Source organism: Malaclemys terrapin, chromosome 21, assembly GCF_027887155.1.
Source record: "Malaclemys terrapin pileata isolate rMalTer1 chromosome 21, rMalTer1.hap1, whole genome shotgun sequence".
Taxonomy (NCBI): Eukaryota; Metazoa; Chordata; order Testudines; family Emydidae; genus Malaclemys; species Malaclemys terrapin.
The window spans coordinates 9,937,369-10,007,592 of record NC_071525.1 but is presented as its reverse complement, the minus strand read 5'-3'; the positions used below and the strand labels follow the sequence as shown (position 1 = coordinate 10,007,592).

At 56.4% G+C, this 70,224-nt stretch overlaps 2 protein-coding genes across 2 annotated transcripts in view; both read right to left on the bottom strand.

The window, feature by feature from the left end:
- PEA15 (proliferation and apoptosis adaptor protein 15) overlaps nucleotides 1-25,197 on the bottom strand; it is a 41,054-nt gene extending 15,857 nt beyond the window's left edge. The window contains exon 1 of the mRNA XM_054010544.1: nucleotides 24,952-25,197. Coding sequence (XP_053866519.1) covers nucleotides 24,952-25,177 — 226 coding nt within the window. The 5' untranslated portion in view covers nucleotides 25,178-25,197. The remainder of the gene's footprint in view (nucleotides 1-24,951) is intronic.
- Nucleotides 25,198-34,392: 9,195 nt separating this feature from the next.
- On the bottom strand, nucleotides 34,393-69,891 carry CASQ1 (calsequestrin 1). The gene is made up of 11 exons (XM_054011094.1): nucleotides 69,260-69,891; nucleotides 57,886-57,970; nucleotides 54,013-54,113; nucleotides 53,316-53,427; nucleotides 49,960-50,033; nucleotides 49,310-49,440; nucleotides 44,299-44,344; nucleotides 41,267-41,321; nucleotides 40,462-40,562; nucleotides 36,368-36,442; nucleotides 34,393-35,683 (listed from the first exon to the last, which is right to left on the bottom strand). Exons 1-11 carry the CDS (start codon nucleotides 69,845-69,847, stop codon nucleotides 35,528-35,530), a joined length of 1,524 nt encoding a protein of 507 aa, XP_053867069.1. The 5' UTR covers nucleotides 69,848-69,891; the 3' UTR covers nucleotides 34,393-35,527.
- Between the last annotated feature and the right edge of the window lie 333 nt (nucleotides 69,892-70,224).

Genomic DNA, 70,224 nt, shown 5'->3' with positions numbered 1-70,224 from the left:
TCCTAGTGCAGTACGTATTCACTAGTGCAAAGAATGCCCGGAAAGACTCGGCTCAGTTCTCTGAACCCAAGTCAGCCCAGCGCAGTCCATGTTGTTCCAGCTCCCATCTGCCTGTCCCAAGTCAGTCTGGCCAGGCCTTGACCCTTCCAGTCTCATGCCCCAAACCCTGAATAGCTAGTACGCTCTGAGCCAAACTCCATTGACTTCCATGGGCATTTGGACCCAAAACCACTGCTCCAGGGCGACATGGCTGTACGTGTCCCACCTGCATCCCAGTTCATGGCGCTTCTCTTTCACTTTGCAAGTTCTACAGAAAATCCTCTAGGGTTAATCTCTACAAGCTCTCAAATAGAGGGATAAAGATCACCTCCCCCCCTCAGCTCCCAAGCCAGTATAGGTTACTGTGGTCTTATACAAATGTTACAGCAAACAGACAATAGCCTTGAACCAATAGGAAAGGGGTCACCAGCCAATCTCTAAAAGAAGAACAGGAGTACTTGTGGCACCTTTGTGACTAACAAATTTATTAGAGCATAAGCTTTCGTGGACTACAGCCCACTTCTTCGGATGCATATAGAAGAAGTGGGCTGCAGTCCACGAAAGCTTATGCTCTAATAAATTTGTTAGTCTCTAAGGTGCCACAAGTACTCCTGTTCTTCTTTTTGCGGATACAGACTAACACGGCTGCTACTCTGAAACCAGCCAATCTCAAAACAAGATGCTCCACAGCACCCCCTACTGCCCATTAGAGTCATATGCTCTGCACCTTCTCTGTGACAGCAAACCCACCAGACAGGTGCATTGGACCAGCTTTGGCTAAGTCAGGGTTCCTGGGTTCTGTTCTCAGTTCGGCCACGGACTCGCTAGGTGACCTTGGGTGAGTCTCCGTGTCTCAGTTTCCCCATGGTAAAATAGGGATAATAAACCTGATCTTCCTTGTAAAGCTCTTTGAGATCCGTGGAGGCAAAATGCTACAGAACTAGTATCCCTGCCTAAGATGGTGGATGAGAAACGGATCCCAGAAATAACTCCATGGCACTTTAACCAAAGACGACCAATAATGTCTGACTGGCCGTTATAGGAAGACCCCTTCGCAGCACTCTGGCAGGGTAAAGGGGCCTGCCCCAAATAAGAATCAGGCCCAATAGCCTCTGGCTGCAAGAACTTTGGTGTGGGGGATAACAGGTGACACATTTTGTCAGTGATGGGGGGGCACTTTGGGTCATTTATTGCATGTCAGTTGTATGTTATCACATGTGGTGATCTGTTACAGCATGTTCTGGGGTTACACGTGTCAAGTCAATTACTGTACATAAGTGACAACATGTGCTTTCAGTTACTGCAGTCCAAATGATATTACCCATGGTAACTTATCGCTTGTCTGTTATGGCAGGATAATGTGGTCATTTATGGAATGACAGTTCCATGGTATCACAAGTGAGATCAACTATGGCATGTGCTGTCAGAAGTCCCATGTCATTTATAGCATGTGCTTTTGGTCATCCCAGGCCCGTTACCATGTGTCATGTTAGTTATCATTGTTATGGCATGTGGGGTAATTTATGGCACGCCAGTTGTGTACGGTGACATGTGAGATCAGCTATGTCATGTATCCCACACATCAACCAGGACAGCTAGTGTGGGTCTGCTAGGTCATGTGTGATCACGTAGGACATGCCAGTTGCATATGATTGCATGCTATTTATGGATGTGCCATCATCACATGTGCCGTTACAGCATGTGGCATCATTGCATGTAGTTGCGGCATGTGCTGTCCATTATCCCATGTCAGTTACCATGTGTCAGGTGGGTTATCATGGGGCACGAGCTCAGTAATTGTGTATTAGTTAGATGCCGGCACGTTCCCTGAGGCTAGCTATAAATCAGGCCCTTCTAACTGCCGCTTAATGCATCTCCAAAGCGATCCTCATCTATTGCTATTTAACTACAGAGACTGGCTCAGAGACGACAGCTCCCAGGGGGCCATGGAAGGAAAACAAGCCCAGGCTCCCAGCCTCTGCCTACTCACGGGCTCCACAAGGCCTGTCTGAGCAGTGGCCCCTGCACACCCCATGACTCAGGGCATTCGGGACAGCGTTGGCTTCTCCAGCCACCAGAAGGGCACAAGATGCAGCCCTGCCCTGTCCCCCTCAGGGAACGTAGAGATCAGGGTCTCCCCATCTCCCAAACTGCAGGGAGGCCAGGGGCCAAGTCCCCTTCTCCTCTCGGCCTCTGCCTGGGGAAGCTCCAGCTCCCCTTTGGGGGCTCAGGAACAGGAGGCCCCCAGAGCCAGCCCCAGAGGAGGGGAGCTGGGGGGAGGGCACACTCACTCCACTACAGGGGCGGGTGAAACCTCCAGTGGCAGGAGCCCATCTCACCCTGTGCAACATGGAGACAGGATTTTCCTTCACTTCCTGTCCCAAAGTGCGAAGCAGCTGTTACCCAGCTGCCCCATTCCACCCCAGAGGTGGCTGCATTTCAGCAAGGAGGGGAAAGTGACACATCAGGGCAATAACACATAGCAATGGGGGCGGGAGGAGGAGTTTAACTGAGGGGAGGGGTGGTTTATGAAAAGAGAGGCCCCCAGGGCCCAAGCAGCAGCAGGGAGGGGCACGGGGTGAGGAAAGCTGATGGTTTCACTTTGCTCCAGACAATCGAGCCTTTCAAGCTCCTGGTAATTGAAGCCATGAGGCATCAGCCTGACACTCGGGAAGAGGAGAGAGCAGTGGAGCTGGAAGGAAGGGGGCTGGCTGGAGGATCCCAGGGAGCAGTCTGCAGGAGGCTCCGGAACGGCATTCCAGGGATTGTCTCCCACACCCCAACCACCACCCAGATACTCACTGCAATTCCAGGGGAGTCCCAGGGACTGACCAATTCAGTCAGCGGCTGGGCTCTAGATGATTAAACCGTCACTCCCAGGGGGAGAGCAGAACACAGTGGTGGTGGTGACGTGTGGGGCATAGGAACAAACAGTGGGGACATACAGTGACACCACTGACAGACAATCCAACCTCAGCATCACACTGCCCTAGAACCCCAATGGGCCGATCCAACCTTACTGTCACACTGCTCTAGAACACCCGCGGGCCAATCTGGCCTTAATGTCACACTGCTCTAGAACACCCATGGGCCAATCCGACCTCAGCATTACACTGCTCTGAAACCCCCGCGGGCCAATCCAACCTTATTGCCGCACTGCCCTAGAACCCAAATGGGCTAATCCTATCTTATTGTCACATTACTCTAGAACACCCATGGGCCAATCCAACCTTAGCACACTGTCCTAGAACACCAGTGGGCCAATCCAACTTCAGCATCACATTGCTCTAGAACTCTTGTTGACCAGTCTGATCTCATTATCAAACAGTTGGGAATTTTCATCATCCAGGCCTTTGTCTACTAATTTAAAGAGCTCATTAGGCAAAAGAGCTCATGTGACCCTGGGAGACATAAACAGGGGAATCTCGAGGAGAAGCAGAAAGATTATTTTACCTCTATATTTTGCACTGGGGCGACCACTGCTGGAATCCAGTGGCCAGTTCTGGTGTCCACAGTTCAAGAAGAATATTGATAAATTGGAGAGGGATCAGAGAAGAGCAACAAGAATGATTAAAGGATTAAACAAAAACAAAAACCCTACAGTGACAGACTGAAAGAGCTCAATCTCTTTAGTTTAACAAAGCAAAGATTAAAAGGTGACCTGATGACATCTTGAAATATCTACCCTGGGAACAAGTATGTAATAACGGGCTCTTCAGTCTAGCAGAGAAAGGTTGAACCCGATCCAATGGCTGGAAGTTGAAGCTAGACACATTCAGACCGGAAATAAAGGGGTAAATTTGTACCGGTGAGAGCAATTAACCGGTGGAACGATTTACCAAGGGCTGTGGTGGATTCTCCATCACTGACCATTTTTAAATAAAGAGGGGATTTTTTTTTTCTAACAGATCTGCTCTAGGAATTAGTTTGGGGAAGTTCTCTGGCCCACTTTATCCAGGAGGTCAGACTAGATAGTCCCTTCTGGCCTTGGAATCGAGGCATCTTATCACAGATTTGTCCCCCGAAAAGGTACACGTGGGGGTTTGAACCCAAGCAGGAGCCACCTATGCCACTAGGAATCTCACTTCTCTGCTCTGTTGCTCAGTTTCTCCATCTATAAAGGACACCCCATGCCCCCAGTGCAGGGGCTGGGAGACTTAATTCATATTTATACATAAATTATACTGCAAATTGCTGTGTTACAGTGCTCTCACACCTTCTAAGGCCCCTGAAGCATTAATGAATTAAGATTCATTCTCCCCCAGGGAAGACAGGTCAGTAAAGAGGTCAGCAAATAAACAGCATCAATAAATACATTGCTCAGTGAATGAACACATTGGAGATTTAATTGCTATCAGTAGCTAAACGTGTTACAGTCGCGGGCTGGATGGATCCATTCCATCCCAGCTAGTCATAATTCCAGTGACTAATGCAATGTGATTTGTTCCTTTGGGGGTGTGTTTGTAATCTATATTCCAATTCTCAGACTGAACTGAGATAAACTCCAAGCACAAAGCTCCCACGGCAACATTATTTCTAGAACTAGCTGGGAAAAGGGAGAGAAATTCTGTGGTTTGTTTTTTTTTCAAAATACCGATCTACATCCTACACCCCCTCCCCCCTTTTTATTTTACAACATTTTCTGTAGCTGGCAGAAAAATGGGGAAGGGAAAATTCTCACACTCTCTCCCTTCCCCACAGCTGCGGACAATGGAGATTTCTCTCGCCCAGGGCATTGTACAGCATCACACAGCGCTCGAGTCAGGTGACAATAGTAGTGACTTGCCTTCTTCCAACCCTGAACAAGGAACTTTATTAGAATGAGGAAAACAGGGTCATCCCTCCAGATGATCCGCCTCTGCTTCGAATCTTCCCTGGCCCTGCTACTCAGACTGCTGGCTTCCCCCTGGGGACTGCCGGCTTCCCCCTGGGGACTGCCAGTCACAGGACAGGTAGCCTCCCAACCAGCAGCTGGACGCTGCTGGGTGTCGAGCCCGGTTGGTGGGGTCTCAGTGGTGCTAGACAGCGCTTCCTCCTGGCCATTCAGGGGCAGAGCCAAGAGGGGCCAAAATCCCTTTGGAGGGCAAGGATGACCTGGGAGAGGTAGATGTGGACTCAAGCATCTAGTGGGGGAATTGGGAGTGAGTGGTGGGGGAGCTGGAGTAGATCACACGGGCTAGGGGATGCGGTGGCCTTCCCCATGGGGACACTGGGACCTGCAGCGTCCCTCACAGCACAGGGCTACACTGGATCTAAAGGGGGATTCTTTATCCGGGCTGAGGGGCACAGACAGACCCTGTGGTTCTTCCTGGCTCTCCAGTTCCCAGCCCACGTGCCCAGTGTCACCTCACGGGGGCAGCTGGTGTGCTCAGCTCTGGTGGAAAGGACCCAGGATGGCAAGCCAGGGGAGGCATTCAGCTGGTGCTATGGTGGGCAGAGATTACTGGGTCAGTAATAAGACAAGAAGAGGGAGGCCAACCAGACCCTGCAATAGGCAGAGGAAGACCATGAAAGGGCTGCGCCAAGTGACCACCCCCTTCTGCCTCCATTCATGCCTTACATGCAAAGTGCTTCCTGAATATGCATGAAGGGGCGTGGCTCAGGGAGTCCCATTCACAAAAAGCAGCTCGCACACACCAGCTGGATGCTGTGATGAGAGTAATTATTTTCTCTCCCCAGCCAGGCTATTTCCTCAGTGGAGTGACAAGGAAAAAGCAAGAAGGAGTTTGGTTTATGCTTCCTGTGTATCCAGCCAGCTTGGGTCCATCCCCACTAACATCAAACATTTAAATTTGTTCTCCCTGGCTTCGGGCCTGTCCGCATTCCTGAACTGCTCTGCCACAGCCCCTCCCTCCGGAGAACGGAGCATTGTCTGGGAGCCAGGACTCCTGGGTTCCACAACACACCTCTCTGGCGAGGGAGTGGAGTCTAGTGCTTAGAGCAGGAGGCCTCCTGGGTTCTCTAGAGGTTAGAGAAGGGAGACTGGGAGCTAGGACTCCGGGGTTCCTTTCCCAGCTCTTGGGCCAGTCACTTCCCCTTCCTGTGCCTTTGTTATCTGCAAATTAGGAACCAGGAAATCAAGAGCTGTGAGCTCCTCAGATGAAGGGCACTGTAGAAGCACACAAGACTTTGGATTTGGGGGCCAGCGTTCGGCAGCAGCTCCATTGGTGACTCTTGGGCGGGCGGGGGCAGGGGTTGGTGTCTGCGGCTGAAATGTCTGATTCTCCCCACTCAGAAGATCTCCCCTGCCCAAGAAAGCGGAGAGTGCAGTGCAGGAGATGGGAGGGCTGGAAATAGGGTTACCATACGTCCGGATTTTCCCGGCCATGTCCGGCTTTTGGGGGCTCAAATCCCCGTCCGGGGGGAAATCCCCAAAAGCCGGGCATGTCTGGGAAAATCGGGAGGGAGGGAGGGCTCGGCCTGGGCCTCTTTGTCTGGGTTCAGCGGTGCGGGGCCGGGGGCACGGTGCCGGGCCGGGAGCCGGGCCGGGCGCGCGGTGCCGGGCCGGGGGCCAGGCCGGGGGCCAGGGTCGCAGTGCCGGGCCGGGCTGGGTGCAGGGCCGGGCAGGGAGCCGGTGGCGTGGTGCTGGGCCGGGCTCCGGGCCAGGGGGCCGGGAGCCGGGCCGGGGAGCCAGGAGCCGGGCCAGGGTCGGGGAGCCGGGCCCGCGGGGCCGGGAGCCGGGCCGGGAGGTGCGCCGGGCCGCCGGGGGTGGTCGGCCGGGGCCGGCACCCCAGGGCCCGAGCCGACCCAGGCTGGAGCCGCCGGGGGGGCCAGCCTGGGACGCGCCTCCTCCCCCCACACCCTCCTTACCTGCTTCAGGCTTCCCGCGAATCAAATGTTTGCGGGAAGCAGGGGAGGGGGCGGAGACTTTGGGGAGTGGGGCGGGGCCGGGGCCCCGGGGAGTGTCCTCCATTTGGAGGCACAAAATATGGTAACCCTAGCTGGAAACAGCAGAGCTGCCCTGAGCCTGCGACTGGGGGAGGAAAGGCCCTAGAACAAGGGGGAAATCATGCCCAGGGCAGAGTCTGCAGCTGGCAGGGGAGGGGGATGGATACAGGTTCCTCTGGGGTGGGGGGCAGTTGATTCCCTGTCAGAGAAGCTGCCCCACACAAACCCTCTGCAGGTCAGTCTCTCCCCAGCATGTGGTCCATCCCCCCCCCCCCACTCTCCTCCCTGTCCCCCCCGCCCCCCAAGCCGCTGGGAAACGTGGGGGCTGGTTTGACAGAGCAAATTAAAGTTTGCGGCCCTGATGAAATGTGAAATGGGCTGAGCAGCTTGATTGGGGGGGGGAGGGGGAGGGAGGCATAGGAGGGACCCCCCAGGGGACTGGAAGCAACAGTGGTTGGGTTTCTAGGCTCAAAGAAATTGCCATGGCAACTGCCGAGTCCAGCATTATTTTAACCCTGGCATCCCCGCCTCACTAGCTAGGTAGGATCGGTTCCCTTCTCTTTGACTGGAGAGATCCTGGGGGCGCCAGGCGCCATCCTCCCCCACCTCCCCCCGCATCAGGTGGGTACAAGGCTGGGGCACAGGTGCACCCACTGCCTAGGCCCAGGGTAGTACCCAGCACAACCTTGGCTGTGCCCTGCTTTGGCAGAGCAGATGGGCGCAAAGATGGAGGGGGAATGGGGGTGGCAGCAGTCTCTAGGTACCAGTCTAAACTGTGTGTGTGTGTGTGTGTGTGTAAGAGAGATCACCACTTCCCACTGGATGGAAGCAGAACTGCCTGGCTGTGTGTCAGAGCCCCCACACTACTGACAGCCAGTGGGGATTCTCCTTTAGTTCAGGTGTCAGGTTTCCAGCATAGAAGGCCCTGGGGTCACTCCCTGCTACACCTGGGAAGCTGTGAGCAACTGCAGGTCTGCTGCAGTATTTGCCTCTTATAAATGAGTAGATTGGGGTGGGAGGGTTGAAAGGGGTGCTCTACCTCCCACCCCAGGATGCAGGAGATGGGGGAGGGGAAAGGATGCAGTGGAGAGAGGAGGTGCTTGGAGTGAGCGGGCAGGGATGTTCAGCAGCAGCTGGGAGCGGGGGAGCTTCAGCCAGCCCCCAGCCACGTGGGGAGAAATACCCTCCAGCCTTTCCATGCAATGGTGTAACTGAACCAGCCCCCCACCCTGGCCCCCCATCCCCACCTCTATATCGATGGGCCCTGTTTCTGCACGCGTCTGGCAGCAGGGGGCTCGGGGTGGTACCTCAGAGCCCCGGCAGGCCCGACCCACCTGAGATTCCCAGGGAATTTGGTCCCCTGGAGCGACCCGCTATCTTGAACAGCCCAGCAGGGGGCACCAGCTCTGTCCCAGCTAGAGACTCATCCGCTGCGCATTCACAGGTGGATCATGGAGCAGGCCCCAGAGATGGCCCGCCCCAGGCCTGCCTCCAGCATGATGTGCCTCTCAGCTGCGGCAGGGACTGTCTCTCCCTGGGTGTCCGGACAACGCCCAGCCCAGGAGGGCCCTGATCTCAGCTAGGGCAGAGACTGTCTCTCCCTGGGTGTCTGGACAACACCCAGCCCAAGAGGGCCCTGATCTCAGCTGGGGCAGGGACGGTCTCTCCCTGCCTGTCTCAGCTGCCGCCATTAGAATGATCTGTGCACTCCCTTAACGTCCCAGCCCAGCCTGTCGGCTCCACAAGCACAGAGGAGAGGGGACTTCGTGCTCACCTCTTGCCTCCTCCAGCTGGCTGAGCTAACGACTCCCCACATTAACAGGTGACCTAGCATCTGCAAGACAAGCCAACCTTCGACCTCGGCCAGACCCTGCCGGCCACTCATAGCCAGACACCGAGTCTGCCAGCTGGCTGGTGGCCAGGGGCAGGAGATTTGACCCTGTGGCTGCTGCAGTCATCTAGAAACACAAACGGAAGACAGGCTCGTGGCTAAAGCACAGCTCTGGGCCTGGCTCGGACCAGGAGGGAGCAAAGGGGCTGGAGGCCAGGACTTTGGGGTTCTGTTCCTGATTTTGCCACGACTGGCTGCGTGACCCAGGGCAAGTCATTTCACAGCAGGGACCTTTCCGCCGAGGTGAGATGGGGCTGCCCACTCCAATCACCCCTGAAATTCTGGCCCCACTGAGATCATGGGCAAACACTCCCATTGAGTCACAGATTCCCAGGCCAAAAGGAACCACTGTGATCACCCCTCTGACAGGCATAACTCAGACAATAACCAGCGCCGAGCTTTTAGACAAATATCCCCTCTTGAGTTAAAGATTGTGGGTGATGCAGAATCCCCACAACCCTTGGGAAATTGATCCAGTGGTTAATTACTCTGACTGTTAAAAACATACACCTTATTTCCAGTGTGAATTGGTCTAGCTTCAACTTCCAGCCATTGGATCGTGTTGGACCTTTCTCGGCTAGGCCGAAGGGCCCGTTATTAAATATTTGTTCCCCAGACAGATATTTATAGACTGTGATCAAGTCCCCCCTTCACCTTCTCTTTGTCTCTCTCGCTCTCAGGCAGGTTTTCTCATCCTTTAATAATTTCCGTGGCTCTTCTCTGACCCCTGTGCAATTTATCAACGTCCTTCTCGAAGAGGGGGCTCTGGAAGAGGATCCCAGCAGCAGTCGCACCAGTGCTAGATACAGAGATAAAATAACCTCTCTGCTCCTACTCGCGCTTCCCCGGTTTATGCCTCCCCAGCCCGGGATCACATTAGCTCTTTTGGCCACCGTATCCCACTGGGAGCTCACGTTCAGCTGATTATCTACCACAATCCCCAAGTTCTTTCTCACAGTCCCTGCTTCCCAGGATCGAGTCCCCCATCCTGTAAGTACGGCTGCACTCTTTGTTCCTAGCGGTGTACTTTTACATGCAGCCGTATTAAAACGCATCGTTTGCTTGCGCCCATGGACCAAGCAATGCAGATCGCTCTGTCGGTGACCTGTCCTCTTTCTTTACCGCTCCCCCAATCTTTGGGTCACTTGCAAACTTTAGCAGGGATGATTTTAGGTTTTCTTCCGGGTCATTGATACAAACGTTCAATAGGGTGGGCCCAAGAACCAATCCCCGCAGGACCCCGCTGGAAACACGCCCGCTCGATGACTACTCCCCAGTTAGAATTACATTTTGAGACCAGCTTTTAATCCCTTTAATCTGGGCCGTGTTCATTTTATATCCTCTGTGGTTTTTTAATCAAAATGTCAGGCTGCGCCAAGTCCGACGCCGAGCAGGAGTCTCAGGATGTTCTATCTATTGGCTTTGCTGGGAGCAGGATGGGCCAGTCCTCACACTTATCTTGGCCCACCCTGAGCAGGAAGAAGAGCCCCCCGGGGGTAGATGGAGACACTGCCTCCCACACACCCCCGAGACCCCCATCCTGGAGACAGCAGGAATCCGAGCTCCATTCCATACCCCCCGCCCCTCTTTATCTCCCCTGGACAATCTGCTTAGTGTGGATCACGCGGCCCAGACCTGCCGTGATGGGAATTGCTCTGCTACCGCTGACCCCATTTGGGCAGAAGTAATCTCCCGGCTTGCTGCTCTCCTGAATGCTGGCGCTGCCCTAAATACAAAGGCTTGGGGGGTTGGGAGAGAGATGGCAGCTGGGGTGGGGCCTGTCACTCTGACAGGATGTAGCACAGGAACAGGGACGCAGGAAGCTGGTTTGTAACCAGTGGAAACAACCCAAACAGGGCACTCGCTCGTTTCCTTCCTCTCTCCCTCCGCATCTTCCTGTCTTTGTCCCTCGCCATCCATCGCGGCACACACAGGTGTGTGAGGAGGGATGGGGGGGGGGGCGAGTAATCCTGGGTTCTAGGCCAGCTCTGGGATTGGCGTGGGCGCTAGTGGTGAGAGCAGGTGACTGGGAGTCAGGACTCCTGGGTTCTGTTACTGATTCTGCCACTGTACAATCACATGCCCAGTCCATGATAAACATCCTCCTAGTCACTCCTCCTCCAGCCGCTAACGTTCTGTGTGTAGCCACGGCACCTGGCATTCGAGGTGCTCCAGGTGCTTTGCAAACGTCATTTTAGGTGTCTGGAGATGTAATTATGCAGCTGTTTGGGGGCTTTTCCTTAAATATCCTGAGGCTGGCTTTCTCCGGGCAGTCCTGGGTGATGCGGGAGCTTTCTGCGATGTGTCCGTTTCTTTGGAGAGCCTCCAGCTCCAGAGACAGACAGGTCCTCAGCCCCCAGCAGGTTGTTGATCTTGGAGCTGTTCGGCACGAGTCCCGGATTGGAGGATCGCATCGGGGAAGTCACTGCTGTCCCACAGGGGAGCTGAGCCCCCTGGTTCATATCAATCCTGCGCTGGGTGGGTTTGTACGTGGATTTAACCAGGGCACATGCCCTGCCACCCTTGCAGTTTTGCAGCAAGTTCTGAGATTGAGTCCAAAGGGTTTTTTTTAATCTCCAAAGCAGGAAGAGCTCTTCCTCCGGCTGCTTGTTTACAGATTTGCAGATGAGCATCTGTGGGGCAAAACCACGGCCAGCCGATTGCGGCCGAGGGAAGAACCGATTTAGCCTCGGCGGATTCAGTGACTGTTGGCTGGCTAGGATTATTTCTGGGGGATGCTATGCAGCAACAGCTAACACAGAGGCTTTTCTAGCTGCGTGAGCCGAAGACATCTCAGACTGGGCACAGCGCACGGAGGAGGGATGAACAGGTGGCTCAGGCACTGGGCTAACGCAGCTGCCTCTGCCGCCTAAGTCCAAAATGTCGGTGCCACTGAGATCCTCAAAGCCCTTGCAACACTGGTGCCCAAGGTTTGGCCTCAGTTCCCCTCTACCTTGGCTCCCCGATCTGTGACATGGGAGAGCAGTGCTATTGACATGGGAGAGCAGCTGCCTCAGTTGTGGAGCAGGACCCCAGGGTGCTAGGCGCTGTACAAACACAGTCTCTGCCCCAAGAAGTTGACAGTCTAAGCAATAATCCTCCCCTCCTCACAGGGATTTCAGGAGAGCCAACAAGGTGCTCAGAAACGTGTGTCCGAGCAAGGCGGGAGAACCGGCCCTTTGGCACGTAAAAGGCCATTAGGATTCATTCACTTGAACAGCTCCAGCTGGGCACCCGAGGGGCGCACTGGTCTCAATGAAGCGACACAAATTCCGACTGGAAACGAGGGTCACGTTTTCAGCCCTCAGGAGAGCGCCGAGGACCGTGGAGAAGCCGGTGTCTTCCGGCGCTGGCCTCGGATGTAAACCTTGGTGCACATGAGACTTGTGGCAGCAAAGACCGGAGACAACCCAACCAAGTGGAAGCCGGGGAACGACCCCAGATGGGAACATGCAGAGCCTGCGCAAACACGGACTCTCCCTGATGCGGTGACCCCTGCCAGAAGAAGAACCAGTCCAGATAAGGGACACCACCTGGTCTTGGCTGTGGTGTGGAGTGACCAGGTATGATGGAGATCAAGGGTCACAGTGGATTCTCCATCCGTGGCCAGCTTTAAATTAAGGTTGGATGTTTGCCTAGAAGATCTGCTCTGGTTCCAACAGGAATTAACTCAGAGCCGTTCTCTGCCCTGGGTATCCTCCCCTCCTCACAGATGATCCCAGTGGTCCCTTGACATCAGAGCTCACGACTCCCAGCTCAGGGTTCTGTGCCCTGCTCCATGCTGCGCTCCCCCCCACCCCCTGCCCCACACACCTGCACAGAGCAAATCTCCGTGGAGGAAAACGCCTCCAGAAGCAGCACAGAGCGTGTTGAGCCAATTCCTCGGCAAGAAGCACTGGAAGAGCGCCCAGGCGAGGTGCCATCCCAATGGCAAAGCATCATTTGTCACACAACCAATCGCCAAAAACAACGAAAATGTATTAAATGGAAAATAAGCCAACACCAGCGCACGAGCCGTAAATGCATCATGTGGCTGGCGCCCATAGGACAGTGTGGGGTGTCTCTGTACAGGCTCCCGCCACCCCAGTTCTGCCAGTGCCCCTCAATCCCGACCCACATCCCCCTGCTATCCCAGCCCTGGGCTTCCCCTCCCCCAGTTCTGCGAGTGCCCCCAATCCCGACCCACGGAACTTTTTCCATTTTAAATTCCGATAAATAACAGCAAAAATTGTTGCAAGAAGGTTGTTTGTTTTCCATCCAGCTTTGCAAATAACAAGGGAGGCGAAGAAACTCCGGTGAGGTCGCACAGCCAGCCCTGGGTAGAGTTGGCAAGAGAATCCAGGAGTTCCGAGGTCCCTGCAGCCCCTAACCACTGCTCCACGCTGCCTCCTGCATGCCAGCCAGACGTTTGGTGGCCTCTGCAGCCACTGACCATTTGTACACGCCGCCTGCCACATCATTCCCACGTGTCCCCCCCAAGGCTAGGTCGTAGCAAGGGACATGAAAGCAAGAAGCTCAACACATCCTCTTGGAAGGAAGAGGCTCGGTGCCTGGCCTGGAAGTCAGGAGACCTGGGTTCCATCTGTGCCACTTCCATGCTGGATGGCCTTGGGCAAGTCCCTTCCCCACTCTGTGCTTCAGTTTCCCCTCCCACCTAGATTCCCTTGGAAGACTTTCCCCAGCTTGGGCTAGTTTCCCTCACCATCTGCTCCTGGTTACAGCACTCAGCAAATCCCTCTCCCTGCCTGCAGACCCTTGTCGTGCCCTCTCTCTGTCAGCTCTCATCTCCCGCAGCCCATGATCTTTCTCTGGCTCATCTCTCAGCCCACTTCAGCGCGTCAATATCTTCCTGTTAACAAGGCACCAACCATAATGCCCTGAGAGCGCCGTGGAGCGAAGGTGGGATTCTACGGCCTGATTCTCAGTCAGCTCCCTACTTGCGCCAGAGCAGGAGGCTTTAAGCCACCTTTGCACTCTCCATAATCTAGGGCTGTGCAGGGGCCGGCCCAGCCCCCAGTGTCAGTTAGAGCAGCCTCGGGGCTGCTCTAACCTATGCTCTGCTTCCCATAGTGCCTCTATGGCCCCAGCAAGCAGAGAACGGGCAGGGCCCAAGGCATTCCAGCCACACCCCGTGCTGAGGGGTCGGTTCAGACCCTTCATGCCATCTCAGGGGGATTCTCGGAGGGCCATTCCCAGTGACCACTTGCAGAGGGGCCTGATTGTGACTGAGGAGCCCCATTACTTGCCCGGCAATGGCCTCCGCTAGCCCCCCTGTCTCGCCAGCACAATGTGCTTCCCCTCTGCGCTCTGCACGAGGGGGCTGGCAAGGGGCAGGATGCAGTGACCTGAGTGACCCGATGGCTCCCCGATTTCCCCAGCCTCATGGGCGCCTGGGGAGTGCCAGTCACTCCATGCATCCCGGTTCCTTCCACGTTGCTTCCTCCGGCCCTGCTTCACCCCCCTCACCCCCATCACAGGTTCTTGGCATACCTATTCCCCAACCCCCACAGGACCAGACACCTCCCAGGGCAGCTGCTTCCTTGTGAGTGTCACAGGGCCCAGAGGAGCAGAGATTTTGGACCCGGGGCTCAGCCACCACCAGGCACGTGACGCCGGGTAGGGCCGTGGGTTTCAGCCCCTTGTGGCTGGGCGGGGGATCTGGCTCAGTGGAATTCCCACTGTAGCAGATGTGGAATGTTTAACCTGACCCTGGACTGAGATCCCCCGTGTCTGCTGAGAGCATTGGCAGGTTCGAGTTTCCTCCCGACAGCTGGAAATAATATCAAGTTGAACAAGGCAACGGAGCCGATTCCCTCTCTCCTCCCACTTTCCTATTCCTTCGCTCTTTCCCCATTTTCTTTCCTTCCTCTGATCTTGCTCCATCGTCCTCAGCTCCAAGAAGCAGCACCCCTCATGCTCTTTTCACACCCCCACTGCGTTGTGTTCCCCCCCCCACCCAACACCTCTCCTCACACACAAACACTTTGGATCTAACTTGGCCAGTCAATGCAAATCCTCCAGCAAGCGGCCCCCCCGGAAATGGAATGGAATGTCCGGTCGGCTGCTGGAGCCATGCAGAAAAGCTCAGGGACACAAACAAAAGACGAGCAGAGTGTGGAGGGGGTTGGTGTGTGCCCCAAACAATGGGCCTTTTATTCCGCGATCCCAAGCACCCAAATCCCCAGGACAATGCCGAGTGACTGGCAGCCCTGTAGTGCAAGCACAGCACTGACACCCGGAGAGAGAGAGGCCTTTCAGAGACAGGCCTGATGGTTAACTGTTTCTGGGACGGCAGTTCGTCCCCAGAGGCGGCTAGTCACCACGCTGCATGCTGGGGAAATTCAGAGGGACAGAACTCAGATCCTCCTGCTCCAAAAGCACGGCCCCCTGCCGGGGAATCACCATCAACTGTCAGCACTACAGGGCCTATGACACATGGAGGAGCAGCTCTAATTCATCCAGTAGAGGGCAGTGGAGGTGCACTCACGCACTAGCCCAGCTCAGCACAGGACTTTGCAATGATGCAGCCACTTCTCTCCAAGCACTTTCCAAACATTCTTGAACTAAGCCTGCCAACGCTGCTGAGCAAGGGGACATGTTGAACGGGTAAGGAAACTGAGTCAGAGGGTGACTCACCCAAGGGTTTGCTGAAAACCTACGGCTGAATCAGGAATAGAAACCAGTTCTTACCGCCAGCCCCCTGCTCGAGCCACTAGCCCCGCGTCCCCTCCTAGAGCCAGTGGGACCCAGGCGTCCGGACTCCAGCTCCTTTGATATAATGATGAGACCACCCTCCCTCCCAGAGATGGGAATAGAGCCCAGATGTTCCTGCCCCCCCCCCCCCCCCCCCGCTTTAAACCCTGGATCCCACTTCCGCTGTGAGTCCTGGTCAGAAGAAAATTTTTAAAACCAAAGGGGGAACTACACAAAACAGTGAGGGTTTTCCCAGCCCATTTCACCACAGTTTAAACATGAGCCCCCCTGGGCTGGCAAATCCACCCTATTCTGGAACCACTTTGCTCCTTTCTCAGCTATCACTAGAAATGGATGCAAAAAGAACAGGAGTACTTGTGGCACCTTAGAGACTAACAAATTTATTAGAGCATAAGCTTTTGTGGACTACAGCCCACTTCTTCGGACAATTATTGGCCAAAACTTAGGAGGTAAATGCCAATTCAACCAAACAAATGTTTCGCTCATTTCGTGTCACTTGCACTGAAATTGTTCCCTTCACAACAAAACAAATTTGGGGGTGGGGAGGGGAAGGAGAGATCTCGTTTTTTTTTCCCCAATTTAAAAATGACTTTCAAAATTTCCTTCAGTTTCATTTAGAAAAAATGCAAACCCATCTAACAATTCTCAACATCGAAATGAATCAGGCTGATTTTGGTCAAAGCAAAAATGTTTTGTTTGACCTAAAATGTCAGGTTGAGGATTTTTTGACTTCTTGTTTCACCAGTAATTTTGAAAATGTTCATTTTCCATCCGACCCAGAACAATCCTTCCTCCACCCCCGATTTTCAAAATGACCGGTGTGTAAGGAGGGGACGGGGACAAAAAAAGAAAACGATTCACCCAGCTCTAGTGGTCACGACCCTGTTTTGCACCTGTAGCCAAGTAACGTCTCCCCAACCTCCCCTTCTTGCCCTCCCCCCCCACCAAGGAAAAATTGGGACAGGTGGTTCCGATTCTCTCATCGTTTTGATGTGAAAAGAGCCATTTGGGCAGATTTCTCAGCGAGCGACACTGGGGAAGGGCAAAGAAAACGCCTGATGTGATCGGCCAACTCTCTTTAGTGGGGAAATGGCAAGCCCATTGGTGGAATATTTTGCTACGCAAATCACCAGCAGTATCATGCTTCAGGGCAGAAGCCAAGGGGTCAGGAGGGAACTGACCAGGGTGCAGCAGGTTCTCCCATCGCTGCACGCTCCTTCCTCTGAAGCGGCTGGTGCCAGCTGTTGCTGGAGACAGGATACCCAGCTAGATGGGCCCAGGGCCGCAGCATAGCAGTGCAGGGGTGCAGCAGTAGGGGACACTTTGTGGGGACAGTGGCCTTGTTCTGAGGCTACATCCAGGGGCTGCCTGTGCCAGCCCCCAGTACTGGCCTTGCTCCTGAGAAGGCTGCACTGCCAGGCCTCACCATGTGTGCCTGGCCTGCAGGGAAGTTGACCAGGCCTTGGTGCCCCATGGTGGAGGTGACAGGCTGGTGCTGTGCCCAATCCTTGTCTATGCCCCCCCCTGCTCTGGGGGGAGGTGCTAAGCCAGGGGCCACAGCCCCCCATCCCGAGCCAGGAGTGGGGCTGCTGCTGGGTTAACCTCCCGTGGGCTGGCTGCCACACAGGACTTCATACTACTAGAGGAGCCAAGTGGCATTGGGAGCTGTCAGACATTGAGTCTCCACATCCTCCCCTCCACACATGTAAGGTTTCTCCCAACTGAAGGCCTTGCAATGAAGATAAAAGCCCTACTACTAGTGACAGCTGTTGGGGGAGCCTCCTTTAGCCCATGTGGTGAGGCTGTGATGCTGGGAGGGAGCCCTGTCAGGGAGAGATTGTTGCTTGGCAGGCATAGACCGAGCCGTGCCCCAGGCAAACCTGCATTGTCCGTCATCCCCCCCACCCCTTGTAACCATCGCAGTGTGGTGTGGCGCGTATTGTCCTTCCAGAGCGAGGTCTCGGGGGCTGGCGGAGATGAGGGGTTAGCAGCAGATTCTCTCCCGCCTCAGCGGCAACTGTGCCAGTTTGTCTGTCAGGGATGGTGTTTTCTAATCCCAGCTAAGAGCAGAGCTGACAGTTGTGTGGGGGAAGAGGCGATGGATCTATCTATCCCCAGACACCCCGCATGTGTCTTGTCCCAGCCAGCAGCTCATCTGGTGTATGACCTGGTACTGGCCCTGTGCACAATGCAGGTGACGGACACAGACAGATCCCAGGGCTGTCACTGGCTCCCGGCTTGCCTTGCCTATCCCCGGCCGAGTTTAGCAGCCTTGCCAACCACCACCCAGTGTCCCCAGGGCAGATTGAAGGGAACGTCTCATCCATTTCACAGAGTCTTTGGCACTCGTCTTGGTCTCTGCCCAGACTTGCCCAGATGCCCGTAAAGTGGATGCAAGGCCTGTCCTGTCATAGAATCATAGAAAATCAGGGTTGGAAGGGACCTCAGAAGGTCACCTAGTCCACCCCCCCTGCTCAAAGCAGGACCAATCCCCAGACAGATCCCTAAATGGCCACCTCAAGGATTGAACTCACAACCCTGTGTTTAGCAGGCCAATGCTCAAACCACTGAGCTATCCCTCCCCCTTTTAAAACCTGGCTCCCTAGTAGGGTGACCAGATGTCCTGATTTTATAGGGACAATCCTGATTTTTGGGTCTTTTTCTTATATAGGCTCCTATTACCCCCCACCCCCGTCCCGATTTTTCACATTTGCTGTCTGGTCACCCTACTCCCTAGGGCAGGGCCCCGAGAGGCTCCTCTCTGCCTGCTCTAGGGAGCCAGGCTTCAGTCTGCCCAACTAGCACTTCTGGCCACGTGTCATTGCACCGGGGGTGGGGGAGGCAGTTCCACTAGGGTTTGTCCCACCCCCAAATCCTCAGTGGTCATTTTGGGGCAAAATCCGTGGCCTGGGGACTGGCAGAGCAGAGGAGGCAATGGCCCCATTCGCTGTTGGGGGAGAGCGCTGCACCATTTCAGCCCAGTCAGGACATGGCCGGGGGAGCACCAAGGTCCCAGCGACTCACAGAGAGCAAGGTTCATTTTCTGCTAGGCGAGGGTGTGTGCGCGTGAGGAGCTTGTCTGTGTAATCAGTGTGGGGGTGGGTGGGGAGTGGGTACACGGCGAGCGTGCGCTGAGTGTGCAATGAGTGTGACTGTGGGGGTGATTGTGGTGAGCATGTGCTGTGGGGAATAGAGGGATGTGTTGGGCGGGGTGTGTCTTGCACATGGGTGTCACGAGCACGAGGGTGCATGGTTGTGTGTGCAGTAGGGGGGTGCTGTGTGGGAGGGTGCGTTCACGCGCATGGTGAATGGGGGTGAATGCACCACGTGGATGGCTGTCCGGATGAGGATGCTGCACTTGTGTGTGCAGATGCAGTGCGTGTGCAGTCAGTGTGTTGTGTGCCTCTCCGTGGAGGTCAGGGAGGGTGTGTCTCAGGGAGCCTGAGTGTGTGATGAGCATGTTGTGTGTGGATGCACTTGAGTGTGTGGGCATGTCTGGCAGCAGGAATCAGGCAGTTCGGGGAGGGGGGGTGTTATGGGTTCAGTGCCCCCTCCCCTCCCTGGCCTTGGCCGCCTTATCTCCCTGAATAGAGCGAGGCTGCATGGAGGGGCCCCCTCTGCCTTTCACCAGTGACCCACCCGGGTCCTGCCCAGAGCGTGGGGCAGAGGGGACAGCCAGCAGGCATCAGACACTAGGGTCTGCAGGGGGGATGATGGCAATGCTCCTTCCTCCTTTCCTGGCATCTCCCCTTCCTGCTCAGCAAGGGCCGGGCGCTCTGCTCCCTGCCCTGTGCGGACACATCTACCCTGGTGCTGCCAATACGGGCGGGCTGCACAGCAGAGTTATAGACTGAGATAGGCTGCCAAAGCAGGGCTGAGCAATGCCCTGGGCACCCTTGGCAGCCATGTCCTCTCAGAGTCAGCCCCCATGGGTGCCCCAGATTCCTCCCCTGCACACACCCATGAACCTCCCCCCAGGACGACTCCTCAGCACCCAGACAGCACCAACGTGAGGGTCTCCAGCTGACAATTACACCCAAACCAGCTCTGGGGGTGGCAGCTGCCGTTTCAAACATGGGGGAGAAGGGAACCCAGCAGCCGAGCTCCAAACAGGGGCGGGGATCCCAGCATTGGGGCTTAATGGACATTGTCCCTAACGTAATCGGTTAGATCAGTGGTTTTCAGCCTTTTTTCACTGTCAGACCCTTACAAAATTTTGAACGGAGGTGCGGGCCCCTAGGAAATCTGCAAGGTGTCACAGAATCATAGACTATCAGGGTTGGAAGGGACCTCAGGAGGTCATCTAGTCCAACCCCCTGCTCAAAGCAGGACCAACACCAACTAACTGCTGCAGACCACAGGTTGAAAACCACCAGATTAGCTAGAAAACTAGAGGAATGTTAAAGGGGTGCGTGCAGGACCGGCGCAACCCATTAGGCGACCTAGGCGGTCGCCTAGGGCGCTGCGATTTGGGGGGCGGCAACCGCGGCGGTATTTCCACGGCAGGACCTTCCACCGCCTCTGTGAGGGGGCGGCATTTTGGGGTGGGGCCTTCCGCCACCTAAGGCGGCGGAAAAGCTGGCAGCGCTCCTGGGTGTGTGTGGGGATGGGATATAAGGGGACATACATATATGGAGATGGATAGACACTGTCACTGTGTGGCTACAGTCACAGCCAACCAAGGATTTACCCCACTAAAGTGAGCAATGGAGTTGCCTGGCTGGGGAATGAGGGACAGCCCTGCTAACAGTCTGGGAGGTGAGCAAACTCCCAGAGCGACAGATCAGGAGCCGACAGAGGCACTGACGGGGAGGCGGCCGAAGGGACCAACTCACAAGAGAGATCAAATGACAAAGCTGTGCGGCTTGTGGGGCTGGCTGCCCAGGGGCTCCATGGACAGCAGAGAGGTCCAGGGAGTGGGGAGCACAGCCCAGGACTCACAGAGATAAGGGGCAGGGCACTTGGGTGTGGAGCTTTCAGAAAGGGCAGAGCGATGACTCAGATGATGGGAAACAGAGACATTTTGGCTCCCGGATTCCTCCACCATTAAACTCCTGGTGAAATTCTCAACAGTTCCCCCTGTGTTTGCAGCTTCGGGGCCATCTTGACATGTGGACAGCATGAGTGACATGTCTCCCCTCTAGTGGCTGATCAGTGGATGAGGATAAGGCCCTACTACTGCCGCCTGCTAACAGGGCTGCTCCTTTAGCTCTAGTGGTAGAAGACCGTGTCTTTAATGCCAAAGGTCCTGTCGTGGCCCACAGAGGGGACTGTATGACAAGAGGTATGGTGGGGAGAGCACAGAGCTGGGACTCAGATCTGGATTCTATGCCTGGCTTGCCCTTGGGCAGGTCACTTCCCCTCTCTGGGACTCAGTTTCCCCTCCCATGCTTGTCTGTCTGGTTTATTCAGATTCTGGAGAGCAGGGACTGTGTCTGTGCAGTGCCCTTGGGGCCTCTATGTACTGTCAGACACATAGTCAGAACTCCAGCTGGCCTGCAGCAGTTTCTGACGGCGAACACAGACAGTTGGCAATGACAGAAGGGGAAAGGGGTCTACTCCCAGCAGTCAGACTTCCAAGGGAGTGACTCGTAGCCCATGGGAGAGGATGGGGCTCAGGGTTTATAGCTGGCTGATCTGCAGGTCCAAGAATCCAAAACAGCCAATAGTGGGGCTGGGTAAGACTGCACACCCCCCCCAGCCCCTGTCTGCACAAGTACCTGTCCTCCTGGCAAGGGTCACGGCAGCAGCGTGCACGTGATTGTGAGAGCACCAGGGCACAGCCCTAGCTCTGTGGGGTGGGAGAGGAGCCGGCGATCACACTGGGATAGAGACTGGGCAGCAGCCACATGGGGATGGGGAAGGGGTTCTCTGCCATGCACCACAGCCCGTGTGCCGATGAGACATACAGAGGGGATGTGATGAGAGCCGCTAGCAATTTCCGATGCGATTGTTTAATCACCAAAAGCACGAGGGTGTGTGTGTGGGGGGTGGGGGTGGGATGCCTGTGAGGGGAGGAGATTATAGAACGGCAACTTTCTGCTGCCTGTCACATGACGCGGCCCGGCCAACGCCCGCATCACACACTCACTTCCAATCTGTCCCCTTTCCCCTGCACTCCTTCTCCCCACCTCTTCCCCGCTCCCCCTTGGCCTGACAGCTGGGAAATCTCTCCTTAACCTCCTCCAGAAGCCCACCCCCCTGCCCCTTCATTTGGCTCCACACCAGGCGACCAGTCTCTGCACAGAGGCCCGGATGGCTGCTCTCAAGGGGTCTCCGCAGCACTGCCACATGTTTCGGCTCAGAGACAAGCGGCCCGGATCCCGGCGCTGGAGTTCACCTGCCAGCTCCTGCCCCGTTAAAGCATCTGGAGCCGGCTCGAGAACGCAGGCTTTCTGCGCTGCTGGCTGGAGCGTGACTGATGAGATCCAGGCTCTGCTGCCTTTAACCCCTTACCCTCAGCAACGCTCCCTTTCCTCCCACGATGGCGGAACCAGGTCCTGCGGGAGGGCTCAGGCTCTCACCGCAGGGGTCATAGCTGCCCTAGGAAGGATGCAGCCAGTATCCACCAGTGCAGGGCTGGGAGGTTGGGGAGGGGCTGATGGACGGTGGGCATTGGGGGTGGGGGGACAAGAAGATGAGGGCCCTGTGAACTCTTTTGCTCAGGGTGACCATGCTCAGACCAGTGGGTTTCCCAAGTGGTGTGGGGTTTAGGAGCCCCAGTTTGGGGTGCCTTAAAGAGCTCGGATTTTCAGGAAGTGCTCCCCGAAAACCTGCATCTCTGTTGACAATCGCGGCCACAACAACTTTTGCTGGGGGGCAGTGGGACAAGTGACCAGCCCCCCCCCCCCCCCCCCCGCTGCCACAGACAGCCAAAGAGCCACCAGATTAGAGTCTGTGTCAGCTGCCAGGAGAGAGGGGACAGCCCTGGGGGAAGGCACTGGGAGGGGGGGCAGGATTTTCAGCACACTGGGTGCAGAAAAGTCGGTTCATGTGCCTGGATAGGAGCGAGGTCTTTGGAAAGCCCAGCCCTGAGCTCTTGGGAGTGCAGCCAGTGCACTCCTGCAGGGCTCCGGTGCAGAGATCAGGCACCAGGAGCACAGCCAGTCTGTGGATAACCGAGGGGCTGGGTTACCTGGCGTCCTGTGTGCACCAGTGCGTCTAGACCAAGAGCTGGAGTCTCATTCTAGTTCCAGGCACTTCCACTGCTCGCTGAACAGCTGAGTGTCTGCTGTGGGTGTGCGTGCCAGGAGCGAGCGGGGGGCATCTCTAGATCTAGATACACAGGGCCCCGGATTTTCCATCACAGGACAGAGGGGGTTTGTCAATTACAGTTCCTGCCAGAGGGGTCTACAGGAGCCTTGGAGCAAATGAGGACCAGGCCCCACGTCTTTCCCCAAAGCCACAAGTCAGTCACCCAGCACCAGAGATGTTTCCATCTCAGGGGCTCCTGCTTGGCCGCTCACATGCAGAAGGCAGGAATGGCGGATTCACAGCAACCAGGGGCGTCCCAGAAGATGAACAATAACAACGCCTCCCACACCTTTCATCCGAGGCCCTCTAGAAATAGTTCCCTGCCCCCAAGGAGAGCTCAGTATTATCAGCCCGATGTGATGGGTGAGTAAACCGAGGCACAGAGGACATGACATGCCCAAGGCCATGCACAGAGTCAGCAGCAGAGGTGGGATTAGAACCCAGGCATCCTGACTCTGCCCTGTGCCCTAGCATCTAGACCCTACTCCCCTCCAGGGCTGGAGATAGAACCCAGGAGTCCTGACAGCTCCCCCCAATCTAACCCCTGCAACCCACTGCCTCATACTGACCATGCCTCCAGCAACCCACAGTTGCCTTCTAGTGGCCAGAGATTAGGCACAGTTAGGAGCATCACCCCAGGGTACCTACTGCACTCACAGTAAATAGCATTAAGGGGCAGACAGAACAGCTGGAAAAGTTGGCATGGAGGCCCACGCCCCTGTGCTGTGAATGGCGCAGTGCCCGGTGCATCCTTTCCCCCTTCACATCTTGCCTGGAGAGCTCAGCCAGGTGGGTTTTCTGCTGGGAAGATAATGCCGCCACCACCACCACCTAGCTCTGCCTGAGTACTTTTCATCAGCCGCTCTCAGTTTGCAGAGGCGAGCTCTTATTAACAACACCATTTACTACCTGTGCTCCGGCAGCCGAGAGCAGGGCCCCACTGTGCCAGGCACTGCCCCAACCAGCTCACAAGTGAAACGACACAGGAGAGACGCTGCCCCCATGTTACAGGTGGGGAGATTAAAGGAGTTGGACCAGGTGGCAGAGGCAGGGACTGAACCCAAATCTCCCACCAACCCAGCCCTTTCCACACTTCCCAGGGCTCCCACGCTGCCTCCCGGGCTCCCGTTTGCTGTGTTGCCCAGAGATTTCCTGTGCAAATTCCAGCCCAAACCTCTGCCCTGAAACAGCCTCCCTTCCCCAGCAGAAAAGAGCCCGATCCAACAGCTCCCATGGTCAGCCACTGAATCACGCTGGCGGGCCGTGACATGGCTGTTCGTTGGCGTGGGCATTGCCTGCCTAGATTTCACCACTTCCCCTCCGGGCAGCCCCAGCCCTGCAATCCCCTCCAGATCTTTGGGGGAAGCCCCCTGCAGCTGGGCTGGGGCACTAGCAAAGGCAGCCACAGAAATGGAAACTGACCATGGGGGGAGAGGAACAGGAACCAAGCCCAGGGAGCTGCCAGAACAGAAGCGCTGGTGCTTGGGTCTGGGGCGGATTTGCAGCTCCAGTAGGGTGGGGAGAGACAGCCCTGGTCCCCAGGGGAGAGGGAGCAGAAGGGATTTCCCACGCTCGCCAGCTCCCGGGAATAGGAGCGGTGTTTGTACAGCGCCGAGCACAAGGCAGGCGGAGCTCCGGGGTCACTACCCTAACACCCAACACCCGGAGGGGTGGGGCTGCACCAGCTAGGCACAGGGAAGGGGAGCCAGGAGCCTGGTGCTTTCGCGGGGTTAGAGAGACCAATCTTCAAATCTTACAGTGCCGCCTCCAGCGTCTGCTCCCAGCTGTCCCTGGAGCCAGTTCAGCGCTGCTCGGAGACCCCCAGAGCCCCTAGGGCGTGAGCGCCGGGCAGGGCTCCTTGGGGGCGGCGGGGACCGAAATCTCGCCCCGCCTGGGGGGGTGTGTACTGGGGGGGCGGAGAGGAACGGCGGCCGGGCGCGTCGGGGTTCATCTGCCCGGCGCAGGGTGGGTCCCTGCCAGCTGCGTGAGGCCGGGCGCTCCGGAGAGAGCCAGCGGCTGGCCCGGAGCAGGAGCTGGGAGAGGCCCGGCCCTTTGCCGGGGTGCGACCCGGGGAATCAACCCCCGATTCCTCCCGCCCCGCTCCGGGGAAAACCTCCCGCGTCCAGCCGTGACGCGCCGCGCCCAGCCCGGCGGCAGCAACTTACCGGCTCCGGGGCTGGCTCTGGCACCGGGCGCTGGGAGGGGGGCTGAGCCGGGGCCGGTCCGCTCGGGGCTGGGGCTCGGGGCGGTCCCGCTGCGCTCTGGGCTCGCCTGGCGGAGGCAGCGTGATGTCAGCGCCGGAGTGCGAGCGAGGGAGACGGAGCCTTTGTCTGCATCCTCCTGGCTCGCCGGGCTGGGGAGCGCGGAGCGCAGGAACCTCCGCCAGCGCATTTAACCCTTCGCATCCCACGCCCCTGCCACGCGCCGCCCCCCCTGCGCCCGCCCCCTTCGCCGAGACACCGGAGCTCAGGGCTGGCGGCCCCAGAGCCCGGGGGGTGCGCGCGGCTGCTTGGCCCGAGGGGGAGTTTCAGGGGAGCACGCGGTGCTTGCTGGGATCAGCCCAGGTGCCTTTGGAAATCCAGCATATTCCCGCCCAGGGGTTGAGCGACCCAAACACGACAGGGTGGCCGAGAGCGGGGCTAGCGGCGCCAAACAGAAAGCGAAACTGACCCGTTCTCTGGGGAAGGGGCTGAGGTGCAAACTCCCGCTCCATCAGCCGGTTGATTTTTGCATCTCGTTTCAGCAGGGCCCAGACCCAGTGGGGCAGAACCTACGTCCAAAGATGACCCAGGCCAGCTCCGATCCCCAAAGGAGAGAACTTGCCAGTAGCCCAGAAGGGCATCCCCACCATTTGGCCACTTGCCATCATCCCTTCACACCGGGCAGTTAGTTACCCCTGGCTGCACTCACCGGTGTGTTATTGTAGGGTCACCCGGCAATGAAAAGCTGCACTCGCGGGTTTAAGTATCAGAGGGGTAGCTGTGTTCGTCTGTATCCACAAAAACAACCAGGAGCCCAGTGGCGCCTTATTTGGGCATACTCATGGGTTTGGGTTTGTTATTGTAGGGTCACCTGGCAATGAGGGGCTGCACTCATGGGTTTGTTATTTTGGGGCACCCGGCAATGAAAGGCTGCACTCATGGGTTTGTTATTGTAGGGGCACCAGGCAATGAGGGGCTGCACTCATGGGTTTGTTATTGCAGGGTCATTTATGAGTTTCTCCACTGCTAGCCCGGACCCAGGGAGCTGGGAAGTGAAAAAGAAGCATCTGAAGAAGAACACAGACTCTGCAACCAGCTGCCAGGAGGTGCAGCTCCCAACCTGGCACCTTCCCCCCTCTTCTGCATCCCTGAGCCTGGCTCCCCTCAAACCTGGCTCCCCCCAAGCCTGCTTCCCCCCAACACTCACAGCCCCTTCATGATTGCAGGAGCCACTCCTGTGTCCCCACAGGGACAGCCTTCCTCCCCCGCCACGCTGCCCCACGGGAGGGGCCAACAAACCGCATCACAATCTGAGCAGTGTAAGAATGAAATCAAAAGGAGGAACTGGGGCCTTTCGCTTCCCCCCCAAGGAGGGGGGTGGGGGACTGGAAACATGACATCAGGGTTTATTTTAGCCAGCAGCTCAGACCCTGTGGGTTTGCCCATCTGGTTGCTGGTGGGGCCCTTGGGCCCAGGCCTGGGCAGTGCCCCTGGCAGGGGCATGACTGTGGGGCCCAGGTTTCTGGCTTAGTTTTGGGGCACCAGGGGAAAGGTGCTTCTGCTCTGCAGCACAGGGAGCTGCTGCCTGCTCTGGCCGGGAGAGGCCAGACTCAGTTCCTGTGTGGCTGCCAGCTGCAGTTCCTAGACGATGTGAACCCAGAGCTGCAGCTGTTTGGAAGGCTGCCACTGCCGCCCTTGGGAATGGTGTAGGAGGTGCTCGCTATGCAGCACGCCCAGCAGCTCCAGTCCCGGCCTCTCCCAGCAGGGGGCGCACTGCAGGGAGCAGGGCAGGAGGGCTGGCCAGGAAGGGAGCTCCCAGCTACTCCAGTCCCGGCCTCTCCCAGCAGGGAGCACTGTAGGAAGCGGGGCAGGAGAACTGGCTGTGGAGGGAGCTCCCAGCTGCTCCAGTCCCAACTTCTTCCAGCAGGGGGTGTTGTGGGCAGTGGGATAGGAATGCATCCAGGGGGCGCATGCAGGGAGCAAAGCCATCAAGGGGTTAAACTCGACCAGGTACATTAACAAGATTCGACCCAAATAGGAAGACCATGTACTGTAGTTATCTAGGGTTGTGCTCTCTCTCTCTCTGGGTCATAACTGGGTCCCCTGGGGTCTATCCCTGGGAGAGGGTGGGCGGCAGTGCTTGTGTGGGCTGTCATCCCTGGGTGGACACCCCGGGGGAGCTGGGTCTCTCTGGGAGCTCCGGGCAGGCCTGCAGCTGGGCATTGTCTGCTGCCCCTGGCCTCCTGCCGTCTGCGCTCAGAGCTATTCCATTAGGGTGTTGCACAAAACCCTAATCCGGCAGTTCTCAAACTGTGGGTCATGACCCCAAGGTGGGTCACGACCCCATTTTAATGGGGTCGCCAGGGCTGGCTTAGACTTGCTGCGGCCCAGGGCCGAAGCCCGAGGGATTCAGCCCCGGGGCACAGGGCTCAGGTTACAGGACCCCTGCCTGGGGCTGAAGCTCTTGGACTTCAGCTTTGCACCCCCCACAACCCAGGGCGGTGGGGCTCGGGCTTTGGCCTTGCCCCTCCCCCCCTGCTCAGGCTTCGGTCCCCCATCCTGGGGCCGTGTAGTAATTTTTGTTGTCAGAAGGGGGTCAATGAAGTTTGAGACCCCCCTGCTTAATCTCCAAGCATTTCCATATGAGAGCATAATAAGACATCCTCCGGCATTGCCTGCTGCCCCGCTGTCGCCATCAGCTCAGCCAGCATCACCCATCCCTGCCCTGGGGACGCTGCTTCCAGCCGAGGGCCGCACAGAGTTTCACAAACACTGCTGGAGCCTCACTGGAAAGTGGGGGAAATTGGTCCTGCCTCCCAATGCTGAAAAAATGCAGCCACCTCTGGGGCGGGGCATGGCAGCTACCTAACAGCACAGGACAATATAACAGTTTAGGACAAGAAGTGAAGAAGAGTCTTGTGTCCAGTGTAAATGTCTGAGTGAATTTACTCTGGAAGAATGTAATTACCCGGTGGCCCTGGCTGGAGTGCAGCCTAAAACCTCAGTGCTTGTGAAAATGAAGGTGGGAAGGCAGGATCGTGGAGTTATGCGTCTGACCCAGCAGACAGCAGGTCCAGCACCACCGTGGGGTCAGCACTGACTCAGGGGAGCGCGCCCCCTATTGAGTCCCCTTCCCCATGCCCTGCAGCACAGCGCCCCCTAGTGTCGCACTGGGGCATTGGGATCAGCACTCACTGAAGGAGTGAATCTCCTATGAGCCCCCTGCTCTGGTCCCTGCAGCACAGCACCCCCCTTGGAAACGCATCTGTCCCCCAGGTTAGAAATTTCCTGCCAGCACCAGATGCCATGTGCCAGCTCCTGGGAGCGGGATTTCTCCTTGGCTTTTCTCCCGGCAGCTCGAAGGACCCAAACCCCTCAGTCCCCCTTGTCTCTGTGGCTGTTCTCAGGCCCCCAAGCTGCCACCACGGTGTCTCCTGGGCAGGGGCGAGATGCCACGCTGCCGCGCGCTGGGCTGGCACCACAGGAGGGGCATCGTGTTGGGAATGGGCACGGGGCTGTGAGCGGCCCCACGGGCCCTCGTACCTGCCTGAACCCCGCTTCCCTGTCACGCCCAGCCTCTCTCCCTCTATCTCCCCCCACTGGCCTCCTGGCCTGGCCCCTTCAACTCAGGCCTCATCAGGGCTTGGGAGCCTGTCGTCCTACAGCCCTGGGAAAGGCCCTTCGCCTGGGCTGTCTGGCTGGCACTCCCCCGTCACAGAGACACGGACATTAAGGACCGGTCTTATCTAGTCTGGCCTATATAAACCAGGCCGGGGACCCTGCCCCCCCGGGATTCCTGCAGCTTGTGTCTGAGTCTGAGCAGGACATTCATACCCAGGCTCCAGGGAAAGCTCCCCCAGGTCGGGAGATCCCTCAGGAAGCTGCTCCCACCTGGGCAAGGTCAGAGATCAGCCCATCTCTCTGTGGGCGGGTCCCTGAATAGGGGATTGGAGAGACGCAGCCTCGCTACCGGCTGGATTGAGGGACTCTCAGATCCCTTCCAGGCCAGCCTGGCTGCACGGTGCTGGGGGCTGGTGGAAGCTAAGCCAGGCCAGAGCACCTGCCACAGCCATACGGCATGGTCCCTTTGCCTCGTCCCGGAGGTCCCTCTCCTCATGCATTGCCCCTCCCAGGGCAGCACAGAAATCCTGCCTCTGGGTGTCTGGACCCTGCATCTCAGTCCTTCAGAGCCACGGATGAGTCTGGGCAAAGCCTGGGAGCAGATCGGGGTGCAGTTCTGATGGTCCATGTGGGGGGCACGGTCCCTGTGCGCTGGCTGCCACCCACTCTCTCCTCTCACTCCCCTCACCACTAGCTACGGAGTTTTCCCAGCTTCATCTCTCCAAGCTCAGGGCTCCCCGTGGCTAGGGCCTGCAGCTGTGTCTCCCTGTAGGCTCATGGGAGCCTGGATGCCCTTTTGCCTGCCTGGCGCCACGGGACTGACTCAGGTGGGCCTCTGCCCCCGTACCTGACGATGCTGCTGCCTGGAGAGCAGGCGGTGTCTGGCTGCGGGCTCAGCTGAGCTCACCTGCCAGGTGCATGCCCTGCTGGCTGGTGAGAGCCCCGGCGGGATCGTGATCCCCTGCGGAGAATTCGCTGGTTCCCATGTGCAGGGGAAGGAAAACAATGGGGCTGGCGTGTCCCCTGGGAGCCGCCTCCATGCTCAGTGTGTGTGTGAATGGACCTGTGGTGTTGCAGGAAATGCCTCTGACAGCGAGTGCTCCAGCCAGACGCGGCCATGCTGGGTTAAACAGCAATGCAGTGATGGGAACTCAACCGCCTATGCGCCCCAGGGACTGCAGGGCAGCACCTTGCCACAGCTCTACCGATGCCCCTCAGTCCCGACCCGCAGGCCCCTGCTACCCCAGCCCTGGGTCACCCCCCCCAGCTCTGCTGATGCTCCTCAGTCCCAAACCCGCAGCCCCCTACTATCCCAGCCCTGGTCCCCCCCCCCCCACAGCTCTGCCGATGCCCCTCAATCCCGACCTGCAGCCCCCTGCTAGCCCAGCCCTGGGTCCCCCCCCACAACTCTGCTGATGTCCCTCAATCCCGACCTGCAACCCCCTGCTAGTCCAGCTCTGAGCTCCCCCCTCATACACAGCTCTGCCATCTCAACTCCAACCCTGAGCCCAGGTTTGGTGATGGCACCAAAATTTCACATGCCGCTTCATTAAGATCTTTCCTTCCAAGTGAATGTTAGTGTCACCCGCTTTCCACCGTTGTGACTGCTGGAGGATCACGAGATCAGCCACTCCTGTGTGCTGCCATCCGCCTCGCCCACATCCTGCCCCAGGGCAGAGCGAGATCTTGGGCATTTCCCAGCCACTGCTGCACACGCTGTCCTCTCTACCCCGCGCTCCCTGGACAAATGGTTTGCGAGAAGCGGCCTGTGGAAGCTGTGGATGCAGACTCCAAGGGGGAGACAGTTGCCAGGAGCTGGGGATCAGCGGCAGGAAACGCTAGGAAGGAAGCGTCACTATTGCATATCAGCCAAGGCTGTGGGGTTCTCCGGGTGAATTAGCACAGCAGCCACCAGGGGGCAGCAAACAGGGGAGAGGGAGGGGAACCTGTAGCAAATGTGGCCAATAGGAGTTTTCTAAAGACCTCCTCCCCATCCCCCCCGCCCCATCCAGGTGTTGAGCCCCATGATTCCTGTTTGGCCCAGTTGTGCTCCCCTTGGTCCCAATTCTATACCAACTGGGCCTGATCCTCGGAGTTTGGCCTCAGGCTTCAGTAAAACCCAGGCATCCTGACTCCCACTCCCCTCCCATTCCAACCTGTGGACACAACTCCCCTCCCCTCTTGGGTCCAATCCCATTTAACATTTTCATTCATGACCTGGGCACAATAAGTGGGAGTGTGCTAATAAAGTTTGCAGATAACACAAAGTTGGGCAGTATTGCCAATACAGAGGAGGACCGGAACATCGTTAGTCTGGAGAAGAGAAGACGGAGAGGGGACATGATCACAGTTTTCAAGTACATAAAAGGTTGTTACAAGGAGGAGGGAGAAAAATTGTTTTTCTTAACCTCTGAAGCTAGGACAAGAAGCAATGGGCTTAAATTGCAGCAAGGGCAGTTTAAGTTGGACATTAGGAAAAACTTCCTCACTCTCAGGGGGTTAAGCACTGGAATAAATTGCCTAGGGAGGTTGTGGAATCTCTGTCATTGGGGATTTTTAAGAGCAGGTTCGACAAACATCTGTCAGGGATGGGTAATACTAGATAATACGTAGATAATGGTCTAGATAATGCTTTGTCCTGCCATGAGTGTGGGGGACTGGACTAGATGACCTCTCAAGGTCCCTTCCAGTCCTGTGATTCTATGAGCATATAAGAAGATCTGGAGGGTGACCTTGAAAACTGGAGTAATAGAAATGGGATGAAATTTAATAATACCAAGTGCGAGGTTATGCATTTAGCAGGGCCGCCCAGAGGATTCAGGGGGCCTGGGACAAAACAATTTCGGGGGCCCCTTCCATAAAAAAAGTTACAATACTATAGAATACTATAGTCTTGTGGGGGCCCCTGCAGGGCCTGAGGCCTGGTGCAAATTGCCCCACTTTCCACCCCCCACCCCCCGCTCCCGGGCGGCCCTGGCATTTAGGGACTAACAACAAGAATTTTTGCTATAAGCTGGGGACGTATCTGTGGGGTACAGCGGAGGAGGAGAAGTACCTGGGTGTATTGAAAAAGGCTAATGTGATCAGGCGAGGTATTTCCAGTAGAGACAGGGAAGTGTTAGTACCATTATACAAGGTGCTGGTGAGATCTCACCTGGAATACCGTGCATAGGCATCAACTTCCCCTCTTCTACCACCCCCCCCTGGCACCCCTGGCCCCGCCCCTGCCCCAACCCACAAATGTCGTCTGCCAGTCCCCTGCTGTAACCAACTGGCTCAACACCTAAAAGGCTTTACAGAGCCTGACGTTAATACAGCGGAGATGGGTTCATGAATTTTTAATTTTAAAATCCTTTTCTATACTGGAGGTTTTTTCTGTATGTATTTAGTTATTCAAATGTAACCCTGCCTTGGTGCTGGGAAGCCGACCTCAGCGAGCGCTTTGGGCTGGAGCATGAGCAGTGGAAGGTGAACCTGACTAGGCGCGGCAGGTGACATTGACTAGGCCTAAGATAGACTCAGACTCAGACCAGGTGTTCTGTGTCTGACAGTGGCCAGAGGAGTCCCTGGGGTGGTGGGAGGACCTGCCCGTGGGAGAAATCCCCTCCTGACCTCGTTGGTGCGAGCCCCTCCCCAGTGCATCTCTGGCACTGACTGCCCTGGGCCTCCTGCTCATGGATGCAGGGGAGGGAAGAGTCACCCAGGGATAGATGCTGCCATTTGTCGTGCACCAGCCTTGCTGTGGCTTCTGGCAACGTTAAGTACATGAAGGGTGGGCCCAGCTCGCGATTAGCAGTAATGCAGGTCACCTTGACCCACAAGACGGGACAACAAAACCCTCCGTCGCCCCAGCCCAAGGTGAAGCCAATGCTGGGCTGGCGAGAGAGCCATCACCCTGCGACCAGGGGGTACACAAGGTTTGCCAGCGGGAGGGGGATCATTGGGCACAGCCCAGCCTGCAGCCCTCGGTCTAGAGGTGAGACGCTGTGGGCATGGGGCACAGCTGGGGCTCTCCGGTACCAAACTCCCCAGCCGTATCCTTGAATCGCCCCCAGGAGAAGATGAGAAGCTGTTCAGAGCTTCATGGCAGCGGCACGAAGATAGAACCCGGATCCTCATGCTTGAAAAGGTCCCATGCGCTGCAGGAGAATTGTGGTGCTCAGCGCAGGGACCAGGGCGCCCACTGGAGTTGTCCTGATTCCACCCGGAAGCGAGCGGCAGTGCACAGACACTAAGCCAGTGCGGGACAAGGGGATCTTTAAGGAGAGGGACTGATGCTGCCAATCCAAGCGACCTTTGAGCTGAGGATACAGGTAGGACCTGGATTCAGTTATTCAAGGCTCCTACGAGTCCTCTTCACTTGCCCCTCTTGTCCCCATGGCCCCATACAGGTGCACACAAATACCCATGCACACACACACACCTGTACAAGCACATGCATGGATGCATATGGGCAACCCACCCCCGACGCAGACAACCTCCATTCCCCCCCCCCCCCCCGCGCTTCTCAGGCCCATCATGCTGGTCTGTCTGCACTCCCCAGCTGGGCCATCGCTTGCAGCCTTCAGTTAATGTAGCGTAGACCTGGTATCCTTGGCAACGCCAGCCGCATGGGAACAGGTTCTCCCACCCACCACTTAGCTGGAGGCTTGGCACGGGCGGCAGGGTGCAGCGTGCCCCTCCTCGTCCTCGATGCAGGGGCTGCCAGGGGGCCCAACGAGGCCGAAGGCTCCAGGCCCAAACACAGGGGACTGGGAGGTGTCAGCGCCGAGCAGGACAAGGGCTGTATCCTAGGTCCAGCTGGCTCAGAAATGCAACGTGCCAGCACCAATGGGTGCTGCCGGCACAATTCCTGCGTTTTATTCCACATCCAAAATCGAGTGGAACGTTCAGCAGTGGGTTAGAGCTGGTCAAAATTCTTTCATTGACCAGTTGTTTGGGTGGAAAAACGACTTTTTGAATCACGTGAAAATCTGAAGTGCGACCTGCTCGGATGCGACATTTTGGTGCTGAAACGAAGCAAAAGGAAAAATTGTATCATTTAGATCCCAAACAAAAAATCCATTCGTTTTTTTTGGTTTTTTGTTTTTCCTCCTTGTTTCCCCAGGTGTGCAAAGGGGGAGGGAGGGAGGGAAACGGGGAAACTGAAATTTTTCCATTTTGACTCTCAAAATAACCCAAACGTTTCCACGAAAAAAATATCTGTAACCCCAGGGAACTGGTGAACGCCGTTCGAAATTTTTCCCAGCACGTTCTTAATTGCCAAATTCAGATGGTCGCGCCCCTGGGTTTCCTATGCCCTGGGCTTGGGTAGCTCCGCCACCACCATGTTTTGCACTTGGACTTTTTTATACGACGTCACCCCCTCGTTTGGCTCCAAGGACTCTGGCCCCTGGAGCAGGGAGCTGGCTGATACAGGGTGTGGTGCTTTTCAAAGCCCACTGCAGGAAAACCCAGTCACCACAGCTCTGCTCCCAACTTGGTTAAACGAACTCCCGATAATGACAAATGAACCCACTGATGAGCTCAAGTACTGATTATCTGGAGGGGAGCCCTCCGCCGTCTCACACACAGGACAGTCTTAGTACAGATCCCAGTTCAGTCCTTCTCGGAAGCAGCTGGGTCCTACGTCCTCCAGACGTGGGCTCAGTGCCTTCTTCCCATCTAGACCCCGATGGACTAGTCTCTCGTGGCGTGAGAGTCCCGTCCTGACATCTTCAGCCAGGTCCCGGAAAAACCCACCTCATTGTTTGAACCAAATAAAGAAAACAATCCGGAAGCCCCTTGTTGTTCTCACTGTTCGTTTTTAATCACGTTGGTTGATACAATATTGATCTGTACAAAGTTGTTTAAAAATATACAAATTGTACATTGGCTGCTCCCCTGCGAGGGAGGGCGTGTGTGTGTGGGGGTGGCGCCGTGTTGTTCCGTGGGAGGAGGTAAGGGTGCGTTGTGCTGCGATGAAACCAGCGGAGATCGCTGATTAAAAGTCCACACAGGGACACTGGGAAAGGGACGAGCTGCCAGTGGAGGAGGGGAAACACGCAGAATGGATTTTTATCTCAGGTTGGCAAACAACAATTTTAAGGGACAGATTTCCTCTGATTTGGCCTTCAGTTTGCCTGCAGGCTTATTTATGCTTTGTAATGGACTGACTATGTCTGTATAGGACACAGTTGCCCTCTAGTGGTTGGGACGGGAGCTGCTCTACTGTGTGTCATGAGCCCTATAATGCTGAAAGAGAATGGGGATTCTCCTCTAGCTCCAGGCATTTGGCTTTTATGAGGGGAGGGACTCAGTTATAACCCACAACGTTCCAGCTGAGCTGTAACTTCCCCTCCACAAATTCAGGGGAGGGATTTAAGAGCATAATGAAAGCCGACGGGATTTGGGCTCTTCCGGTGCTTTTGAAACTCTCCCCCTTCGATGTTTGGCTCAGGCTGGGTGAACACCTGCCCCTCAGCAGGGAAAGGGCAAAGTCTCCCAGCTCTACCGTGGGGAAGGGAGTGGCCAGGAGGCGCTCGTGACATGCAAGGGCGGAGTGGGACGCTCAGGGCAGGGGACCTGGCAGCTCCCGACTCACACGTGCTGAGATCAAAATCCAGATGGGCCGCTGCAAACAGAGATGGAGGGGGAGGGGGCAGACGGACTCTACTGGGGGGGATTCGTCCCCAGGGGGCCCAGTCTCCCCCCTGGAGTCAGCGTCCTGCAGGGGGTAGTGTGGGGCCGGGGGACGTTGGCTGCGGTCAGATCCATATAAAAAGGCGTTATCGTTAGAGTCTGGTGGCGTTCTTCACCCCGGCGCGGCCGCGGGCCCGTCACTCCCACCCCTGAGCCCCCGATGGGGTGGCACGGGTGCGACCCGGGCAGGGCCTGGCCTTGTGTGTCAGGCAGGCTGGGGACGCCCACAGAGAGGCAGCTAATCGTCATCATCGTCGTCGTCATCGTCATCGTCGTCGTCGTCATCATCCTCTGTGTTGATCTCCCCCTCCAGCACGTCCTCAAGCCAGTCCTCCAGCTCCTCTGCGGATGGCAGGTCCTCCTCGTTGTCCATCTGCATCCAGATGCTGTCAGCCTGAGGGGGAAGGGGAGAGCGGTGAGTTGCGGGGGAGGGAAGGAGTGGCGGGGAGGGCAGGAGGCCAGAGACAGGGTCACCCCCAGTGCTGGATCCAGCGTGGCCAGGCTCTCTGTGTGACGAGCGGCGCAGGTCTCGGATCCCAGTGTTCGTACTGTACAGTTGCCCCACCCCCATTGCTACCAAGGATCAGGCCCTGGCCTGAGCGATCCTGGTCCCTGCGAGCCTCAAGGCTGGAGCAAGCTGACCGGACACCAGGGGGAAGCTGGCCTGGGGCAGCTCTGGGCATAAACTGGGGCCTCCAGACCTGGCCCATAATTCATTCAGGCTCCAGGCTGGATCTCTGTGGCCCAGTGCGCTCCGCAGGGCACAGAGATCAGCAGCTGCACAGAGGAGGCCGGGATGCTAAATCTGTGGAGCCAGTGTTGGGGCATTTCTGACACAGACCAATCTGTGCAGAACACACAGGACCAAAGCATGTTGGAAGCGTGTCCCCGAGCTGGGCTACAGCCGTGCTGATTTCCCCATGGCTCCAGCACACGTTTGAAACACAGGCTGCGGGGAGGCGGGGCATTGGGCTCCCTCGACCCAGCAGGGGTCACATCCCCAAGGACTGCAGAGAGACTGACTCCCAGCCAGACTGGCCCCGACACACGGGTGGCCCCTGCGTGTCTGTATACTCACATCTGTGACGTTGACCACACCAATCTGGGGCTGGGACAGGTCGATATCGAACGTCTTCTCCCAGTATGGGATCAGCTGGAGCGGGAGAAGAAGAGCAAAGGGGCATGAACACTGCAACAAAGCCATGCCTGCTCTGCACCATGGCACCTGCCACCTGAGCTAACGGAGACTCCCCATTAGTTGTTAGTACAATAGGGCTTATGACGCACCATCAAACTGTTCCGGGTTCATCCAGCAGAGGGCAGCGGTGACACACACCCCTATTCATTTTATTCCACATTCTAAAAGCACCATCTGCACCCAGACACTGACCGGCTTGGCATGGCCTCAAGGCTTAATGTGAGAACGTTGGGCCCCAGGACGGAGCCTCCCTTGGGACCGGCAAAGGCAAGTAGATGAAATAAGAAAGGGGATTTGTTATGGAGGCTGCCAGGCACAGACAGACCCTGTGGTTCCCTGCGGCTCCAGCTCCCAGCCTGTGCTGCCCAGTGCCATTTCCAGAGTGGGCTGAGCACACACTGGACTGCCCCCCAGCTAGCCTTCCCGCCCCCAAGGCAGAGCCACCCCGAAGGGCAGGAGGTGCTGGGAACAGCGGCTCTCTCGGGAGGGTCTGCTGGCAAAGAACAGCTCTGTGGAGCATAACACAGTCCACTATCACCTGTGAAATAGGATCTATCTATCTATCTATCTATCTATCTATCCCCATACACCCCCATTATCTATCTATCTATCTATCCCCAGACACACCCATCTCTCTGTCACTCTCCATCTATCCATTCACTGCCCAAAACATTGTTAATCCAGAGTTAAGGTTTCCCATTGCTGCTTTTTGCCCTTTCAAAACATCAAGTTCTGCTCCATTTAATCCACCGAAAAACCAGGAAACGCAGAGTTAACACCAGCCCTGCCCCACAACCTTAACTGTGCCTCCTGGACCGGGCAAGAGCCCCTGGGATGCCCTGTCAGCGTGTCTCAGACAGGGCTGCCCTGTGACAAGCAGATGGGAGGAATGACTAAGTACATGTGCTATTTTTATGTGGCCCAGCGAATCCCACAGCCCTGGACTCTCTCTTTGGTCTGTGTGCACCACCATTGACCCTCCCTGTGTTGGGGTGGCTGGAATGGCTGAACATACGAACGGCCACACTGGGTCAGACCAAAGGTCCATCTAACGCAGTATGCTGTCTTCCGACAGTGGCCAGTGCCTGGTGCTCCAGATAGTGACCTGGGATGGCTGGACTGGCTGGGGGAAGGACACCTGGAGCCGCTTGGCCAGGGACAGCAGGACTGGCTGGGGGAAGGACACCTGGAGCGGCTGGGCCAGGGACAGCAGGACTGGCTGGGGGAAGGACACCTGGAGCGGCTGGGCCAGGGACAGCAGGACTGGCTGCGGGAAGGACACCTGGAGCGGCTGGGCCAGGGACAGCAGGACTGGCTGGGGGACGGACACTAGGATTGGCTGGGCCAGGGACAGCTGGTTTGACGGGGGAAGGTCGCCACAGCTCAGGCTGTGATATGTGGAAAGGGGCATCTGCACCCAGTGGGACCCCTCGTTTCTGGGCTGAGATCTTGGGAGTACAGCAGCACAATGGGGTGTTCCTGCTGTGGAGCTCTGGGGCAGAGGTGACAGGTCCCTACCGGGCACAGGGAAGTGCAGGGGATTTTCCCCGAGGGATCCTTGGGACAAGGATCAGGGGGCGGTAACGTCTGGCAGCTCTGACAGTGTTGGCTGGGCAGCACCCAGGTGCAACCAGCTGCAGTTCACCGAGTCTGCCCTGAGTGGGACTTTTACCTTAGTGAGGACAAAGTCTGACATTTCTCCTACTCTGTGTCCCCACCGAGCCCCAACGCACCCGGGATGAGAGAACACGACCGCATCTGCTGGGATAGGGAGGGTCATCACTCAGCTCTGGCTGGCGGGGCTGGCATGCACCTTAACACAGTATTTCCTGGCTGTCACAGAAGAGGTGCCGTGCAGTCAGTATTCTGGAAAGGCGCGAGGCCCTGCCACCCAGCCAGAACTGTGCATTAACGATGCTTAGAGGCAGGAAGTCTGTCTGTTTATCTATCTATTGTGACGCTGGCAAACCAGGTGCCAGCTCATGACAATGTCCCCCCTGCCAAATACCCAGTTTGAATCAGTTTGGCTCACCTGTGTGTTAGTATTGTTAAAATGGGATTAGAAGAATGTGTTTAGTGTTTAGACGTTATTGAATGCTGGCGAGATGCTGCCAGCATTAATCTCCTTTATAACATCTGTATCCTACATTATAAGGTAATATCTGAGCGGTGGTATTGTGAGCCTCTGTGACTGTGTAAATCACCAGACAGAAGAGAGACATGAACTAGTGTGACGTGCTGATCTGCAGCAGAAGGTGTCACATTCTGCCCAACAGGAAAGGTCCATTGACACCAGATTGTGGGATGTTAAAGAGGACATGGGGGGATATGATTGCTCTCTTTAAATATATCAGAGGGATAAATACCAGGGAGGGTGAGGAATTATTTTAGCTCAATACTAATGTGGACACTAGAACGAATGGATATAAACTGGCCGTCGGGAAGTTTAGGCTTGAAATTAGACGAAGGTTTCTAACCATCAGAGGGGTGAAGTTTTGGAATAGCCTTCCGAGGGAAACAGTGGGGGCGAAAGACCTCTCTGGCTTTAAGATCAAGCTTGATAAGTTTATGGAGGGGATGGTTTGATGGGATACAGTGATTTTAGTCAATAGGTCGATAACAATGGTCAATGATGGGATATTAAAAGTTACTACAGAGTACTATTCCAGAAGGTCTGGCTAGAGAATCTTGCCCGCATGCTCAGGGTTCAGCTGATCGCCATATTTGGGGTCGGGAAGGAATTTTCCTCCAGGGTAGATTGGCAGAGGTCCTGGAGGTTTTTCGCCTTCCTCCGCAGCATGGGGCAGGGGTTGCTTGCTGGAGGATTCTGAGCGACTAGAAGTCTTTAAATAATGATTTGGGAGTTCTACAGCTAAGTCAAGGGAGAGAATTCTTCCAGGAGTGGGTGGGTCAGGTTTTGTGGCCTGCATCATGCGGGAGGTCAGACTAGATGATCATAATGGTCCCTTCTGACCTTAGAGTCTATGAGTCTATGAGGACAAAAGATGTTGGTTGTTCTGTTCTCCCCCCGTGAAGACGAGTCATGCAAGTGGATTCCTCCCAGAGTTTTCAGCTAAGGGATAAAAGCCCCTAACAAGAAGGACCTGGATCTCTGTGCTGCTCAGACTCTGGGGGGGGGCAAGGTGTTCTAGGCATAAGCAAGAGATCCCCAGCTGCTTAGCCCTGAAGGACGTATAGAGCTTGCTTATGATAGAAGCTTCTATTACCTTTGACAATTACGATTGTAACTCATTTGTGTATCTTTGTTCACCTGGATTAACCCTGTAAATATCTCTCATTTCCTTTTCCTGTTTAATGTATATCTTCATATTGTTTATTATTGGATTGGCAACAATGCTACAAGCGTTGTCTTTGGTGTGAGATCTAAGGTGCAAGTGACCTGGGGCAAGTGACTGGCCTTTTGGGACTGGGCATAACCTATTGCTGTGACTCTTGGTGCAAGGGACCAGCTATCATAGAGGTAAGCTCACCTGGCTGGTGAGGTAGATCTGGGTGTGTGACTCCGTGTGAAAACAGTGTGTGAGGAGTTCCCACTCGATAACTGCCCTGAGGCCGGTGCTCTGTTGCAGGCAGAATTTACACAGCCCTTCTCCTCACAGTACCAGTGATTCTGTTACAGCTCTGAGGCCGAGTTCATCCCTGGGGTAAGGGCGCTGGAGTCCGTGCCATTACACCAGGGCTGGATCTGGCCCTTCCTCTTTACCCTCCTGCCCTGTGGCCCCACCCGTGGCTGTGACCTGGTCTGGGGAGGCCGGAGTAGGCAAGATCCAGACGCCTTACGGCAGAGTCCCCTAGTGGGGTGTTCCGTTCCTGGGCAGACAGGCCCTCGGAAAGGTGGGGGAGGGCCTCTCGCCGATTCCACCCTCAGCCTGCAGCTACACGATCCCTCACGCTGGCCACCAGCGAGCCCCTGACTCCGGACAGTGGCTCTGGAACGCGTGGGCACCACCTACCAGGGGAAAGTCCTCCGGGTCGATCCAGATGATGCTCAGGTCAGGATTGTCCGTATTGTCCTGGGCAACATCCTTCAGGATCTCCAGGAACTCGTAACCGTCTGCGCCCGGAGAGAGCAGGTGGGTGAGAGACCAGGACAAGGGCAAGCGGCCACTGCCCCAGGGAGTGGCCGCTGAGCTGAGCACTGTGAGCTCCAGGGGAGAAAGGCCACCTCCCCGCCAACCTCCCTCTCACCTGCCGCCCCCCGCTGCATGCCAAGCACCCCAGCCTGAACCCCCTCTCCCTACACAGTAACACCCCCAACTCCAGATCCCTCCCAGCTTATGAACACCCCCAACACCCCCTCCCACGCACCCTGCTCCAGCTCCTGCCTCCTCCTCCCCCAAGAGCAGAGCATCCCAGCTCAGAGGCAGGTTGGGGAGGAACCGGAGGGGGCCGTGCCCGCCCTGCAATGAATCAGACACAGCCTGATCCCCACCTGCTGCCGCTCCTTTGCCCTGGTGCCACCTTCATGTGTCTATTTCACCTGCCTGACCTTCAGGTGGTACCAGCCCCATCTGCTCCCGCTGCCCCCTCCCCCTGCCATGCACCCTTCCCAGCAGCCAGACTTCTGCATCCCACCCGGCCCCATAATGGAGCTGTGCCCCTCAGAGCATAGAGGGCCCCTTTTGAGACCGTCAAGCACCCCTCATTGGAGGATGCTGCACCCCGGCCCATAGCGTGTCCCCCTGGGGTGCTGCAGTGCCCCTGGCGCTCTGCTCAGCCGCTCTGGGTCTCTGCACAGTGATCAGCGGCAGCTCTTACCAGGGTCATCCTCCTCTGCAAAGGCCACAATGTGGATTCCATCCATGTCATCTTCCTGGGGAGTGGAGCAGAGAGAGTCACTGGTCACCAGGTGCATCCACCTTCCTGTTGTGTGGGGGTGTCAGACCCCTCTTCCCCCCCCCATGCAAATAGGGAGGAGTGGGGTGCAGAGTATGTTCGGGTCAGAGGATCAGCTGGGAGATGGACAGGTCTACACACTCACCACAGCCCCATTCGCACGTGAAGGCAGGTCCACATACGCCATTCACACCCCCATTCACACCCATCAGTGCCCCAGTGCAAACCCTAGTGCAAGCTCCCCCCATTCACACACCCCATGCACACTCATCAGTGCCCCAATGCAAACCATAGTGCAAGCTCATACCCCCATTCACACCTCCATGCACACTCACCAGTGCCCCAATGCAAACCCTAGTGCAAGCTCACACCCCCATTCACACACCCCATGCACACTCATCGGTGCCCCAATGCAAACCCTAGTGCAAGCTCACACCCCCATGCACACTCACCAGTGCCCCAATGCAAACCCTAGTGCAAGCTCACACCCCCATTAACACCCCTGGGAACACTCATCAGTGCCCCAATGCAAACCCTAGTGCTAGCTCACACCCCCATTCACACACCCCGTGCACACTCATCAGTGCCCCAATGCAAACCCTAGTGCAAGCTCACACGTCTCATTCACCCCAACACAGACTTTCACAGCCCAGTACACACCTGAATGCAAATGAACACAGCCCATTCACACTCCGGTACAGACACATCCATACATAGTCATATCGAAGCTCCCAAGGACACTCCCTGCCCACATCCACACACCTACCCCCACACCACCATACTCATGTACATTCACGATTACCATGTGCGCACCGTATGCTCACAGCCTCCTGTGAAAATACACCTACGCACCCAGGTGCACCGAAAGATTTACATGCACAGAACTCGAAATACACGTGTCAAAACACACACACAAATATACACACAGGCCGTTATGGAAGTGGCCCTACTTTGTTGGGCACACACACATAAAAGGATATATGTACACACGCATGCACACACCTTGGCAAGTGTACACAGACACACACAGATCTTTGTGCATGCGTACATGCGCAATACATGCAGATAACTGCAGGAATACACGTCCCACCCAAAGAAAGAGGCATGTATCGACATCGTCTCAGATATGCAAACACACCACACACATGCAAATCACAGGTACACACATTCTGCACAAACCAGACACACACACAGCGTATGTGCACACACATATACACACATGCAGAAGCACAATTACATGTGCGCAGACACACATATTGGATACACCACACACACATACATATACCCCATAACATTAACCTCTCCCTCCAATAGACACACAGAGAGAACACCTACAAACCAAAGAATAATGCAGCTTAGAAAGTAACAGGATCAGTGATATTTTAGGGTTAGTGTTTATTACCGGATGTTGGCACATGCAGGAAATGTTATTTGTTATATGTACTATAAAACATATTGGCAATAGGCACACATATGAAAGGCAGAGGTGACAATAAACTATTAAAGGGGGAAAATATCTTACAAAATCACCCCCATCTTTGTGATTTAAAAAAAATGTCAAATACATAATGGGACATGGCGAGGCTAAAAACGAGAGCCCACATTTTCAATCTTGGGTGCTTTGATTTTTCTGAGCGTGCAGAACTGCCATTGAAGTTAGGATCAGAACTTCTGAAAAATTAAGCCAATTATTCAGTTGCCTATGTCTAGATTCTGATGCCTGATATTAGTTTGAAAATTTGGCCCCTATATTGTTTAGAAAACAAATTCCCTTCCCGGTGCTAATGACACCACGGCAGGTTGTTAAAACAGAAAGCATGTGAAACATCTAATTTGTGCTGTCAGTTTCTGCTCATTTTCACTTGCTCGTCAATTTCACTTTCTAGTCAATTTCACTGTCTAGTCAATGTCACTTTCTGCTTTTCCTGCACCAGCCCAAAGCTGATGCCTTTTAGCTGCTGAAGAAACAGAGAAGTGTCTAAATCAAAACAGAAAAGTGTTTTGCTGGAAACGAGGAAAAAATCCACGAAATCATTTCTATTAACATTCGTTTTCTAAAATCCTTAACGTCGTCCCCCCCCGCGCCCTTCCCCCAAACCAATGTATAACTGGGCCCAAACAGCTGGACACTGAGGCCCAGACCCTAAGGTATTTAGGCACCTAACATCCACTGACTATTTAACGAGTCAGCTGAATGCTTTAATTAAAGGGCATAAATGTGTCCGGTTTCGTGGGATTTTTTTCATATATTTTTCATAAAGGTTTTAGGAGCCAGATCCTCAGCTGGTGTAAATCAGCATAGCTGCATTTATGTCGCTGGAACTACCCTGCTCTACGTCAGCGAAGAAACTGGTCACAGGTGTGCGTGTGGTGCATTTTTAAGGAACTGACTAAAGAACAGACCCAATCCCAGCTGAGTCCTTCACTCATGGGGTCTGATTCTCCGTTGCCCTGACTTTTGTGCAGCGCAAAATGGGGGTGAAGTGCTGATCTGGTAACATTCCTTACCCACTTTGCACAGATGTAAAGGATGGTACAAGATATAGGGCATGGGAGAATCAGGCCCAAAGAGTTACACGTTCAGCAAGGATGGGGCCAGGTGACGTCCACGGGAGATTTGCCCGAGTTAAGGAACATGGGAGAAACCAGCACGAACTTCAGGAGTTGAAAGAAATCAGAGCTAGGGAAAGAACTATTCAATCTTGCCTAGTCCATCCTGGGGGGCCAATCCAGGACTGCGCCCCAGGGACGTTTTCCAGGGTTCAGTGCAGTACGGTTTCAGGCACCCCAGTGTGTCATTCTGGGGGGTGGGCTGGCGGGACGCTAGAGGGCTTATGGTGACAGTTCAGCGCCATGCTTGGGTGGGTTAGATGGCTGGTTGGCAAGGAGCTGGGCCCCTGACTGGCCATGCACAGCATTAAGCTCACGAGACACCAGGCCTTCTCTGGACTCACCCAGGTCTCATACATGCTGTCTGGCTTCAGCTTCCTCAGTGTTGACCTGCAAGATAACAACAGAGGCTGCTTTGAGGGAGTGTGTTAGGGATGGAGCCCTGCAGAAACCCAGCCCCCATCAGGCATGCCCCGGGCAGTCAGGTGGCATCTGCTAAGTCCATGCTCCTTCATGGTGCAAGAGTGGTCCTCAGAGTTTAATTACTCTTGGGCAGAGCAGGGGACTGAACGCCATGGTGCCTGGATTCTGCTCCTAGCATTGAAAGGGAGAGTTGTATAATGGTTAGAGCAGGAGGCATGCAAGTCAAGACTACTGGGTTCTATACCCCACCACAGGTAGAAATGTGGGGTAGTGGTTAGCGAAAGGGAGCTGGAGGCAGGACTCCTAGGTTGTATTGCCAGCTCTAGGTGGGAGTGTGGTTTAGTGGTTAGAGAACAGGACTCTTAAGGTTCAGTTCTTGTACCCTGCGATGGGAGAACACAGTCTGTGTGGTGCTAAGCTTTGGGTGTTTGAAACCCTGAGCCAAATTTTTGCAACAAGTAGGGAAGAGACAGTGAGAGAGACAAAGGCGGATGGAGAGATACAAAAGGGAACCACGCAGCACAAAATCAAACACAATCCAGTCGGGGAAGTAACTGCCGAGCTATTTGATGGAATAAAGAGCAGCTGCCATGGCAACCAAAGTCCCTGATCTGCCAGCGTTTAGCATGAGTCAGGGAGGGGCAGGGCCTCACGCACCATGGCAGTAAAATGGAACAAAAGCAGAGATCTGGCCCTGGGGATCTACCGCCCTTCGCAGAGCCATGCCCTGTGCTCCTGGGCCTCTGTGCCGGGGGAACGTCACCCCTGAATCGCTCCCGTCCCCTTGTCTGTCCCGTCTCCCGGCTGCTCTGTATTGAGGTCGCTGGGTGGGGGAGGGAGGGGAGCGGCAGTTTGATCCGAGGGGATTAGCGTGAACAGGCAGCCAGGACAATGTGTCAGGAACATCCTTGTCCAGAAATGCAATCTGCTGGGGGGGGGGGGGGGGGGGGCGGGGGCTGGGCTGTTAACCCCTTAGCTCCCAGTGCCCAGGGGCGGGGGGGGACAGCAAACACGACAAACCTTTGGAGTCCCGGGATGAGGTGCTCCGGCCTGGGTGACACAGGTCAGGCTAGACGAGCCTGGGGGGCTCCTTCTGGCCTGGGCCCGGGGGGGGGGGGGGTTAATTTGGCTTTCAGCTCCAGTGTCAGTTAGAGAAGCCTCAGGGCTGTTCTATTCTACACTCTGCTCCCCAAGAAGCAGGGAATAGCCACAGTGCAGCACGCCCTGCTCCACCCACTACCCTGGGAACAGGATCCTTGTGTCTGCTCCATGCCCTCTGGAGAGGCCCATTGTGTGTGGGGGAGAGAGGGGGGCTTGACAGCATAAATGAGAAACAAGCTGGATGAAACTCCACAGCAACTCCTCTCTCTTCTGTAGGGTGCTGGAGTCCCTTTATACTCAGACAGCAGGGGCAGAAGCCAGGCAAGCTGCCCCCATCCACTGTGCTTTCTGCGCTCTGCTTGCCGAGGTTGTGATTTGGCTGCTGCTGAAATGCAGCCACCTCTGGGGTGAGGCAGTGTAGTCATTTAACAGCCACACAGCTATGCTGCAGAAGCATCACTCACCCACTGCTGCAAATGCAGCCGTCTCTGGGGTGGGACACAGCTGCTGTGTCACAGCCACGCAGCACAGCAGTTTAGGGCAGGAAATGAAGGGGAATCCTGTCTCTAACTGACCGTGTGCAGCGGGGCTGTAATGATCCAAGTGAGAATTAGGCCAGGACCCTAGAGTAACATCCCCACTCCTTGCGTAAGTGCCACAGGATATTTAGTGACAAGTGGGCAGAGCCTTGGAGTTGAATCTCAGCAGAGAGGGCTTTAGAGGGGACATGGAGGAGGACAATAGGACTGGCTCCAGGAAAATCTGTCATGGGGGAGGCCACAGAAGGACAAAGCAGCTGAAACCCCCTCTCCCACCAGGACCCCAGGGGCAGCCTGGGCTGGGAAAAAATGGGCGGAGCTGTCTGAGGAGGGGGCGTGGCTTGGGCACCTGGGGAAGACAATTATTAAGTTCCAATGGCCCCACCCCCTGAAAATCACAGCAGCTCCCCCTAGTGGAGGGCAGGGGCAGGAGGTGTCTCGGGGCAAATCCCCCAACAGGAGTGGATCTGGTCATGACGGGCTAGTGGCTGGGTGTGGATCACATCACTGCCTTTGCGGGAGGAGGGTCCCTTAGGGGCAGGAGGGGGCTCTCGCTCCATGGAGCCCCCAGAAGTAACCAGGAGCTGAGCCCCCTCCTGGGAGACAGACTCTGCGCCAACCCAGTGCCATGTTTCTATGGCAGCAGGAGAATTTCCTTGCTCTGCCGCAGCCATAGAAACGGAGCTGTTGTCAGGCTGGGCAAACGTTTTATCCCATCCCTAGCCACAGGCATCCAATGGGGAAACCAGCGTCTGTACCAGGCTGTGCCGGGCAGTCCTGCCCCCCATGGCAAGCCAGCCGTGGTATCTCCCCATTGGGATAGCCCCCTCTCACCATCAACCCTAACTCCCCATGGCAACTAATTCTCCATGGCAACTAACACCCCATGGCAACTGACTCCTCGGGGCAGCTGCCCAATGCCCCATGGCAGCCAGTGGTAGCTCCCTCCTCATCAAGTTCAACTGCAGCGCGAAATCCTAACTGGCTGTAGCTCCTCATGGTGACCCTCATGACCGACTGTAGCTCCCTGTTACAACTGACTGCAGCTCCCCAAGGTGACCGACTGTAGCTGTAGGTCAAAATGAACTGTAGCTTCCTGTCATGAACCACTGCAGCTCCTTACTGTACCTGACTGTAACTCCCCCTAGTGACTGACTGGCTCCATGGCACGACCGACTGTGCCCTTCCACACCCAATCACTTCTCTCTCTGTCCGAGGAACCTCGCCCCCCTGAGAGCTGTCCCCCATCACAAGCTCCCACCTGGCCCACCTACCCCCATCGCCAGGTGTTGCCCTATACCCACCCCGTCACCAGTAAGCTAGGGTTACCATATTTCAGCAAGCAAAAAAGAGGACGGGAGAAGCCCCGCCCTAGCCCCGCCCCTGCCCCTCCCACTTCCCGCCCCCCCTGACCTCCCAACCCTCCCCCCGTTCCTTGTCCCCTGACTACTCCCTCCTGGGACCCCTGCCCCTAACTGCCCCCCAGGACTATCTAAGCCTCCCTGCCTCTTGTCCCCTGACTGCCCCAACCTTTATCCACACCCCCACCCCCAGACAGACCCCTGGGACTCCCACGCCCCATCCAACCACTCCCCACCCCCTGACAGCCCCCCCCAGAACTCCCAACCCATCTAAACCCCTCTGCTCCCTGTCCCGACTGCTCCGATCCCTCTCCCCACTCCTGCCCCCTGACAGCTCCCCCCCAGAACTCCCAACCCATCTAAACCCCTCTGCTCCCTGTCCCCTGACTGCTCCGATCCCTCTCCCCACTCCTGCCCCCTGACAGCTCCCCCCCAGAACTCCCAGCCCCCTACCCCCCGCTCCTTGTCCCCTGACTGCCCCCTCCTGGGACCCCTGCTCCTAACTTCCCTCCAGAACCCCACCCCCTACCTAAGACTCCCTGTTCCTTGTCCCCTAACTGCCCCCTCCTAAGACCCCCCCCCAACTGCCCACCAGGACCCTACCCCCTACCTGTACCCTGACTGCCCAAAACTTTCTCCACTCCCCCCAAAAAGCCCCCCCCCCCGTTTCTTGACTGCCCCCTCCAGAACCTCCCTGCCCCTTCTCCTGCCCCCCTTACCCTGCTGCTCAGAACAGGGTGTTGGGCTCTGTGCGAGCCGGACACGTGGCTAAGCTCCCCAGCACAACAAAACCCGGTCCCTGGCCCTGCACAACAAAACCCGGTCCCTGGCCCGGACCGGGTTGCAGGGGAGAGCTGCCCTTGTATCAGCACAAAGTGCTCTCGCTCCCGTTTTGCTACCCGGCATGGCAGAAACCGCTCCCAGTTGCAAAAGGGGAGGGCTGCACTTTGTGCTGAGACACTTGCTCAGAATGCAGGGCGGAGCTCCTCTCCAGCTGCTCCAGAGTCCAGCCCGGGACTTTCCTGCAGCCCTCCCAGCCGCTCCGGGGGAGGGGGGAAATCCCGGACATTGTGAGTGCTTTACAAATTCCCCCCGGACGCTATTTTTAGCACAAAAAGGAGGACATGTCCGGTAAATCCGGACGAATGGTAACCCTAAGTAAGCCCCATCCACCCAGCCCAGCCCAGCCCAGTTGGCAGAAGTGGGCCCGTACTTTGAGTTATTTTTTTTGCTGATTGTTTTGCTTCCTGGTTCCAGGCCAGTCCCTCCCCCCCCCGAGACCCTTCTCGGAGGGATCCCAGCAACCAGCCTGTTCCAGACCAGCACTGCAGCCCAAGGGGCTGAGGGGTACAACCTCCGGCTCGTCGCTGCCACACCCAGCAGCAAACTCCTCACAGCCAGACCCACCCCTGCCAGGGTGGCATTCGCCCCTGGAGACGTGCTGCCCCCACCACGAGTGCGGACGTGGTTTCCTTAGCTGCCCAGCTGGGAAGTTTAATGATTATGTCTCCCTAGCTGTGCGCTCCTTCAGCCAACTCTGCCCACTTTCCCCAGACCTGGCTGCCTACAGGAGCCCCGATGTAGGGGAGCTTCGGGCCTCTTTGCCCTTCAGGCAAAGTTTCCCCAGGTGACAGGCGGGGAAACTGAGGCATGTAGTGCTTAAGATGGCAATTTTCTAAAGCCTGGTGACTTCAGGCATTTGGACACTGTAATGGGGTCTGGTTTCCAGGGGGCGGGTGTCTAGCAGCAGTGGCGATCCCCCAAATCACCAGTCATGCCGGAAAACGTAGGCCTGAGTGGCTCTCCCAAGATCTGACAGGGAGTCGGACTGGAAGCCAGGCGTCCAGAGTCCCAGCCCAGCGTCTGAAGCACTAGACCACCCTCCTGCCTTACTGGGGCTCCAACCCATCTCGCAGCTGGCAGCCCCCTACCTCTTGTGCTCCTCGATGAACTGCACGATCTCCTCCTCGCTGTTGGGCTTGTCAGGGATGGTGACGGGCTTGTCCATGAACGGCTCGTAGTAATCGATCTCGTTCAGCTTCAGGGTCAGCTTCTTGGCCACCTGCGATGGGGCAAGGGCAGGTGGCCAGTGAGCAAGGGGTGTCCATGGCCCGCTTACCACGACCCACAGGACACCCCCCAGCAGTCGCCTCAGCCCCGCGGGCTCCTTTCCTTTGCTGCTGCGGAAGGGGCGGGAGCGATGGGGCCTGATCCTGAGGCTGATCTGTATGCCGTGCTGCCAAGGAGCTGGTGTGGGATGGGTCTTTTGGCCCTGATCCCCCTTTCCCCCATCCCAGGGAGCTTCCCCCGATTGCAGCCGGAGCAGTTTGTGCTTGGCAGCGGGGGAATCATGCCTGATTCTGCCCTGCCTCACCCCAGTAACCAACAGGGTTACTCCAGGCCCATTCGCTTTGGCAGCAGCTGTCCATAGAGCTTGGAGATGGGCAGAGGGAGAGGGAAGGATCCCATCCCTCCAAATGAGGGTCTTTTGCTTCCTGAGGGTTACACAGGCTTCCCCTTCCCCCTTCGACATCCCTTGGCCCTGCCCCATCACTAGCTGGACGCTCCCCCTTGCGCCTACCTTGCTGTCAAAGGTTGCAAAGAAAGGGATGTATGGGTGGAACTCCTCAGCGGCATCCACAAAGGCCTTGAAATCTGAAAGAGCCAGAGCCATGGGGTCATGGTTATAGGGCTGTGAACACCCACGGCCAGGGCTGGACCAGCAACCGCCCCAAACTAGGGTCATCACCCAGGCCTGAACTCAGGACCTTCTGTACTAACAGCGTGAGCCTCCAGCAACTCTTAACAAGCAGCTGTAGTAGACTGTTATCTCCTGCCAGAGGTCAGCCACTAGAGGGGACAAAGGCCTGCTCGCTCCTAACGTAGGGGGCACTCCAGTCATAACATCCCTTCCTCTCTTTATGCCTCCTCTCCTCTCAGGACTGGCGTGCTTCCCATGTGTTGATTGATTAGCCAATTAATTAATTACTGATTATTAAACATAACAACACCTACTTCTGCTGCGTCTTTCACCTACACGTCTCAAAGATCAACCCATGAATTCATCCGTAAAACTTCTTCCGAATTACGCAGTACTCCTGGCTCCCACATCCTCCATTGAGACCTCACCCATGAGGGAAACCGAGGCACAGAGCTGGGCAGGGACTTGTCTAAGGTCACACAGAGGGGAAGAAGCCCAAGAGCACCGGGTTCCACTTTTATGACCACACTTTCTTCCCAGAGATGGGGACAGAACTCACCAGCCTTGCCTCCCCGCCCTGACCCCAGCCACCAATTCATACTCCGCACAGAGAACGCAGGAGGCCAGACTTTGGCTAGACCCCTCTCCTGCCCAGAGTGGTGACTGGTACATTTCTGAGTGTTTCTAGCACCTGCTCCCCATGCCTGATGCCTAATTTGCAGGGTCTCCCTGGCTGCCCGGGACAGATCTCTGCTCAGCCATTCCCTTCAGTCCTCCAAGGCACCGACGGGGGAAATCTGTCCCACTTTGGGCACTCCGGGATCCCCCTGCTGGGCTCACACCCCAGCTGCTGGGTTGCCCCAGTTAGGGAAGCTGGGTGGCCCGCTGCTCTGCCGTCTGGACAATGGTGTGGCTGGGTTTAGCCTCCCCTGACCTTATTAGCCGGCTACACGTGTGCGTTTCTGCTCACCCTGCCAGAGCCCCTCTGAAGCAGCACCAGCACGGGGGGGACCGGACTCTGCTCACAGCCTGGTGCTGGGCCCCTCATGGCTGGGAGATGCCCAGAGAAGCAGCCAGGACTGGATGGGAAGTGGTGGCAATGGCAGAGGGAGGCGTTCTCCCCCGCCAGTCAGGGTGGGCCCCCTGGCGGAACAGATGGGACATTCTAACGAGACCCCGAGCACTCGTCGTCATTACAGCCCCCGTGCCACAGCTCGGAGCACCCCAACTGTGTCAGAGCATCTGTAGCAATGGCCGGTCTCAGCTGCCTTGCAGGAAGGAGTAAGAGACCCCACCCTGGGGATAATTTATGGAGTAACTTACCCTTGCCCCAGCACCGTCAGTGAAGCAGGAGAGTTCATTGTCGATCCCCTCTTTATTTTCCTCCCATATCAATGCCCAACCCTTTATTTCAATCCTGATAACCGCTGACCTCAATGAAACCATGTGGCAATGAGTTCCACGGGTGAACCATGTGCCGTGTCCAGGCATGACCTGGGTTTCCTCTGTTTTAAATGTGTCGACTCTTTCAGACTCGTTAGATTTGGGGGGCTCATCTGGCTCAGTTCTTAGCTGAGCAGCGGTGAAGCTAGCCATAAAGGAGACTGGGCCTGGGCCTCTGGAGGGGATGGGGAGAATCGGGCTGGCAGCCCGTAGGAGAGAGAGAGGAGCATGTGGGCTGGAAAGCAGTGGAACTGGTGAGGCTGGCAGGGTGGGGGGTGCGGGATCTGAAGCGAGGGTTAATCTAGAGCGGGCAGGCAGATCCCCCCATCCTCGGGGATGCAACGTGTCCGACCAGGAGGGGAACTGTGCCTGGAATGGTCACAGGCACCATAGCTCCAGGGCCGGGCACCTCACTCGGCGCCGGGTGGAGCGGAGCTGTGACAGCCACAGGGCTGACGGGTTAAGCTCACTTAATGCTGGCGAGACGGATTGGCAAGAGGCTGCTGGGCTGTTAGCTCACAACGGGTCTGAATTCAAAACGGCAGTGACGAGAATTTGCTCTCGGTCACCTCCTGGCTGGGTTGTTGGATGGGATGACATTGGCCCTGCTGTCACTGCACTGGGGCTGCACCAGGAAGAGCTCAGGGACTGGCCTCAACAGGAGAGACTTTTCCATAGCATTTTGTCTCCAGAAAGTTCACAAGGAGCTTACAAAGAAGGGTGAGTTCCTGCTTCAGGGGTAGAGCATGGCATCTGTTTAACAGCGCACAGCAACGCTGCACAGGGATCGCTCACCCAGCACTGCAGTGCAGCCACCTCTGGGGTGGGATGTGGCATCTGTTTAACAGCACACTGCAACGCTGCACATGGATCGCTCACCCAGCACTGCAATGCAGCCACCTCTGGGGTGGGATGTAGCAGCTGTTTAACAGCGCATAGCAACGCTGCACAGGGATCGCTCACCCAGCACTGCAATGCAGCCACCTCTGGGGTGGGATGTGGCAGCTGTTTAACAGCAACACAAAACGCTACACCACAGTTCAGTGCAGGAAGTGAAGCTGCAGGACATTGGGGTGATGGAGGCGGGACCGTGGAATCACCTGGCTGGGGTTTGGCCTGGACACAAGGAATGACAGCTCAGCTCTTACAAAAAGGGCCAGGGAATCTTAAATGACTTACACGTGGTCAGGCCCCCAGTTTGTATTTGGCATCAGGCAGCACCTCCATCAGCACAGCACAGCGACCCCTAGCCCCATGCTGGGGCATTTGGGTCAGCCTCAGAGGAGAGAGCACCCCCTACTGAGTCACCCACACCACTCCTGGCTGCACAGCGCCCCCTAGCAACTCACTGGGGCACTGAGGACAGCATTGAGTCAGAGAGAAGAGCACCCCCTACTGTATTATCAGCCCCATCTTCTCAGCGGCTGTGTCTGGTTACGTCGCCTCCTAGTGGCCGCAGAGGGGGCAAGCCCTGCCCCTGGCAGCGATGAGAGATTTTCCTGTAGTTGACACTGGGAGCACAGGGACCAGCTCCCCGCCCCGGCAGAAACTCCTAGACCCGTTGTGGCTGCTGCTGCCCTGCCGTGGAGGTTTGCCATTGGGCCGCCTTTATCCATCCACTCACACTTCCCCAGCAGCCCTTAGCCAGCCTGCTAATGACTCCCCTGGCACTGCTTGGAGGAAGCTCACAGCCCTCTGCAGCCGATAGCAACAGCGCAGCTTGGGCTGGGGGGCTGGGCCCGGGGGGGGGGGGGGTCCCACCAGCGGAGGGACCCCAGTCGCCGCCTACATACGTTCTGATTCCTCGTTCTTGAAGTAGCCGATGAGCTTGGGCTCGTCTTCAATGTTATCGAAGGCCTGGAGCTCACGGTCTCCCTCGATGAACTCCACCGGGTCTTCCAGCACCTGCAAGGGGGGCAGAGGGAGCTCAGCACCCGACCCTGGGAAACCCACTCCCCACACCCAGGGAGCCGGCGCTGCAGGAGGGGAGGGTGGGGCGTGGCAAGCCCCACCTCTGGGGACACGGGGCAAGGCCTGTGGGTTGTGCACAGCCTGCATTCTTCTGCCGTCCAGGCCAAAGGAGGGGACCCAGCACGCGCTAGTGGGGAAGGCCCAGGCATGGGAGTCAGGGCTCCTGGGTTCTAGCTTCAGCACTGTGAGGAAGTGATGGCTAGTGGTTGGAGCAGAGGACATGGAGCCAGGACTCCTGGGTTCTATTCCCAGCTCCACCATTCACTCACCATGTGACCCTGCCTCAGTTTCTCCCCTGTAAATGGAGACAGTGATACAGGCTGACCCGGGGGGTGGGAGGGTTTGTCAGGCTGGCGAGAGACCCTGAGCATGCTGCCTGTGATATGCAGCATAAGGGAAAAGCGCCTGGACAGAAACCTCCAGAGGCAGGGAGCCATGTCTCCCCGAACCCCCCCAGGCAGTGTCTCTGGGCCGGTCAGTGAAGGGGGGCAGGGCGAGGGACCGGGGGACGCCACTCACATCCAGGAGAAACTCCACCAGGGTGTCGGCCGCAAACTCCCCGTCGTACTCGATCATCTCATCCTCCTTGAACACGTACACGCTGTCCTCCTCCGTCAGCCCTGCCAGGGAAACAGCGGTGAGAGGGGCCACGGATGCAGGGGCGTTACAGCTCCCGACCCCCCTGAGCCTCCGGGGAATCGCCCCAGGGCTCGGGCACTGCAACGTGTGTGTGTGTGTGTGTGTGTGTGTGCGCTCAGCTTCCCCTGCTGGGGGAATTGTGTGTGTGTATGTGTGTGTGTGTGTGTGTGTGTGTGTGCTCAGCTCCCCCTGCTGGGGAGAATCATGTCTGTGTATGTGTGTGTGTGTGTGCGTGTGTGTGCTCAGCTTCCCCTGCTGGGGAGAATCATGTGTGTGTGTGTGTATGTATGTGTGTGTGTGTGCTCAGCTCCCCCTGCTGGAGGGAATTGTGTGTGTGTGTGTGCTCAGCTTCCCCTGCTGGGGGGAACCATGTGTGTGTGTGTGTATGTATGTGTGTGTGTGTGCTCAGCTCCCCCTGCTGGAGGGAATTGTGTGTGTGTATGTGTGTGTACGCCTCACACTGGGGCAGGAGGAGAGCATCTTGGTGGTGTCAGTGTTGGGGGGAGCAGAGGGGCCAGGGGAGGGGAACCAGGGTGTCTATGGGGTTGGGGGAGCGGGGGGGTCTGTGGTGTCGGCGTCAGGGGAGAAGGGGATCTGTGGGATGAGGGCAGGAGGAACGGGGGTGTCTATGGGGTTAGGGGAGCGGGGGGGTCTGTGGTGTCGGGGTCGGGGAGAAGGGGATCTGTGGGGATGAGGGCAGGAGGAGCAGGAGGAACGGGGGGTGTCTATGGGGTTGGGGGAGCGGGGGGGTCTGTGGTGTCGGGGTTGGGGAGAAGGGGATCTGTGGGGTGAGGACAGGAGGAACAGGGGGTGTCTATGGGGTTGGGGGAGGGTCTGTGGTGTCGGGGTTGGGGAGAAGGGGATCTGTGGGGTGAGGACAGGAGGAACAGGGGGTGTCTATGGGGTTGGGGGAGCGGGGGGGTCTGTGGTGTCGGGGTCGGGGAGAAGGGGATCTGTGGGGTGAGGGCAGGAGGAGCAGGAGGAACAGGGGGTGTCTATGGGGTTGAGGGAGCCGGGGGGTCTGTGGTGTCAGGGTCGGGGAGAAGGGGATCTGTGGGGTGAGGACAGGAGGAACGGGGGTGTCTATGGGGTTGGGGGAGCGGGGGGGGTCTGTGGTGTCGGGGTCGGGGAGAAGGGGATCTGTGGGGTGAGGACAGGAGGAACGGGGGGTGTCTATGGGGTTGGGGGAGGGTCTGTGGTGTCAGGATCAGGGTTGAAGGGGATCTGTGGGGTGAGGGCAGGAAGAACAGGGGGTGTCTATGGGGTTGGGGGAGCGGGGGGGTCTGTGGGGTTGGGGAAGGGTCTGTGGTGTCGGGGTCAGGGGAGAAGGGGATCTGTGGGGTGAGGACAGGAGGAACGGGGGTGTCTATGGGGTTGGGGGAGGGTCTGTGGTGTCGGGGTCGGGGAGAAGGGGATCTGTGGGGTGAGGACAGGAGGAACAGGGGGTGTCTATGGGGTTGGGGGAGGGTCTGTGGTGTCGGGGTCGGGGAGAAGGGGATCTGTGGGGTGAGGGCAGGAGGAGCAGGAGGAACAGGGGGTGTCTATGGGGTTGGGGGAGGGTCTGTGGTGTCGGGGTCGGGGAGAAGGGGATCTGTGGGGTGAGGGCAGGAGGAACGGGGGTGTCTATGGGGTTGGGGGAGCGGGGGGGTCTGTGGTGTCGGGGTCGGGGAGAAGGGGATCTGTGGGGTGAGGGCAGGAGGAACAGGGGGTGTCTATGGGGTTGGGGGAGGGTCTGTGGTGTCGGGGTCGGGGGAGAAGGGGATCTGTGGGGTGAGGACAGGAGGAACGGGGGTGTCTATGGGGTTGGGGGAGGGTCTGTGGTGTCGGGGTCGGGGGAGAAGGGGATCTGTGGGGTGAGGACAGGAGGAACGGGGGTGTCTATGGGGTTGGGGGAGCGGGGGGGTCTGTGGTGTCGGGGTCGGGGAGAAGGGGATCTGTGGGGTGAGGACAGGAGGAACGGGGGTGTCTATGGGGTTGGGGGAGGGTCTGTGGTGTCGGGGTCGGGGAGAAGGGGATCTGTGGGGTGAGGGCAGGAGGAGCAGGAGGAACAGGGGGTGTCTATGGGGTTGGGGGAGGGTCTGTGGTGTCGGGGTCGGGGAGAAGGGGATCTGTGGGGTGAGGGCAGGAGGAGCAGGAGGAACAGGGGGTGTCTATGGGGTTGGGGGAGGGTCTGTGGTGTCAGGGTCAGGGGAGAAGGGGATCTGTGGGGTGAGGACAGGAGGAACAGGGGGTGTCTATGGGGTTGGGGGAGCGGGGGGGTCTGTGGTGTCGGGGTTGGGGAGAAGGGGATCTGTGGGGTGAGGACAGGAGGAACGGGGGTGTCTATGGGGTTGGGGGAGGGTCTGTGGTGTCGGGGTCGGGGAGAAGGGGATCTGTGGGGTGAGGGCAGGAGGAGCAGGAGGAACAGGGGTGCTCTGGGGTTTGTGCCTGTGGAGAACAGGGGCGGGGGAGCCAGGGGCCCGACTAGCCCCCACTGATGCTCCCAGGTGCCCTTACTGTGGCATCACCTGCCCTGTGCCCATCCGTGAGCTCCCTGCGCCCTCTGGTGGCTGCTGAGCAGAGCAGCAAGCAGGCTCAGCCCCTTTGCTTCCTGGCTGGTTCTGGCCCCCTGTGGGCTCTCCAGGGGCACGGGGGATAATATGAAAGAGGCTGTGGAGCCCCCTCAGTGCAGGCTGGACTCTGGGCTCCCTCTCCCCACACTGCACACTCCTCCTTGGGTGAACAGCTGATCTCGTCGGAGGCAAACTTCCCTGCAGAAACCTTGGCCTGTCTGGACACCCTCCCTCCTTGGGGTGCTGTCCGGCTGAGCCTGGACCCACCATCAGGCCCTGCGCAGCCACAGCCCAGACACCCCCGCTGCTTCCCCTGGCCTGAACACCCTTCGGTGAGGCTGCCCGCTGCACCCCAGGGAGCAGCTGATGGGGAACACAACCCACAGCTCGCCCCTGCGTTTCCCCAGCCGTGGGAACTTGGGGCTGGTTCAGACGTGCACCCAGACGTTGGGAAACCCTCCGACCTCCACTGAAGCCTACACAGAGGCGCCGGCAGAGGCCAGGCCTAGCCTGGAAACCTTCCCTCTCCCCCCGAATCGAACAGGGAGGAAGCCAGCAGGTTCCCAGATCTGAAGAGAGGAGAGTTTTGAGTGGGGCTGAATGAAGGCTCCTGGCCCTGCACGTTCCCCAGGACCTTCCCACGATGTTAAGGGCACAAGGGACTGGGCCCATCCGGTCTGAGCTGCAGACCCTCCCCTGGGGATTGCTGCAGCTGCTCAGTGGCTTGTGGCTGAAAAAGCAACAGCTCAGGGGATGGGTTGATCTGAACCAGCGACCGGGTGATCTGCAGTCAAATGTCCCACCGCTGAGCTAGACTCTCTGGGTCCCAGCAAGGGGCAAAACTTCAAGGGGGCTTCGCCTCCGCAAAACCTGGAGCTCAGGGACCCTGAAGCCTCCATGCTAGGCCGTAGGCGGGGACAGGGCCGAGGAGTAGGGGAGGGAGAAACCCCTACTCTGCCTCCCTGGGTGTGTATCCAGCTGTTTCGTGCCTGGGGCCAGGGTGGGGCAGGCACAGGGACCGAGCGCCCCATATGGCATCAGCTCCACCCGAGTCCCCCATGTGGCATCAGAAGCAGGAAGGAAGTTACCAGATCTGTCCTGATGTGAGCCAGGGGCCCTGGGATGGGCTGGGAGGCCGTCAGGAGGGGCTGAGTTGTGGGCCCTGGGTTCTCTCCCCCAGGGGTCCCCGCTCAGTCCTTACCTAGCTTCTTGGCCACTGCTGCGTCCTTCTCCGAATCCACCAGGCCAAACCCCACTCCCTTCTCCTCCAGGACTTGGGCTGCTAACTAGGAAGAAGAGCAGAGACAGAGAAGAGAGAGAGGGAGAGGCTTTCAGAGAGGGGTAAGGTCGGGGGTGGGGCAGCCAGACTGGGTCAGACTCTGGGCGTGGAGATCAGGGCTGGACTTTCTCACCTCCTTCCCCCCAGGCTGGGTAAGGATGGGGTCAGATCTTGGAGGCGGGAGTGACAAAGGCATAATAGGCAGTTGATGCCTTTGCAAGAAGAGCCTGGAGGGGGCTGTAGGAGCCCCCAGCTCCCCTCGAGGTGCCCGCAGCTGGGCCCTTTGCCACCAATCAGCTAGTGGATTATCTATGCCCACCCTATGCCAGGGCTTGGGGGGGGCAGGCTGTGCCCTGGGTTTTCCATTCCCCCACCCAGTGAAGTCTCCCAGTGCATGGGGTCAGGAATGAGGACCAGGGAGCCCTGGCTCTAAAGGCACCAGCCCCAGCGAGCTTGTGGGGGGCATTTCTGAGGCTGCAAACCGAGTCTGGCTGTGGGGTCATTACCCAGCTGCAGGTGAGACAGGGACAAGCGACAGGAACCACCCACCCCCCAACCAGCACCAGCAAACCAAACCCTAACCCAGTGCTAACAACCTGAACCCAGAACTGCCAGAACCAATACCAACAACTAAAACCCAGCATCACCAGAACCAGCACCAACAACCCAAACCCAGACCAGAGTCAGCACCAACCCAAAGCCAGGACTGCAACACTGTTGCCAAGAACCCAAACCCAGCACCACCAGAAATTCCAGAACCATCATCTAGAATTCAGACTCCAGACGCCCCAAAACTTCACCTGGAACTTGAACCCACTGAACCTTCATCTAGATTTTGCACCAAGAACCATCACCTCAAACCCAAAGCTAGAACCTTGCCCTGACCTCCAGCCTAGAATCCATTCCTCGACCATTGATTGCATAGGGACCGACTCTGTGGGCTGGAGCACCCATGGGGAAAAAGTGAGCACCCACCAGTAGCCCCTCTATCAGCTCCCTCCAGCACCTCCTGGATCAGCGCCTTCACCTCCCTCCCTGCGCCTCCCGCCCGCCACAATCAGCTGTTTTGTGGCATTCAGGAGGCTCTGGGGGGAGGGGGAGAAGTGAGGACATGGTGCGCTCGGGGGAGGGGGCAGAACTGGGTTGGAAGAGGTGGAGCGGGGCCGGGAAGAGGTGGGGTGGGACCTTGGGGGAAGGGAGTGGAGTGGGGGGTGGGGTCTGGGGCAGAGCAGAGGGTCATGTACCCCCTGACACTTTGGAAAGTCAGCGCCTGTGGTTGATTGGGATCTCAGAGCACTGTCTCTTATGCTGAGCAGTACTGTCTCATTGTTTCCTTGTGCAACATCTGTCTGCCTGTAGCCATCTGTTGTCTCTTGCATTTAGATTGTAAACTCATGGGGACAGGGACCATCGTTTGATTCTGTGTTTGTACAGGGCCTAGCACCATGGGCTCTTCCTCTATGACAAGGACCCTAAGGCCCAACCGTAATACTACTAATAATAATTGTAAGCGGGGTCTAAATGAGCTCTCCCCTGACAACTAGTGATGAGCTGGGGGAGAAGACGTCAGGAACTGACCTTGTTTGCATAGACACACCCACTCTGCCAGGTGCGCAGCATGACGGAGCTGCTTTGCCCAAATGATCACTTTTGGCTGGGGTTGGATTGCAAGTCACTTTGGTACTGGGTGCAGGGGTAATAAGAACATAAGACCATAAGAACAGCCATACTGGATCAGACCAAAGATCCATCTAGCCCAGTATCTTGTCTCCCGACAGTGGCCAATGCCAGGTTCCCCAGAGGGAGTGAACAGATCAGGTAATGATCAAGTCATCCATCCCCAGATTCTGGCAAACAGAGGCTAGGGACACCATCCCTGCCCAACCTGGCTAATAGCCATTGATGGACCTATCCTTCATCAACTTATCTAGTTCTTTTTTGATCCTCCATGAACTTATCTAGTTCTTTTTTGAACCCTGTTATAGTCTTGGCCTTCACAACGTCCTCTGGCAAGGAGTTCCACAAGTTGACTGTGCGTTATGTGAAAAAATACTTCCTTTTGTTTGTTTTAAACCTGCTGCCTATTCATTTAATTTAGTGACCCCTAGTTCTTGTGTTATGAGAAGGAGTAAATAACACTTCCTTATTTACTTTCTCCACACCAGTCATGATTTTATAGACCTCTATCATATCCCCCCTTAGTTGTCTTAAAGTATTATCCGGGTTGTGTGAATGAAGGAGAACAGAACTGTGCATGGCATGCTCTGATTGAGGTGTTCACCCTCAACTGAACTGCACTCGCTAAGCAGGGAGTAGGGGTGCATAAGCCCAGGGGGGTAAGGTGTTTCTACTTGGCGGTTGGGTTGGGTTTTGTCTAGACATCCTGTGACTCTTTTCCTCTCCACTGTGTAATGACAGAGCTGATTAAGACTCAATTAAGAGTGGATCACTACAGCTGAAATCACTGATAATCAGGTCTAAGCATTAGACCTGCTGTGGGGCATTGTTTCTGGTGAAAGAGACTGTCCAGCCTGCACTGAGGGTGCCCTACTATCACCTGAAATCACTGAGAGCTGTGTTAAGTGATGGGACCTCAAGCCATCCCAGAGGTTACAGTAGAGAAGGCAGGGGCAGAGCGAGCAGCTGATGGCTCAGTGAGCGACCGAGGTGTCTTTTCCCCCCAGGGCGGGAAGTGAACTGGGTGGCGGCTTGAGCCAGTTTTGTATTGTATTGTTAAAAAGGAACCCCTAGATATTCAACCCGGCCCTTGGCACTGCCGACTACGCCTAGCAGAAGGGTTACATTATTAACCCAGAAACTAACGTGGTCCCCAACCTTTGCTGGGAACCAGAACTCCAATCATCTGTGAGGTGGCTACGCTGTGCAAGGGGGAGCAGGGCGGCTAGAATTGGGAACAACAACTGCATCTTCTGCTTATGAACTCAGAGGCCAAAAGAAGAAGGGAGCAAAGGGGTCCAGCAGTGCAAATGTGAGGAGCGGGCTATAAGGTGTGTGTGTGTGAGAGCGAGAGATCACAGTGCCCTCTAATGGTGAGAGCCCGACTTAGCCACCACTGAACGTTTCACCCACTTTAAACTCTGCATCATTCCTGCCAGTGATTCGATGTTACTGTCAGAATCAACTCCGCAATCTGGGCCATACACAGTGGAGGGGGGATATCTGCGGGATGCAGAGTCTCGTTATCCTACTTTGATTTGGCTTTTATGTCGAAACAAACCTAAAGGGCTGTAGAACTGTATGTGTCATTTCACCTGCACTGAAATACAGCCACTGGGGAGTGGGGAGTAACCGAGCTGCTATTTAACACCAGCACAGAACAGCCTTACCCTGCTGTCGGGGACGGGGAGGGAAGAAAAATGCCTATTCTGCCGAAACTGGAGGGTAAGTTTACAAAGGTGGACTGTGTTTATCCCTAAATAATTTGGCCAGGACACCAGGGCTAACACTGACTCGAGGGATCAATGCCACAGTCTCTGTACTGAGCACTGTGGTTTTGTCTCACCCCAAAGCTGGGACCTCCCTGCAGCACAGCGCCCACTAGTGTGGCATGGGCACATTGGGTCATTACTGACTCCAAGCGCTCCCTGCTGAGTCACCCACTCTTCTCCTTGCAGCACAGTACCCGTAGGTAGCACTGTGCCAGGGAACTGGGGCCGGGATGGACCCAGAGGGGAGAGCGCCCCCTAGCACTGTGTTAGGGAACTGGGGCTAGGACAGACCCAGAGGGGAGAGCGCCCCCTAGCACTGTGTTAGGGAACTGTGGCCAGGATAGACCCAGAGGGGAGAGCGCCCCCTAGCACTGTGTTAGGGAACTGTGGCCAGGATGGAGCCAGAGGGGAGAGCGCCCCCTAGCACTGTGCTGGGAACTGGGGCTAGGACAGACCCAGAGGGGAGAGCGCCCCCAGCAGTGTGCTAGGGAACTGTGGCCAGGATGGAGCCAGAGGGGAGAGCGCCCCCTAGCACTGTGCTAGGGAACTGGGGCTAGGACAGACCCAGAGGGGAAAGCGCCCCCTAGCACTGTGCTAGGGAACTGGGGCCAGGATGGAGCCAGAGGGGAGACCCCCCCCAGCAGCACACTGGTGCATTGGGTCAATGGATAACTGGCACCCAGGATCGCACAGGTGTCTGACTGCACACTGAGGGATCAGATACACTGTGCTTTGAGCTGCCAGGGTTGAGTCAAGCATCTGCTGCAGCTGGGTGAGCCCTGCCCAGGTGACTCTATTCACAGCTATGCCAGGCAGCCCGTGCACCGGGGTGAGCAGTGAGCAGCACAGCACAGTGCAGGGGACGGGGGAGGTGGCAAGGGCTAGTGATTAGAGCAGAGGACATTGACTGAGCTTTCGCTCTATGAGATTGTCACACCCAACACACCTGCCGCCTACACATAGACACACAAGACATACTTACCCACACAAACACACAATACACTCACTGATACACAACACGCCCACAGACACACGCCACACACAGAGAAACACAACGCATGCTCACCCACACAAACAACACACTCACCAACACACAGACACACAACATGCAAATAGATACACAACACACTCTCACCCACACTAACACACAACAGACAACACGCACATAGACATACAACACATGCTCATCCACACAAACACAGAATACACATACACACACACACACACAAACACAACACCTGCTCACCCACACAAACCACACACTAACCAACACAGACACACAACACGCACATAGACACACAACACACGCTCACCCACATAAACACACAATACATTCACCCCACCACACACAACACACACACACAGACACACAACATGCCCAAGACACTTGAGTCCACTCATACTTACATAGACACAAGACACATTCACACAAACACACACACACATATACACGCACACAGATACAAACATTTCAGTCAGAACTGGTGCTACTCATGCCAAAAAACGACCCACTGAAATTTGGAAATGACAATTTTTCATATTTTGACAAAAACCCATTTGATCCTGTTCAGAACCCCCCACCCCCCATGCTTTTGAGGTCAAAACAGCCACAGCAGGGAAAGCCTGCGAAATATGACAACGTTTCCAGTATGTGACGTGACACACATTTTCCCCTTGAAGTCTGCCGACAAAATAATTTTCCACAGCTCCGGTGCCTACAACACTTTTATCCAATAAAGTGAGTGGATTGTCATACAGAGCATAGTGAAGAACGATCAGTTTAAAATGCCCCATTATAGGAGATCGAGCAGGGTGTGTCGTGAAATTAAAAGGCTGGTAGAGGTCAGCCTGTGGAAACTGACATAGCATGGAGATAACCTTTGGTACTCCCTGCTGCTGGGTGTCTGAGAGGGTAATACTACAGTTGCGTTTCAAGAATGGCTCGGTCATTTTCTTAGAAGTTCTTTTGCAAAGCCTGTTGAACCAAAGGGCCTTCCCAGTGCTGTCACTGAATCGGGCCTATAATGCTGGAGGTGAGGCAGGAATTTCAAGGCACAGCATCAGCGGGATGCTGCCATCAGGTGCCTGAGTCCAAGTGTCCCAAACATGGTGGGGGTGGGGTGGGGGGAGGAGCTGGAATCTGAGCCCGGATTGGAATCCTGATTCTGCGCTTTGTCTGTAACGATAGCGTGGGCTGGACCAAAATCCAGGATCGAACCAGTAACTCGTCCAAACACGAAGGGGCTCTGGAGCTGACCTAGGAGAACCAGGCCCATCTGTACAGCATCATTTATGGGGGAGATTTTCAGAAGCCCTCAGTGCTGGCCCGACCCTGCTCCCAGTGACGTCAACGGCGTCAGCCCGACCCCGCTCCCAGTGACGTCAACGGCGTCGGCCCGACCCCTCTCCCAGTGATGTCAACGGCGTCGGCCCGCTCCCGCTCCCAGTGTCGTCAATGGCGTCGGCCCGCTCCCGCTCCTGCTCCCAGTGACATCAACGGCGTCGGCCCGACCCCGCTCCCAGTGTCGTCAACGGCGTCGGCCCGCTCCCGCTCCTGCTCCCAGTGACATCAACGGCGTCGGCCCGCTCCCGCTCCCAGTGTCGTCAACGGCGTCGGCCCGCTCCCAGTGACGTCAACGGCGTCGGCCCGCTCCCGCTCCCAGTGACGTCAACGGCGTCGGCCCGCTCCCGCTCCCAGTGACGTCAACGGCGTCGGCCCGACCCCTCTCCCAGTGATGTCAACAGTGTCGGCCCGACCCCGCTCCCAGTGACGTCAACGGCGTCGGCCCGACCCCTCTCCCAGTGATGTCAACGGTGTCGGCCCGACCCCGCTCCCAGTGACGTCAATGGCGTTGGCCCGCTTCCGCTCCCAGTGACGTCAACAGCGTCGGCCCGACCCCTCTCCCAGTGATGTCAACGGTGTCGGCCCGACCCCGCTCCCAGTGACGTCAATGGCGTCGGCCCAACCCCGCTCCCAGTGTCGTCAACGGCGTCGGCCCGCTCCCGCTCCCTTGACATCCCATTAGTAAATCTCCCCGTTGATGTCAATGGAAGCAGCATTAGGAGAATGTTGAGTGTTCCTGGAAATCCACCCTGCCTGTCTCCAGCGCCCCAATCCAAGCAGCCATGCAGCCCTACGCAAACATTACTTATGCCCTGTGAATTCGAGTCTCAGCGACATGCGAAGGAGAACAGCCCTGGGCTGCAGACCCTGGGGGCTGGGAAGGGGGGTAGGGCTGATGTCCTTTGCACTGTGCTGCTGCCTCAGAACTTTGACCCAGAAGCAGGAGACAAGGCCCCATGGCTGGGGCATAGTCAGAGGGAAAGGTCTGATAGCTAACCTCCGACCCATACCGTCTGCCTCAGACCTGCCCTGGAGGAATGGCAGGGGAGTTGGATCTCTGTGGCCCATTCACTCCTTCCCACAGGCCAGAAGCAGGAGGCACTGAAGGTCCCACGAGAGAACCTGCACTGGCAAGAGGTTTGCAGCCGGAGAGATTTGGGCAGCGCATAAGCTGCACCAGGTCCTCATCTCAGCTAGATCTTCCAAGTGTTCTCTGGTCTCACTCATAGCTAGGATCATTCAGAGAGAGCCAGGAAAGCAGAGCACCAAGGGGTCAGCTGGATCCGACCAGAGGAGAGGGCACATAGCCAAAGTGGCTCCAGTGAGAGCTGTGAAGGACAGAAGTGCACTCTGGAGATGGACGGGCAGGACTCAGCTCCCATCTCTGCCATTTTTGGGCTCCCCTCCAGCAGCCATTGCTGTTGCCTGCCCCTAGAGTGGTCCCTCCTCCCTGCGGTGGCCCTGGGCGATGTGACATCTCTGCAGCAGGTCCCAGGCACTAACTCCATCCCAATCCCCCACAATCCTCCATCCCAATCTCCCACGAGCAAGTATCTTGTTGGCCTGGTCCTGCAAGACCCACCGGACCCTTGCTAAGCCCATGGCAACAGCTGATTCCTCCACAGAACCTCTCCACCCTACACGATACCTCCATAACATGTCTCCAAAACATGGCAACAGCCTCCAAACTGTGTGAAACCCTCCCTCCCAGAGCGAACAGCCACTGAGCTAATCACCCTCCAGCCGCAGGGCTTCACAGGAAACCACTCGGCTCACAACACATGCTGCAAACCTACTAGTGCCAGGGACTCGCGCAGTTAAAGAGCAGGATATAATTAGACCTGTGGTCAGTTCAGAGATATAAATACATTGCAGAGTTGATGCAAGACTGTGCAGAAGAGGGTGCTCATAGAAGGCATTAGATTGGCAGCCGTGGGGGGCCGAGGCCTGTGTCTCCCCACACGTCAAGGACAGCATGGGCAGCTTTGCCCCCACGGCTCTGCCACAGGGCCCTACCCATCACTTGGAGGAGTCCAATATACAGGGCCATTATGGTAGCACCTAGAGCCGCCAGCGAAGGTCAGCGCCCCAGTGTGCAGGGTGGAGCCCATCGACAGAGTGAGAGACAGTCCCTGCCCCACTGAGCTCACAGACTGACAAAGGGAGGGAGTGAAAAGAGAGGGGGGGGTGTGACATCGCACAGGAATAGCACCCAGGTTTGGCAGCTCCCAGCCTTGTTCCCTATTCGCTAGCGCATCCCGCCTCTCCGCTGGGCTGGAGCCACTGGGGGAGGGATTTTGTGCTGTGGACACCTGGAAATAGTCCCATTTCACACCAGCCAACAGGAAGCTCCATTCAGTCAGTGCCACCTTGGGCTGAGTGACCTAGAGGAGAAAGGTTCCAGGCCCCCATAACGAGTCCCTCAAGTTGTCCTGTCCTCCTGTGGATCAGAGATGGGCCCTTGGCACAGCAAGCAGAGAATTGATGCTGGAGGGAGCCAGCACTGCCTCTTGTCTCCTCCCTCCCCAGTCTCTGGAGCAGCAGGTTGCCCGTCACCTGCCCTTCTGGGCCCCAGCTGAAGGCAGTTTCCTCTGGTTGGGTGCAAGGCTGGATGCAGAAACCTCAAGCTCTTCTGACCACTCCTTCCCCACAGAGAAGACCCTGGGCTACAAAGTCCACCTTGCCCCTGAACACATCTATCTATCCCCATACACCCCCCCTCTTTCTATCTGTAATGCCAACAGACCTTGGTCATCAGCGGGATTGAACCTGGGACTTCTGGAGCTTAGTGCATGAGCCTCTACCACATGAGCTAAAAGCCAGTTGACTGTTAGCTAAGGTTGTAGAGCAAATAGATGTGTGGGTTACATCTATCTATCTCTCTCTCTCTCCCCATACACCCCATCTGTCTATCTCTCTATCTCTCTAATCTAGGCACTGAACCCTTCAATGTCTCACCACTGCAGATCCCCAGAAATTTGCACCAGAGATGCTCAGCATCTGAAGAGAAGCTAGTAGCCAAGGTCCTGGCACTGAGTCCTGGGGTATTCCCCTGGGTGTCTGTGGGTGCTCTGTCAGGGGTCCCCTGGCTCCAAGTCTCCCCAGGGCACCCCAGAGCAGGATGGATCTGCTACATCTCACTCTGGAGAGAAAAACCCAATCACGCTGGGCTCTACGGGATAGACTATTGGGGCTCAGAGGCACCCAGAGTTTCCCTACCACGAGCTGTTCTCTCCCATTCACAAGCACATTGCACTGGCCACATCTGCAGAGAACAGTGGCCCCTCTTGGCCTGGTAGCCCCACTCTTGCCATACTGAAATGCATCAGGGATCCATTTAGTAAAGTATCCCAGCTCTTGGCCTATTGGAAGAGGCCAATGGTCCATCTTGTTTGATATCGGGTCTCATGCCATACACCCTAACAGTCTCGCAATCCATCCGCTGACTCCTGGCTTAGTGGTTCAGACCCATGGTTCATCTAGACACATCTACAACATGGCAGATGCCAGATGCATGAGAGGAACACACAAAACATTGCACTTAACTGTGCATCATCTCTTGAACCAACTCTTGCCGTTGATTCTGTTTCAGGGCAGGCTGCTGGCCAGAAGCGACAGCAGTCACACATCCTCCCAGCACCCTTGCTGCAGTCTCAGGATCCAGCGGGACATTATTCCAGGAGACAAGCCTTCCAGGGCAGGGGACAGGGGGTGGCCAGGCTGTGCCTCATTCCTGCACCCATCCCAAGTATGGAAGCTGCAAATTTAGAGCCTTCTTCTGGGAATGGTTCATAGACCCAGAGAGGCACCCACAGCTGAGCCCCAGGCAGGAGCGCCAGCCAGTGAAACTCAACCCTCCCTAGGAGAACGCCCCCTTCTGGTTCGGTACATAATGTACAGAGACTGCTGTTCTTCCACACGCACTTGGGAGGGGCCTTCTTCTGCACTGGGCACCCAATGTCCCTATTAGCCCCTATAAAAATATTACAGTAAAGGTCTCGAAAACACCCTTGCAGAGATATTATAGTGACACTGCTAACACTGCAATAATGCTATAGTGACGCCTTAGCAACACTTCAGTAATATTGTAATAAAACTAGTAACACTGTAGCAACATTATAATGACATTGTAGTAACACTGCAATAATATAGTAACAAAACACTAGTAACACTGTAGTAACGTTTTAGTAATACTGTAATAAGACTGTCGTAACATTCTAATGACACTGTAGTAACGTTATAGTGACATTGTAGTAACGCTGCAATAATACAGTAACAAAACACTAGTAACACTGTAGTAACATTTTAGTAATACTGTAATAAGACTGTCGTAACATTCTAATGATACTGTAGTAATGTTATAGTGACACTGCAATAATATTGTAATAAAACAGTAGTATCGCTGCAGTAACATTGCAGTAACACTGTAGCATTTCAGGCCTTGCTTTTTCAAATATTTTGTAAGGGTGACACATAACTTGACAGGTTTCAGAGTAGCAGCCGTGTTAGTCTGTATCCACAAAAAGAACAGGAGTACTTGTGGCACCTTAGAGACTAACAAGTACTCCTGTTCTTTTTGCATAACTTGACTGCACCAGACATTTCTACTCTCTCCAGATGTTTCAGAATCCGGGGTCTCACTTCCGTTCACATTTCTTTCCAAATCGCTTGCCCTGTCAGCATCAATCAAGTTAAAAGGGAAATAAATGTCACTGGGTTAAAGTGAATCTTGGTGTCCCCAGAGAGCACAAGACTTGTGCTCGAAGAAAAGCCAGGCACAAATACAGACATACGGTCTGCTAACTGAGTAGGCGCACCATAGGCCGGGTCTGCCAGCATGAACCGGGGTCCTGGGCCAGCTATGGGGGCAATTGTTTGTGTGTGTGTGAGAGAGAGAGGAGGGGGGATGATGACCCTTTATAGTATGGCCGGAGGCAGTTCTGGGGTGGAAACCTCACATTGTGACATGTATTTCAAGGGACTTTCGACACAAAAGCTCACTTCTAATTACCCTCGTTGGTAGCTTTGTTAACTGGCAGGTGTCACTTTCCCAGCTCTCACCCCCATGTATTTGAACCTAACGCCAGCTGGCCATTCACAATCCCAGGGCTCTTTCTCCCAAGTGCAGACAAGATGCGAGAGTCCCCGGCCACATTCCAGCCAGAGGAATAATTACTTTCATTGGCCTCCCTAAATTCCACCCCCAGCTCCAGCAGCTTCATCCCCCGCCCTGCTTCCAGTTGCCACCTTCCACCCCAGAGGCAGCTGCATTTCAGAGGCAGGTAGAGTGGTCTACATATAGAAAAAGCCCATCAGATCCTATATAGGCAGCCAAGGCAGGACTGGCTCATGCATGTATGATCCAGAGCTTGATCCAGTTATGAATCAAAGGTGCTGGATCCATTTCAAAGGGCTCTAGCATTGGGAAGCATCCACCTTTCATTCTTTCGTTCCTTCTCCCCATCCGTCCTCTCTCCCCGCCCCACCGATCCCCCCACGTTACCTCTAAAATCAGCTCCTCCAGCTCGAACTGCTTCTGCGAGGCCTTGTCGTCGCCCACCGGCTCATGGTAGAGCAGCGCCAGCACGCTGAACTTTTTCAGCACCGACTTGTAGTTCTTGGCGTTGACGTCGACGACGCGGTCGATGCCGTCATACTCGGGGAAATCCAGCCCTTCCTGACCCCGGGCCCCGGGGCCCGCCGCAGCCAGCAGCAGCGCCAGCAGCAGCCCGAACCACTTCATCCCGATGCGGGGCAGGTCCGGCGGAGAATGAAAGACGCTCGGGTCGCAGTTCCCAGTGGGGGAAACGGTCGTCTTTCCTGCCCCCTCCCCCCGCGCGGGAAAAAAAAAGTTGCCCTGGAGCTCCCCTCCTCTCTCTTTCTTTCCCTCCTGTCTTGTCCCCTTGCTGCTCTGGCCTGCTGTCCGGCTCTCTTTATGGCGGGAGGTGGGCGGGGAACCAGGGTGGGAGGCTGCCTTGGCTCTCAGCTGGCACAGGCTGGCGGCGTCCGAGGGGCAGCGCTGGGGTGGCGACAGCTGCACTGAGGGGCACGGAGCCTCAAAAGCAAAGAAGAAAAGAGACAGGCAGGGCATAAAAAAGGCTGGTGGGGGAAGGGCCTGGGGGGGGGAGGGCTGTCATATCCCACGTAGCCTGGCCCCACCTGCAGCAGCCCACCCTGTCACTCCCTGACTATATATGCATATGGCAGACATATAGCCTTATATACAGGCAATGGTTTCATGCCTCCATCGCCAACCCCACCCCCAAAGACCCACTTTAATGCAGCAAAAAAAAAAGGGGGGGGGTGGATAGAGTTTCTCCTTTTGATCCTTCTCTCTCTCTCTCTCCCTCTCTTCTCCACCCAGCCCCCTTTCCTCCTCCAGTCCAACTTGATGGCATCTTGATCACCATATTAAGAAAGGAAAAAGGAGACAAGACTGGGAGGCTGGTGGGGGGGTGAGGGAAGAAG

What these genes read in the sequence shown, in the direction of transcription:
- CASQ1 (XM_054011094.1), bottom strand. Translation starts at nt 69,847, where the DNA reads ATGCCCTGCCTGTCTCTTTTCTTCTTTGCTTTTGAGGCTCCGTGCCCC. An exon ending in CAAGAACGAGGAATCAGAAC is followed by an intron (nt 50,034 to 53,315) that starts GTATGTAGGCGG and finishes TGGCTCTTTCAG; the next exon opens with ATTTCAAGGCCTTTGTGGAT. An exon ending in ACCCGGAGGACTTTCCCCTG is followed by an intron (nt 36,443 to 40,461) that starts GTAGGTGGTGCC and finishes CTCCCGCTCCAG; the next exon opens with CTGATCCCATACTGGGAGAA.